This window comes from Prionailurus bengalensis, chromosome B1 (assembly GCF_016509475.1).
Source record: "Prionailurus bengalensis isolate Pbe53 chromosome B1, Fcat_Pben_1.1_paternal_pri, whole genome shotgun sequence".
Lineage (NCBI taxonomy): Eukaryota > Metazoa > Chordata > Mammalia > Carnivora > Felidae > Prionailurus > Prionailurus bengalensis.
Window position 1 is genome coordinate 499,292 of NC_057344.1, and position 71,710 is coordinate 571,001.

At 50.3% G+C, this 71,710-nt stretch overlaps 1 protein-coding gene and 2 long non-coding RNA genes across 3 annotated transcripts; 1 reads left to right on the forward strand and 2 right to left on the reverse strand.

Moving 5' to 3' along the window:
* Positions 1-2,177: 2,177 nt before the first annotated feature.
* Positions 2,178-42,206, reverse strand: LOC122469996 (testis development related protein). The gene is made up of 4 exons (XM_043557180.1): positions 42,158-42,206; positions 41,121-41,313; positions 5,729-5,832; positions 2,178-4,584 (listed from the first exon to the last, which is right to left on the reverse strand). Exons 2-4 carry the CDS (start codon positions 41,226-41,228, stop codon positions 4,239-4,241), a joined length of 558 nt encoding a protein of 185 aa, XP_043413115.1. The 5' UTR covers positions 41,229-41,313; positions 42,158-42,206; the 3' UTR covers positions 2,178-4,238.
* On the forward strand, positions 5,725-14,188 carry LOC122470016. Its single transcript, XR_006293797.1, has 2 exons — positions 5,725-5,835; positions 12,220-14,188. It is a non-coding gene; the product is annotated as an uncharacterized LOC122470016 (long non-coding RNA).
* On the reverse strand, positions 39,416-41,100 carry LOC122470008. Its single transcript, XR_006293796.1, has 2 exons — positions 40,681-41,100; positions 39,416-40,498 (listed from the first exon to the last, which is right to left on the reverse strand). It is a non-coding gene; the product is annotated as an uncharacterized LOC122470008 (long non-coding RNA).
* Positions 42,207-71,710: the final 29,504 nt, after the last annotated feature.

The window sequence follows — 71,710 nt, forward strand, 5'->3', positions numbered from 1 at the left end:
GAGATGTGCGTGGAGTTGTGTTCACAGCGGGGCGGATGGTGTAGGGCAGGCCTTCAAAACGAAGGACATAACCAGGCTGTGTGGGTGACAACCGTCTTACGGAAAGGTGCCACCAATGCTTTATTGAGAAAGTCAAAGAATACTCGGAAGAGAAAGGGTTTGAACTGAAAGTCTTACTGGCAGATGACGCACCTGACGAGCCTATATTTTCACCTCTAGATACAAGCACACACAACCTCACTGCTTCAACCCCTGGGCCTGGGCAGCTGGCTGGTCACAGCCACTTGTGCGCACGGTGACTTTGTTCCACCCGCACGCGGTGCAGACCCTGATCTGGACACAACGTGCCGGAGGAAGGCCTTGCTGCTGTTGATGCCACCACAGTGCTGGAACCAGAGCCTGTGCTCCCAGGGCCAGCCTGGTGCGACCAAAGCACAGTGGAGCTGCCAGCACGAGGTGAGGAGGTAGGGGAACTCTGAGGGTTTAGGAGGGCCTGCCAAGTGCCCTGTAGAGGGACACCGGGATGCCCAGGCGCTCCCGACACCCACCGAGGGGCTCCAATTGCATAGGCACCTGACGGCAGTTACTAAAAGGACCCTCGATAGAAGTCGGTGTCCAAGCCGGCCCTGCGGTCACCCCAGGGTCATAGCCTCTGCAGCCACACTCCAGGAGCAAAGAAATGACAGTTTCACTCCTGTGTTCTCCCAACCAGATGGCCATTAGTGGCCTGAGGCCGCGTCACTGCCCTCACTGCGACTGCCCTGTCTGGTCGTCACAGAAAGAAGGGTCAGCACAGCACAGTGGGGGTGTTTTGAGAAAGACGACACTCCCGTGACTCCTCCCACAGCATGTTGTTGTGATCATCACTGTGCCTAATTTATAAATTACCTGGGCCGGGAGCCCAGCATCTTGTGACCAGCCCTCCTGGGACCTGAGCCGTGGCCAGGTGGAAGCCCCTGTGAACCCCTTGTACTGAGGATACAATGCCTCAGTGCGGCCCAGGCTGGGCCCGTGAATGGATCCCGTGGGAGCCCAGCTCCAGGGAACCGACGTCTAGAACCAGCAAGGACCTGCCCACGGCCAGCCTGACAGCAGACGAGTCCTCCACGGCCAGCCCACCCACGCGTGGACGGGGACAGCTCCCCGGCCCCTAGGAGCACACTGAATCGCTCAGGGAATGTCTGACGCCGCCTCGTCAGAGGTTTGCACTGCTTTTGCAACAGAACCCACCCCGGGGTTCAGCTCCTTACCCGGGGGACGGTGGGGAACCTTTATTGAAAAGTATCCCATCATTGGAAAAGCGGTCTTAGCCAATTAGTCTTCGTGGCTTACTGAATAGTGCGCCACCTGCTGGTCTTCTATACAGGCAAAGGAAGAGCCGCTGAGGAATAAGCAGAGAAACCAGGAGACCAGGAGTAAGCAGGAGCAGAGAGCGGGCAGAAGAAGCTCCCAGGATGCACGGGGACTCCCGCACTGCAGGCAGGTTTGGGGGGCAGCCGGGGCGTGGCCCCACGGGTGAGGCAGGGTGTGGACGACCAGGGTGATGGGACACGGACTGGCTCTCCACTGAGACAAGGAAGGGAAACCGCCACTCAGGCACCCATGGATAGGGAAGGAAATCAGTGCCCCCCACCACCCCCTGTGCCTCCCCGAAAGTGCCTGCTCCCTGAGACCCACGGATGTCCGTCCGCGTGCTTCCCCAGCTCTTGAGGTACGAACCTGTCTCCTCTGACACGGGCCACCTTCTCAAAGACTTATGTCTAAGGGATGGTCATCTTTTTAAAAGATAAAGGTGCTGGGGCACCTGGGTGGCTCAGTCAGCTGAGTGTCCCACTCAGGGCATGATCTCACGGTTCATGGGTTTGAGCCCCATATCAGGCTCTGTGCTGACAGCTCGGTCTGGAACCTGCTTCAGATTCTGTGTCTCCCTCTTTCTCTGCCCCCCCCCCCGCCCCGCACCCCACTCTCTCTGAAAAACACTTCGGTGATTAAGTAAAACTGTTGCGGATGTGTTCCTGATGCTTAGCTACATGAAGGGAAAGCCTGCTTATTACGACGCTTTTATCTTTAAGCCCCAGAGCACGCACACCCCTCCCCCACGCACAGGTGCTGCGACCTGGCTCCTGACAGACTGAGGGCGGAAAAAGGCAGATATGCAAAAGATACATCTTGGAAACTTAGGTTGAAATTGGCATTTATTTATGAAAAAGTCTACACGTACTGTTTGCATTTTAAAATGAGGTTTAAGGTATCAAGAAAAGTGCCATTAGCTTTATAGTGGTTAAAGTCACCGGAGCATTTACCTTGGAGTAGATGCCAATAGTCATGCAAACTAATAATGAAAGAGGAAATTGATTTTTTTAAAAACCCTCAGGATTAAGAATGAATTCTAACTTTCTTTGAAGCCACTCACTTTCCTTAAAAAAACCAGCAACAGTAGGAGGAGCGCAGACCACTTTACACAGTGAAGGTGTGTGTTCACAGGCTGCAAACAAAACCCCACATCAAAACCACATTCTCTTTAACCTGTGAACCACACAAAGTTGCTTTGGTAAATTCTGATCAAGGAAAAATACTTTTCTCCCAAAGCACATCAATAAATACATTAAAAACCACAAACATACTTATTTTCATGTAATCAGATGCAACAGAAGAGTTTATTTTTACGTTAATCTTTGCAGACAGGAAAAATGGTTGACAGTGCACGCTCCACTTCCCATCTGGCTTTGTCTTCGGATTTGAGAAACAGTATTATGAAGGCGTAGGTGGCCAACCCCACGTCACAGACTTCCACAGCGGTGAGTGACAGGCACTTAGCATCCCCACATGACTCTGCAGCAGCCCACAGGGTACGACTCACACCTGCCGGCCGGGACCCCCCCCCCCCCCCCCCAAACGAGGCAGCTTCGCAGAGCCTCGGACACAGTGTTTATTTCCCCGGGCCTCTGGCTCCTGCTGCAGAATCCTTGCATAAACCCGCCACCGTGGGCATAGCTGGAGGGGACGCGGGGTGGCGGCCTAGCTACCGACCCATTTACCTGAGGAAACAAGGCTTTCCCTGCAACGCGAAACCCCCGGCATTTCAAGGTTCGAACACAAACTGGACGAAACACCACTAAAACGTGCCCCCCTTTCCGGACTTGGTCAGGTAAGCTCCTTGTTCAGTTAGCACAAGACGGGAGAAAGACAGCTACATGGACAGAGGACAGACGGACACTGTTCCCCCTCGGGAGTCCTGCCGTCAGGCCCGCGCGGTGACCCCCAAGAAGGTTAAATGAGCAGCACGGAGGAGGACAGTGTTTTCACGAGAGGTTTGCACAGTGTAACTGGAGGTTTTTGTTTTTAACCCAAAAAAACCCCTATGCCTTTTCTTTCAAACCACGTTACCTCAGACAGACTGGAGTGCCACCTGCTGTGGAGACCTGTGTGGCCTCCCTTCGAACACCCAACACCTGGACATCACAGAGAGGCACTTGCAGTGTTTTATACAGTTTAAACTCCATCAGCAAGTCGGGATTTGCCAAACACAAGAGTGTCTAAACGGATCCACACTTTATGGTTCCTTAACCTGGGCAATCAGAGAATGTGAAGATCAAGCCATGAAGGTCAGGACCAGTGACAGGCACGCTTGGTCACCAGCCAGCGCGCACGCGGGTCGAGACCACAGCCACCACCCGGCACGCACGCGAGACCCCTCCTCCCAGGGCACAAGACGAAGACGTGTGCACGTGGTGGCATTTCACGCTTGACCGAACGTAGCCTCTGCTTCCCCGGTATCTAAAATGAGAAGAAGTTCAACTTGCTAGGTTAACCGAGTTAAATGCAACTGAACGTGACCTCGGGAAGACTGGTCTGGCGCCCGGATGGCAGACTCCTGCTGACGGGAGGATGGCGCGGCTGCTACGGTCTCGAGAGTCACAGAGGCGCACGGATGCCACATGCGGGGGGCGGGGGACATGATGAAGACCGCGCGAGGCGGCTCCGCGGCCGGACGCCAGGCTGTGGGGGCTGTCGCGGGGCCGCCTCGGACGCACACACACCCTCTGGGGGCCCCCCCGCCAAGCCCGCGGAGGGGGACCGTCCAAATGTGGGCACGCAGAGGAGGGCCCCCGCCGTCCACACGAAAGGCCCGGACGCCCCGACGCAAACGGACACGCCGGGAATCAGCAGACCGAGAGCCCGCACGCCACCAGCAGAGGGGCTGCGCGGGCCCCTCTGGGGGGCGGCGTGCCCGCAGGTCACTCCAGCTCCTCCCAGTCGTCGGTCAGGTGGCCTCGGCTCTGCCGTCGGATGCCAACCAGCTTCCCGGCCGACCGGAGGCTCCAGCGCGAGCTGTTCCCCGAGCTGGCCAGGCTGGTGTATTTGCTGCGGCCGCCAGCGCCCTCCTCCCAGCCCGGCCCGGACGGGCGGCCGCTCGCGGGGTCGCCCGGCCCAGCGCTCACGTCCTCCAGGGCAAGTCGGGGAGGCTCCCAGCCTTCGATCTCATCTGGCTTCTTCGACTGTATGTTCTGTTTTAAACCCAAATTGTCCCAAAATCCCGATTTCTTCTCTGTCTTCAGCTCTTCCCTCAACCGTAAGTTAGCTCTGCGGGAGACAAGAGGGCAAGTGTCGGAGGCCGCGGCCCTCAGGGCCTCAAGCAGGGTCTGCGGTAGACACAGGACGTTCTTTGGTGAAAACTTTAAATCACTTGGAAGGGGAACACAAACCTGCAGTGTCAAACTTGAAAGTCAGAAAAGAAAACTTAGTCCCTACACGTCAGAGAAACCAAAGGCCGGATTTTAAGGAGACATGCCAGGCGGCACACAGGCAGAGAGCTGGCTCCCAGGGAGACGCTCGAGTGTCTTGGGTGCAACAAGAAACGCGGGGTCAAATTCAGAAACACAGGGATGGACATTTCTCTGACCAAATCGGTCTTCAGCAGGCTTATCGTACTTAGCAGGCTTGGCTGAAGCGCTGAGTGGGGAACTCGTGGAAACCATGCCCCGTGAAGACGGGACACTGCGGGGGGGGGGGGGGGCGCGGAGCACCAGGATGTGTGCGTTGCGGGCTGGTCCCACAGCCCGACTGGACCGAGGGGCCCGTGCACACAGTCCAGCCACGGAGGCGCACGGAGAGGTCACGGCCAGGGTGCCGCCCAGGCGTCCTCGGGCCTCAACTGAGCACCTGGTCTGCGGTCCGGCTCGCAGAAACTCCCCTCCAGTCAGATGTGCCGTTGGCAATACCACTTAACTGTTGCTGAATTTGGTATTTTCGTGTTTAAATACACTTTTTAGAATTTCAGTTACAGTAAACGTCAATGTGTCAGTTTAACTATATTCAATTTTCCAAAGTCTTTTACAGTTCACCAGTCCTTTGCATTTTTAACTTTTTTCCCTTGATTTTTTAAAGCTAGAATATCTCCAGCACGGCTACAGGCCCTGGAAGGCTAACGCGTTCCACTTACAGTTCTGAGTTCAAGAGCTCGTCTGAGGAAACGCCTTCTTCCACTTTTCCCTAACCTCTCAAAAGGTCCTTCTGGCCACCCTTGTGACCTTCTCCCAGAAAAACATTTTACTCGTTTTGTCTCCTGAATGTCAAAACTAGTACAACCCACTTCTGTCTACTCCCTGGGGAAGGAAACCCTCCTATCTGCCCGCGAGACGGAGGGACTGACCACAGTTTTGAGGTAACGTCACCCGTGGCACCTGCCTCCCTGGAGACCATAGCACTTGAACCCACGGACACTTACCCTTTGGACTTGGGGGATTTACATCTTTCAAGCAGTTGCTGTTCATCGTCTTTATTAAACAGAGAAGTCACTTCCTTCCAGCCTCGGAAGCTTGCTCCCTGAACCTAGTAAGAGGTTAGAAAAAGATACAATCTGAGGTAGTAAATAAACAGTAACCATGGAGCTTGAAGTTAGAAAAGAAACCAGCACCGCCTGCCTTCCTCCGCCGCGTCTGCACACGGGCAGTTCCCCCTGGCTGTAGGTGACCACAGAGGTCACACACATGGCACCCGCCACCAGCACATCCAGGCCGCCAGGGTCACTCCCCCACGTTCCGGAACAGGCTGGCCAACAGTCCTATGTTGGGACAGCCATACCAGGCTGGGGTGCGGGGGGGGGGGGGTTGGAGAGGAGGTCACTTTACTGAGTCTGTCCCAGTCCAGACGTGTCTCAGTCAATGCCTGGCACCTCAGATTCAAAGGTCTGTGTTAATAAGGAATGGAGGAAGGGGCAGGTCCCCTGAGCAGGTGCCTTGTGCGTGAACTCACCGAGCTGGGCCTGGATTCCTCTTGTTTGTGAGGGAGTGGAGGGGAACAGAGGGGGACTCCTAGGGGGCAGACCTAGCTTTCAGATACTTTGACATGTTAAATACGTAACATAAAGTGACTGTGGACACTGGACCAAGAGGCTGCATGATGGCCACGGCTTCCGACAGTATCTGAGAACAAGAAAATGGCTCGTTGACGAACCTGCTGGGCGACCCGATGGCCCAGCAGCCCCAAGAGGGTCCAATCCTGAGTGTAAATGTGGGTGCGAGCTGGTCAGGGCCGCCCCATGGGAGAACTGTTCTCGATGCGGAGGCCTTTTCAGAGTGTGCAGATGAGCTGGGGAGCCGGCTACGTCCTCCCGTGCTGCGGTCACCAGGCGGGGGGGGGGGGGGGGGGGGGGGGACGTGAGCTAGCAGCAGTGCTGTCCAGCCCCGGGGTCCTCTTTGTTCTCAGCTTCCCTGTCGACTCTGTATCAACTTCTGCACGTTAATAAATTTCCATTCGTAACTTTTCAGTCTTTCTACCGTGTGCCCCGGCCGTTCCTCACCCTCCTTAAAAGAAGAAGCCAAAAGCTTCTTTTGCCAGGAAGGTCAGAATTCGTGGGCTCATTCTGTGGGACATCAAATCCTTGTTCGTTCACAGATCTGTTGAAGACCTGGGTTCAGGCAGTGAGGATGGGGGTCTCTACGGACAGGTGACACTGGAAGAGGCAGAAGTCACATGGAAGGAACTACACGGACAGATGATAGATGGCAGCAGACCCACAGAGCAGAGGAGCCGGCGGTGAGTGCCCGTGTGACTCGATGGGGCGGGTGGAACCGTGTGCAGCCACGGCCGGCCGGGCACTCGGCTCTGTGGGCCTGACGTCCGTGCCACAGACTGAGCTCTGACCACAGTGGTAGAAAACTAGACATCGTTAAAGGAGGAAAGCGAGAAACGCAGGAACACCTGGAAATTAAAAACCATTCTTCTGAACAGCCAACGGATCAAAGGAGAAATTTAAACAAAAATCTTGGGACGAACAAAAATGGAAAACAACATACAGAAACCCGGGGGATGTAGCAACAGCTGTGCTAAGAGGAAGCTCGTACAGAAACAAGAAAGCCTGCGAGTAAACCACCTAACACTGTGTCTCAAGGTGCCAGAAAAAGAGTAACAAACTGAGCCCAAAGCTGGCGGAATGAAGGAAAGGGTAAAGATTAGAGGAGAAATAAGCGAAATACAGAACATAAAACCGACAAATCTTTAGCTAGACTCACCAAGGAAAACAGGAGCCACGTGAACAAAATTTTATGTAAAAGACAGACGACATGACAGCTGATAGCTCATGACCACAGGATGGTAAGAAGCTATGAACAACATACACCAGCAAACTAAATGACCTCGAAAAAATGGATAAATTCTTAGAAACATACAACCTACCAAGACTGAAGTAGGAAGAAATAGAAAATCTGCACAAACCATTACTACGAAGGAGACTGAATCCGTAATCAAAAGTCTCCCAAGGAAGGAAAGCCCCGGACCAGTGGGCTTCACTGGTGACTCTACCGAACACTTTAAAAGAATTAACACTAATCCTTCTCAAACTGTTCCAAAAACTAAAAGAGGAGGGAACACTCCCAAACTCATTTACAAGGAAGGCCCGCATTATCCTAACAGCAAAGCCAGAAAAGGACACTTCAAGCAAAAAAAAAGAAAAAAAATGGGCCAGTACCCCTGATGAATATAGATGCAAAAATTCTCAATAAAATACTAGCAGACCCAACTTCACAGCACGTTGTAAGAATCCCTCGCCGAGGTCAAGTGAGATTTATCCCTGGGATGTGAGAATGGTTCAAATACGCAAGTTGATAAACACAGTCCTTCACAAATGAAAGAATCAAAGGAAACAATCTTACCTCAGTAGATGCAAAAAAAGTATTTAACAAAATGCAACACCCACTCATGATTAAAAACTCAACAAATTCGGTATAGAAGGAACAGAACAACTGAGTAAAGGTAATAAATGACAAGCCCACAGCTAACATCGCACTCAGTGGTGAAAGGCTGAAAGCTTCTCTCAGATCAAAAACGAAACAAGGATGCTCACCCCTGTTCAACCTAGCAATGGGTGTCCTAGCTAGGGCAACTGGACAAGGAAAAGGAGGAAGGGGCGTCAGAACTGGAAAGGATTATGTGAAACTGTCTCTGGTTGCAGAATACATGATTTTATATACAGAAAACCCCACAGACTCCAGCAAACCACTGTCAGGTCTAATCCACGACTTCAGTGCATCTGCAGCGTGCAAATTAACACTCAGAATTCAGTAACCTTTCTTTATGTTAACAGTGAATTTTCTAAAAAGGAAATAAAATGCTCCCCTTTACAACAGCATCAAAAACAATAAACTACTTAACAATAAATTTAATCAACCGGTGAAAGAGCTCCACACTGAAAACTACAAGACACTGGCGAAAGAAAAGTGAAGAGGACGGAAAGAGAGAGTATCCTCTGTTCACGGACTCCGGCGATACTGCCCAAATCTCCATACTTCCCAAAGCTCACTACACACTCAGTGTGATCCCTGAATGATTCCAATGGTATTTTTTTTTTGACAAACAATCCTAAAAATGTGTACAGAACCACAAAAGACCCCAGATAGCCAAACCACTAAGAAAGAAAAAGTGGGAAGCTCCACGCTCCTGGATTACGAAGCTGGCATAATAAAACCCCATGGCACTGGCAAAGACACAAGGACACACAGGGAACAGAACCAGCAGCCCAGAAATAAACCCTTATACACAGTCACCCAGTACCTAATGAGAGCCATTAACATTCAGTGTAGAAAAGACAAGCTTCCTCAGTAAAAGTTTTCGGGAAAACCGGCCCACTGTCTTGTAGCACTCACAAAAATTAGCTAGAAATGCATTAAAGACTTAAGTTTAAGACTGGAAAACCATACGGGGCACCTGGGTGGCCCAGCTGGTTGAGCATCCAACTTCAGCTCAGCTCATGATCACGGTTCATGGGTTCGAGCCCTGTGTCAGGCTCTGTGCTGACAACTCAGAGCCTGGAGCCTGCTTCAGATTCTGTGTCTCCCTCTCTCTGTGCCCCTCCCCTGCTCACGCTGTGTGTGTCTCTCTCTCAAAAATAAACATTTAAAAAATTTTTGAAGGAAAGAAAAAGAGACTGGAAAATCATGGAAGTCCTAGAAGAGAACAGGACAAAGCCCCTTGACATGGGTCGTGGTGATGCCTTTTGAGTGTGACACCTAAGGAAGGCACAAGCAATGAAAGCGAGACTACACAACTGGGACCAAACCAGAGTCTGCACAGAACAAATGACCAGCAAAATGAAAAAACAAACAAACAAAAAAACACCCCAGCCTGCAGAATAAGGAAAAAATGTGCAAACCATGTAGCTGATAAGGTGGTAATATCCAAAATATATAAAGAACTCTACCTTAATAACAACAAAACAATAATCCTATTTTAAAATGGGGAAAAGATCCGAACAGGAACTTTTCCAAGGCCACGTACACACTAAGGTGCCCCACGTCACCCCTCACCAGGGAGATACGAGGCACTTCTGTCACAATGGCCGAACTCAAAAACTAGAAACTGCAGGTGCTGGTGAGGATGGGGAGAAACCACTGGTGGGAAGGTACCTGGGTGCAGCCACTGTGGAAAACTGTGTAGAGGTTTCTCAAACGACTGAAAATGGAAGTACCATGTGATCCAGCATTTCACTCCAAGGAGGCAAAACCGACACTGAAGGGGCACCCGCATCCCGCTTTCAGAGCAGCACGAGCATTATTCACAAGAGCCAAGATAAGGAAATAGCCTGAGTTTCCACTGACGCATGAAGGAAACGTAGTACACACACAAGGGAACAGCATTCAGCCATAAAACAAGAAGGAAGTCCCGCTGTTGGTGACAACGGGGATGGACCTCGAAGGGACTGTACCAACGGAGAAATCAGAGAAACACAAATACTGGGATCTCACTTGTTAATGGCATCTTAAAAACAAACTCGAGAAAAAAGCGAACACATTTGTGGATACTGGAGGCACAGTGAGGGGGTGCGGAATTGGAGGAAGGGATCCAGTGGTACAAACTCCCAGCTAGAAGATAAGGAAGTACTGAGGCGCAACGTACGACATGGGGACACGGCCGAGTCTGCGATACATCCTAAAAGTTCTATGAAAAGAAAAAACATCTTTCCTTCTCATGTAGGTGACACGATGTCGCTGTGCCCAGAATTCCAGCCGCCGTGCTGCACGTCTGGTGCTCAGCGGTGCTGTCTGCAGCGACACGTCCATAAAATGAGAAATAAAACAAGGGAACCTGCAAACTTCACCTCCTTGGATCAGGATACAGACCCTTATCCATGCCATCCTTCAAACTTCAGTCTCACACTTCATTATCTCCAACAAGATGTCCCCAAATTACGTGAAAACCAGAGAGTCATCTGCATTGTCTTCGGTTGCTCCTCAGGCAATAAAATGCTAGGCTGAAGTGCTTTAGTTACCCCAAGGCAGCAAGGGCAAACTCTTTAATTCCTGGCATCATGAGCAACCCCAGAAGCACCTGTTCACGGTACTGAGAAAGCAGCGGCTACTGTCCCCAGGGGCCTGCTGCAACTCTTGGTCCAAAATGTACCAATACACAGATTTTACCACAACAGGAAAAACTACACCAACACTGAATGGTGATGGGGGCGTCTGGGGGGGCTCAGTCAGCTAAGCGTCTGACTCTTGATCTCAGCTCAGGTCATCATCTCACAGTTCATGGCATGAAGCCCCGAGTCAGGGTCTGTGCTGACAGTGCAGAGCCTGCTTGGGATTTTCTCTCTCTCTGTCTCTGTCCCTCCCCTGCTCGCATGTGCAAACACTCTCTCAAAATAAATAAACCTAAAAAAAAAAAAAAAAAACAAAAACCAAAACCCTGAATGGTGACGGATGAGCCACACCATTTCATTGGAGAGAACAAAGGGAATATTATACCAAAATACCTCTGAAAAACAGGAACTAATGCAGGGACCCCAAAGAAGAATACGACACAACACACTGGTTAAGTCCCACACACTGGTTCCGTCCATCTCCTGCGTAATGCCAATACTTTAATAAAAGCAATTAAATGTGTGTACTTTTTCAAGGTATTTGAGTTCACAGGGGATTTTTAGGGGAGAAAGTTAAAAATCGTTGGGTCAGGTATGCCAATATTGTATTAGGAGATCACTGTTGTAATTATATGGTGAGAGTTCAAGGTCAGTGTGTAAGTCACCAGGTGTGCGGTGTGTGACCTGGTGCGAGCGACTTACGTACATGAACCCACGAGTGCTCTGATGCCCAGAATCACTCGCACGCTAAACGCATCTCCTGGTGTTGACGCAGAAGAACCAGAGAACCACGTTCTCAGCCACGGCGGATAGCACGCGGGGCTCCCGGGTCGCACTCTGCACCCAGGGAAGGGAGGTGACGGTGTGTGTGTTGGCGTCAGGGCCACGGGAACCTCCCCAGAGCCTCTCCTTGGCATCAGCATCAGCCAGCGTGTGCTCACTCTGCCTGAAAGCCGTGGAGACGACACCTGCTCTACAGCCTCGCTCCCAAGCTACGAGCGGCCCACGCGGGAATGGGCACGGGCTGCCGTGTCTCAAGGAACATGGAGAGCCACAGCCGGGCCAAGGGTTCCAATTATGATGTCATTTTCAGAGACTTTTTCTAGACCATTCTAAACTTGAGAACTCACAATAATCTTACGTTTACACACCCAGAGGTTACTGACACACTGGTAATCCTGGAGAAAATGCTTTCACCACCCAGTTCAGGCCTCTAGGTCAAACTGTGAATCCATATCCCCGGCTCTGTAGAGCTGTCGGGCCACAGGGACAATTCTGACCGGGACACTCAGCAGCCCACAGGAAGCGCACGCTGAAAATACCTTAGAGGGATGTGGTCTGACTCCCGCTGGCGTGGAGAGAAGCTCGGAGGCCGCACCGGGGAGGCAGAGACCCAGCCCTCCTGGCAGAGGGAGGCAGTGGGCCAGTGTGAAGCCGACAGGGGCAGCCCAGTTCCCAAGCCCTGCTTGTCCCCACTGTCCCACCTGGAGGACCAGATGACAGAGATGTCTTGGGTACACGCAGACGCAAAGGCAATGGTGACAAGCATCCCTCCCTCCACTGAGGGCATGTGGCTAACCGGGGTCCTTGAGGTGGGTAAGAGTGAGATGGGCCGGCCCTCCGCCCGAAACAAGGGGCCACGGGCCGCCCTGCTGGAGAGCCGGCCTTCTGAGACACCAGGGGCGCCCACCGATGGCCCTCGGTCAGGCTGGGGTGAAGCGTGAGTGGCACACACGGTCCCGAGACCAGCACAGTAAGCGACCGTGTCCTGCACAGGTGCTCCCTGGGGGCCCGCGGGTCAAAGGCACTTGTAACCACAGGGCGCAGGAGCCGTACGCGGCCACTCACTCTGAGGTGCACAGTCCCGTGGCCGTGCCCACGGACAGGACACACACAGGAACTCAGGACCCTTAGATGTGTGTGCACGTCTCTTCTTTCACAGATCCCAAGCATCCACACCAGCTCTGAACCGTTCACATGGGTGGAAGGGAAGACGGAAGCCTGGGATTCAGAGGAAAGCGCATCTTTGTGTGGACGAGGCCAGTGAACAAGAAAACACACTCTGTAGTCCCAAACAGGGTCCAAACCCAATGCCCGTCAGCAGAGGGCTCAGTGAGACAGCAGGGTGCGTCTGCACCCAGCTAGAAGGGCCCACGGGCGCGACCACACTGCCAGCAACATGTGCACACGAATCACAAAGGCAGAATGCCAACAGTCCCCACTCCCTACCGGGTGGTGCCCCTGTACGTGCAGGTGCAGCCATGTCTAGTCTTTATACAGTTACGTGTACGTGTTCACGTACATGTCCTGATGGAGCCATCCCTGCATGGGGCATTAAAGTTTTTATATGTTTACACCTGTCTCTTAGACGTGTATCTTCTATGCCAACAGCACAGCAAGGAAAGAACTGGTTGGCTGGCAAATTAAAAAGAGACTCCTTGTTCACCCTTTGAGTGTCTTAGTTTGGGCAGTTGTAACAGACCACAGACGGAGCGGCTCACCCGACACTTAATCCTCCCAGTGCTGGAGGCCGGACGGGCAGATCTGGGGTCAGGTGACGGTCCACCTCCTCCTGGTGCACAGACAGTGTCTTCCCCGTGTCCCCGTGTGGAGGAGGAAGGGCCAGGCGCGCCGTGGGGTCTCCTCTGTAAGGACCCTAACCCCATCACGGAGGCTGCACCCTCACGACCTCCTCTCCTCACAAAGCCCCCCTTCTGAACTGTCACCTGGGGGCTTAGGTTTCACCGAACGAAATCGAGGGGGACACAGACACAGCCCATAGCACTAGTGAACGTATAATCCACCAAAAATGTATGTGTCTGGAGCTGCCGTCCTAAGACCTGGTAAGTCGGTGTTCCTCCTCTGGGCCACAAAGGCAAGTAACTGAGTCACTGTTTTCTCAGTTCTCTCTGGGGATTATGACCTGACCCCATCCTGGCTGCACAGAAGAGGAAGTAATTCACCTTGCATCACATCTGAACTCCTGCCGGATCAGCAGACTGGCACAGGCTCCCATCACAGCAACCCCTCTCAGCCCCTCCCACCTGTGGGAAGGGGCCGGAAAGAGGGCACACGGTGCCCCCCACACAGCGACACTCAGGCGGCCCAGGAAGTGAAAGACAGGCAGAGCCCTCCACGTGGCCCGTCCTCCTGGTCCTTAGGTAAACACAGCTCACCAGGAAAGCAGGGAAGACAGGGCAGGGGTTGGGGCGGGTGGGCAGGCAGGGCAAATCAAAATGCAGATGAGGACACGAAAAGGAGACCAGACATTACTGAAGAGATACGAAGTCAAATGGGAGAAGAACCACGTGCAAGAGAGAAAGGTTTAGGACAGAATGAACGTAAACGCTGTTGCGTCCAGATGCGAGTTTCACGAGGAAACACAACACGATGGTGGGGAACGCCAGCTGCGGCAGTGCCCCCGGCACAGAACAAAACCTCTTCTCAAGCCCACACGCACACACGTGGGGACAAAGGACAGCACGCACGTTTACACCTGCTGAGAAAGACCGGTTCCAGGAGTGTGGCAAGAGCCCACGTTTTCAGCACGCCTCTGGGCAGCAGTGGAGGCCGGAGGGAGACGTCCTAAGGGACAATAACTGCGTCTAGAATTTTGTGCCACAGGTGATATGTGAAAGCAAAAAACCGCAACAAGAAATAAGAGCCACTCTCCGACCGTGGAAAGCGTCTCTCATGCTGCAGAGGAGCTCGTCCTGTAAGTGCTCCGCTCTAAATCGGCCGAACAGGGAGGGGACCGTTCACACACACAGCATGCACTCTCTACAGGACTCCTAGCCCATATACTGCAGAGTGAGCACTGAACTCGGAAGCGCGGAATCCGGTGTCTTGAGGGAAAGCGTAAAACATTAAAAGTGATAAATTCTGAAGAGCAAAAATTATGGTGGAGAGAGAACGAGTTGGGAACTGCTTCTTTTACTTGTAACTTTATAGGTCTTTTTTAACTGGAAAAATAAAAAACAAGAAAGACACTAGGAACGGTTGGCATATATAATAACATCCAGTGACCTCTCCCAGCCTGGCACTCAGACAACAGAGAAAAATAACAGGCATCCAGATTGACAAGGAAGAAGTAAACTTTCACTATTTGCAGATGACAGGATACTCTATGGAGAAAATCTGAAAGACTCCACCAAAAAATGGCTACAACTGATAAAATAAATTCAGGAAAGTGGCAGGATACAAAATCAACATAAAGAAATCTGTTGCATTTCTATGTACCAATAACAAGGCAGCAAAAACATAAATTAGGAAAATAATTCCACTTACAAATGCACCAAAAATAATAAGATACCCAGAAATAAACCTAACCAAAGAGGTAAAAGATCTGTACTCTGGAAACTATAAAACACTGATAAAAGAAACTGAAGAAGACACAAAGAAATGCAAGGACATCCCATGCTCATGGATAGGAAGGACAAATATTGTTAAAATGTCAATACTACCCAAAACAATCTACAGAATTAATGCAATCCCTATCAAAATACCAACAGCATTCTTCACAGAGCTAGAACAAACAATCCTAAAATTTGTATGGAACCACAAAAGACCCCAAATAGCCGAAGAAATCTTGAAAAAGAAAAGTAAAGCTGGAGGCATCACCATTCAACTTCGAGTTATATTACAAAGCCATAGTGATAGAAACAGTATGGTACTGGCACAGAAATAGGAAGTATATCAATACAACAGAATAGAAAACCCAGAAATGGACCCACAACTATATGGCCAACTCATCTTCGACAAAGCAGGAAAGAATTTGATGGAAAAAAAGACCGTCTCTTCAACAAATGGTGCTAGGAAAACTGGAGGGTGGCATGCAGAAGAATGAAGAACTGGACCACTTTCTTAACACCATACACAAAAATAAATTCAAAATGAATGAAAGTCCTAAATATGAGGCAGGAAACTATCAAAATCCTAGACAAGAACACAGGCAGCTACCTCTTTGACAACGGCCACAGTAACTTTACGAGACACGTCTCTGTAGGCAAGGGAAACAAAAGCAAAAGTAAACTACTGGGACTGTATCAAAATAAAAAGCTTTTGCACAGTGAAGGTAACAACAAAACTAAAGGCAACTCTGCAAATGATATAGCCAAAAAGGAGTCAGTACCCAACCTACATAAAAAATTTATCAAGGGCGCCTGGGTGGCTCAGTCGGTTAAGTGTCCAGGTCTTGATGTCGGCTCAGGTCATTATCTCACCGTTAGTGAGTGTGAGCCCTGCATCAGGCCCTGTGCTGACAGTGCAGAGCCTGCTTGGGATTTCTCTCTCCCTCTCTCTGTCTCTGCCCCTCTTCAGCTTGCTCACTCGCTCGCTCTCAATAAATAAATAAATACATACATACATACATACATACATACAAAAAAAGAACTTCTCAAACTTGATATCCAAAAAAGCAATTAAAATATAAGAAGACATGAATAGAGAATTTTCCAAAGATGAGGTACAGACAGCCAACAGACGCATGAAAAGATGCTTGACATCACTCATCATCAGGGAAACGCAAATCAAAACTACAATGAGAGATCACCTCACACCTGTCAGAATGGCTAATAAATTAGCAACACAGGAAACCAGTGTTAGCGAGGATGTGGAGAGAAAAGAACCCTCTTGCACTGTTGGTAGGAATGCAACCTGGTGCAGCCACAATACTGAGGGTCCTCAAAAAGTTAAAAATAGAACTATCTGATATTCAGCAACTGCACTAGGTTCTTGCCCAAAGAATGCAAAAATGCTAATTCAAAGGGATACATGCACCTGGATGTTTACAGCAGCATTACCTACAACAGCAAAACTATGGAAGCAGCCAAGCGTCCATCGCCTGATGACACACACATGCACACACACACACTAGAATGTCACTCGGCCATTAAAAAGAATTAACGATGTGGATGGAGCTGAAGCGGATAATGCCTAAGTGAAAGAAATCAGTGAGAGAAAAGACAACTTATGATCTCACTCAGATGTGGAATTTGGGAAACAAACCAGCAAAGGAGAAAGAGAGAGAGACAAACCAAAAAAGAGACTCTTCACTCCAGAGAACACACGGGTGGTCACCAGAGGGGAGGGGGGCGGGGGGAGGGAAGCAGGTGTTGGGGACAAAGGATACACTTGTGGTGAGGGCACCGGCTGTGGTGTGGACGTGCAAGGTCACTGTATTGCACACCTGGAACTAACATGACACTGTGTGTTAACTACACCGGAATTAAGCTAAAAACTTTAAAAAATCCAGCCTTCAACACGAATTTTATAAAACTAAAAACAGCCAAGTAGAAAAATGGGCACAACAAAGGAAAAGCCAGTCTCTGGACACATGGTGTCCAGAGATGGTGACCCGGGAGCTGCCTGGGAGACCTGGGTCTCGGCCTCGCCACCTCAGGTCAGCCCTGCAAGTTCACCGTATCCCTGGGGGTGGAGGAACAAAGGATCTCGGTGCCGGCTGAGCTGCTGTCATTTAAATAGGTCTCCTGTTCTGCCCCGGGTTGTGACCCAGTTGTGATCCCTGCCAGGAGGGGATGGCTCGGCTGATGGGGCAGCGCCCACAGGGGCTCCTCAGGTTTCTCTGAAAAGCTGAGACGCTGCATTTGGGGTAACGTGTTCCTTTCTCTCTTTAGTCTTCTTTGTCTCGTTGGACCTTGGGACGCAGCAGTGACGTGCTAATTAAGAGTCCTGAGGCCAGGAAACAGTGACAGAAGGCAGTGTCCCTAATCAATTTGTTTACCAAGTGAGTGTGAGGATCAAGTTTACAAGATGCTCAGAAGGGAAGTCGGGGGCGCTGCGGAGACTCCGGACCAGCACACTCAGTCCAGCACCGTAGAACCTCTGCACTTAATACCCACAGACTGTCAGGAAGAGGTGGGTAAGCCGCACGCGACCTGTCAATTCCTGTGAGTGTGGCCAGCATACACCCTCAGTCAACCCACGTCTTCACACGCCAGCATTTACATCCCAGACCAATCAGTGTGCCAAAAGCCAGTGAGGACGGCGGCGACACAGCCACTCGGACGAGCGAGCTCGTGTTCTTTGCTTGGGCACATTCTGCAACCCAAAGTTAACAATAATAAACTCACTCAGAACTGACTTTAAGTGGCATTTTTAATCATTTCCCATCCCTAGAAATTTCTAGCTTATGTCCTTCACAATATCTGTTTGAAAACCAAACGGTAAACTGACAGTGGTAACTACTTATTTAGAGCAAGGAGAATCTGGAGCGGGGAAGAGGGCATTTGTACTTCCCACACCCAGCCGCCTAACGAAGTACTTCGTGGAAATGAAAATTAACCTTCCCAAATGACGAGTTAACGTTCAGTCTACACAAACCGTAACTGCATGGAGTCTTGAACGCCTGATGGAAACAAACGTGTTAATCAGAGCACGTGGAGGGCTTCGGCGATCTCGCACCGAACAGCACGCACGCCTGTCTGTGGCACAGAGCGGCCTGGCGCGGCCTCCTGGGCACAGGTGCCCTCCCATCCAGCAGGCACCGGACACATTACTGCTCCGTGGGGATCCACGCGCACCTGTGGTCGGCACTCGTCGGCTTCAGTAACCGGCCGGCGGCAGGGGTGGGGGGGAGCGGGACTTGGAGAGCAGCTCTGGAAGAAAAAGACTCTCTATCCAAAGGGGCTGACCTCCTATTAAAAACAATTCACAAGCTCTGCTCAGCATCAGCCATTGCTGCTTTCTAGATACCCCGTAGGCTAGAACAGAGCGATATCCCATAGGCTGCAAGATTTCAAGGCAGTCTGAACTTGAAAAAGTTGGTCCATTAGTGGTACCTGACGGATGTAAATTTGCCTCCTAGTTCACCTTGTGTCAAGAGCTAAAACTGGACCTAACCTTGTCTTATTTCTTGGTGGGTAATAACTGAAAATAAAGGTTTTATTTCCATGCTCTCTTCTTAAAAGTAATGAAAACAATCAAACAGGAGTCATTTATCATCACGTGTTTTCTGACCTGTGTGTGCACCCCCAAGATAATGATCATATTTCATTCCCCCCCTTTTCTATTTAGATTTTGTTTACGTGGGGTTTTTGTTAAACCAGGCTGTTGGATATCACTTGGAAGGGATACCAATTACAATTAGAAAGCTGGATTCTTAACTTTTAAAATCATTTTCAGGGACATGACAATTGGCATTTCTCTCAGAAACCACGTTTTGAGTGTGGAGGTTAATTGTATGGAATGCCACTCTTTTTTTTAAACAAATGGTACAATATAAAGAAAATCCCTTAATCAATAGAGATCTCTGAGTAATAAAAAAACCAGATACATAGATAAAAGTTTTTAAAAAGTCCGCTTTCCAAAAATAATTTTGAAGCAGCCAAAAAAAAAAATGCATGACCAACCACAGAGACACACACACACACCCCAATTTACACGAAAGCTGGGTGTGAGAGCACCCAGATGTTGAAGTACTACAAAGCAGCCATTATCAGTATGTTCTAACAGGACTGAGGGAAACAATGTCAAAGAATAAATAAAGGTATGACGGCAACGCTGCCCCGCGAGAAAACACCAGTAAAGACACAGACGTGACCATGAAGACCAGGAAGTACAATAAATGAAATAAAAACTTACTGGTGGGTTTCAGCAGGTCTTAATTTGGAGACTAAAGACCCCCCCACCCCAAAGAAGGATCAGCACAGATCGATTACGAAGCCAACAACCAGGGACGACGAGAATGAAGGAAAACGAGGCAGCGGCACACGCCCACCCAAAAGCGCCAGGAGAAGGGACAGTCGACAGAACGTTACCTGGCTTCACTGAAAATCGAAAACCGGTATGTCCGGAAAGCTTAACAGAGTACAAATGGGATGAACACACACCCGCAAACACACACACACCAAAATCCACCCGCCGCCGGTTCACGGGACACCGTCCCGATGTGAAGCACCAGGAGTGGTCTCCGTCCTGCAGACTGACCTGCCCGCAGCCGGACGGCAGGCGTCCCGGGACACCCCCACTTCGGATGGAAGAGAGATAAATGCAGGGCTCCCATGATCCGTTCCGGTACCAGAACTGAAAGAAAACTTCACAGAACTAAGGAAACCTCCAGACCGAAGACTACAGGTGTCAGCCGGGCAACGGCCGAATGAAGAGACACACAGGGGAGGCGGGGGAGGCCGTACAGGGCCTCGGCGCCCTCCTCCAGAGCCGGCCCGCTCTTCACCCCCCACCCCCTGCACCTCTGTGTGCTCACCAGCCACAAAGCTCCACTAAGTCTCGTGTGCAAAGTTTTTATTGGAGTTTCATGCTGCAGGCATGACTGACTAAATCACTGGCCAGAAGCTAGATTTCAATGTCCAGTCTTCTCCCTTCTGGAAATCTCAAGCCTCTCATCACAGGCCTGGTCCTTCTGGTGACGAATCCTCATCTTCAGTCATTGTGTTAGCAAAACAAACGCTCCTCACATTCAGGAAATCTCAAGGATTTTAGAGCCTCTGTGCTAGGTATCAGGAGCGAGGACCACACACATTTTTTATTACACCACACAAAGACAAGGAGAGAATCTTGAAAACTACAAGAGAAAATGATTAGTCGCTTACCAAGGAAGCCCTAGGAAGACTGAAAGCTGACTCTCCCAAGACAACAGTGGAGGCGAGGAGGCCGTGGAGTATCACATCCAAAGCACCAGCAAACAACGGATGTCAAACAAAAATCCTTACCCATTAAAGCTATCTTTCAGAAAGAAAGATGAAATCAAGACTTCCCTAGATAAACAAGTTTGAAAGAATGTGCTGCCTTACAAGAAGCACTACAGGAAGCCCCTTGGGCTAAAAGTAAGTAACACAGTGAGCAGATCCGCAGGGAACACAAAGAACATGGTAAGGAGATGAGGTCATTTCATATAAAACACAGTATAAGGCCTCCTTTTTTGCCTTCTTATAATTAACTTAAAAAAGTATATAATACAATATGTATATAATACAATGTTGGGCCCACATCTACAAATATAATGCATGTGTAATGTATTTGCCAGTAACGACATAAAGGAAGTGGGTGGGAAGAAAAGTGTACTGGACTAATTACTACAGATAGTAAGTGATAAACTAAAATGTTATGTGAGAAAATACGCACAACGCAAAAGGGAACAGAAGAGAAACAGAGGAGCAAAAAAACCTGGGACACAGAAAACAAAAAGTAAAATGTCACATGTAAACCCCACCACAGCGATACTATTACATGTAAGCGGATTAAATAATCAGTCAAAGGCAGAGACTGCCATACTGAATTATAAAATCTGATCCTACTAAAGGGTGCCTACGGGAAACATACCCTAACTTCAAAGATACAGGAGACTGAAAGTAAAAGGAAGAGAGATCATAGAAACAAGCAACCACACACACACACACACACACACACACACACACACAAAGCTGGAGCAGTTCCATCAGTGAATAAGATAAACATTAAAATTTCAAAAGTTGCTAAAGATAAAGAGAAATTTCATAATGACAAATGGATATGACAATTAAAGACATACAGACTCATACTAACAACAAAATGCAAAAGGAAAACGGGGGCACCTGGGTAGCTCAGTCAGTTGGGCGTCCGACTGTATTTCAGCTCAGGTCACGATCTCATGATTTAAGAGTTCAAACCTAGTGTCGGGCTGTATGCTGACAGTGCAGAGCCTGCTTGGGATTCTTGCTCTGTGTGTGTGTGTGTGTGTGTGTGTGTGTGTGTGTGTGTGTCAAAATAAATAAATAAACTTAAAGTTTAAAAAAATAGGGGCGCCTGGGTGGCTCAGTCAGTTAAGCATCTGACTTTGGCTCAGGTCATGATCTCAGTTTTTGGGTTTGAGCCTCACGTCAGGCTCTGTGCTAACAGCTCAGAGCCTGGAGCCTGCTTCGGATTCTGTGTCTCCCTCTCTCTCTGCCCCTCCCCTGCTTGCACTCTCTCTCTCAAAAATAAAATAAAACATTTTTTTAAAAGTAAAATAAAAAGGAAGCAAAACCAGACAGAAATAAAGGGAGAATGAGATAAGCCAACAATGAAAGCTGTGCCACTATCAAACATGAACACCCCTACACATACAATAAGCCACAGGAGCAACAAAAACACTCCAACAACAGAGCACACTCTGAAGTGTGCAAAGAGCAGGGTACAGGAGGGAATGTACACCAGACCCAGAACAAACCTCCTTCTATTTGTTAACAGGATGAACTCCTTCTGAGTAGGTTCGCTGACAACAGTGGTATGAGATCAGAAATCAACAGCAAGAAAACTCACAAATACTGGAAATTAAACAACACATTCCTAAACAACCACCGAGTCAAACAGGGCTGAAAAGGGAAACCAAAAATAGTTCGAAATAAATTACAGACAAGACACAACCTACCCAAACTCATGGGATTCAGTTAAGCAGTGCTTACAGGAAAATGTTTACCTTTAAATGTCTATATAAAGAACAAGGATTTCAAATCAATAATCTAAACTTCCACCTTAACACTGGAAAAACAAATAACCTAACACAAAGGAGAAGGAAAGAAATAAAAAAGATGAAAGCAGAAACCAATCAGAGAGAAGAAGATAACAGTTAACAAAAACAAAAGCTGGCTCTTTCAAAAGATCAACAAAATTGACAAATCTTTAGACTGACCAAAGGAAAAAGAGAGGAGACTCAAATTACTAGAATCAGTAATGAAAGAGGAGACATTATTATTGACTTTACAAAAATAAGGATAATAGGGATGCTTGGGTGGGCTCAGTCAGTTAAGTTGAGGCTTGATTTTAGCTCAGGTCATGATCTCAGGGTTTGTGAGTTCAAGCCCCGAGTCAGGCTCTGTGCTGTCAGCACAGAGCCTGCTTAGGATTCTCTCTCTCCCTCTCTGTCTCCACCCCTCCCCCATTCACAGTCTCTTGTGCTCTCTCTCAAAATGAATATTTAAAAAAAAAAAACTTAAAAAATGAGAAGAACTCTGAACAACTGTATGTCAACAAATTACATAGCACAAATCAAATTCCTACATAGACACACTACCAAAATGGACTCGAGGAAACAAAAAATCTGAATAGACTTCTAAAACAATCAGACAAATTGAATCAATAATCCAGAAGCTACCCTAAAAGAAAGGCACAGGCTCAGATGTCTTCACCACCGAATCCTACCAAACACTTAAACGAATATCATTTATTCACAAATTCTTCCAAAGTGTGTAAGAGAAAGAAACACTTCCTAACTCATTTTCTTTTCTTTTTTTTTTTTACTTTTACTTTTATTTTTTATTTTTTTAAATTTACATCCAAATTAGTTAGCATTTAGTGCAACAATGATTTCAGGAGTAGATTCCTTAGTGCTCCTTACCCATTTGGCCCATCTCCCCTCCCACAACCCCTCCAGTAACCCTCAGTTTGTTCTCCATATTTAGGAGTCTCTTCTGTTTTGTCCCCCTCCCTGTTTTTATATTATTTTTGTTTCCCTTCCCTTATGTTCATCTGTTTTGTCTCTTAAAGTCCTCATATGAGTGAAGTCATGTGATTTTTGTCTTTCTCTGACTAATTTCACTTAGCATAATACCCTCCAGTTCCATCCACATAGTTGCAAATGGCAAGATTTCATTCTTTTTGATTGCCAAGTAACACTCCATTGTATGTATCTACCACATCTTCCTTATCCATTCATCCATCAATGGACGTTTAGGCTCTTTCCATACTTTGGCTATTGTTGACAGTGCTGCTGTGAACATGGGGGTGCATGTGTCCCTTCGAAAGAGCACCCCTGTATCCCTTGGATAAATGCCTAGTAGTGCAATTGCTGGGTCGTAGGGTAGTTCTATTTTTAGTTTTTTGAGGAACCTCCATACTGTTTTCCAGAGTGGCTGCACCAGCTTGCATTCCCATCCTAACTCATTTTCTAACAGAAATATTACCCTCATACCAAAACCAGACAAATACATCATAAGAAAAGGAAATAGACCAGTATCTCATACAAATATAAACAAAAAAATCATCAACAGAATACTAGCAAACTAAATCCAGCAAAAATTAAAAAGCATTGTGCACCATAGCTCAGTGGGAATTATCCCAGGAATGCAAGGTTGGTTCAACATTTGAAAATCAATAATATAATAAAATCATTTCATGAACATAAATAACAAAAATTACATAATCATCTCAATAGAGAAGAAAAAACATTGGACAAAATCAACACCCTTTCATGATAAAAATATTCAAGTAACAGCTCTCCCCTGGTAGAGGGCTATAGACTATTTCTACTTTTTTCCTTATATATGTGTGTATTTATTTTATATAAATGCCCTACCTAAAATACATGTAACTTTTCTAATCAGAAATTATTTTAAGACTGGGCAGCTCTTGATCTCAGCTCAGGTCAAGATCTCGCAGTTCCTGGGATTGAGACCCGTACTGGGCTCTGTGCTGACAGTGCGGAACCTGCTTGGGATTCTCTCTCTCTGCCCCTCCTCTACTCACACGCACTCTCATTTTCTCTCTCAGAAAAATAAATTTTAAAAATTGTCTAAGAATACATTATTTTTAAGTGTTTTTAAGACCTATTTTAATGTATTATTAGCACAAAGTCTGTTATTCTGACCTACTATCTAATGTTAAACACATAAATTGGAAGTAGTCCATTCAAGTTTAAGTACAATTTGCATACATAATTACAATAAAACTCACCGTAGTCTCTAAGTATGGCAGCAATAAATTTTAAGTGTTTGCTTTTTTTTTTCTTTTTTAAAAAGGACTTCCTCAATTTGACAATAGGCACCTAAGAAAAACCCACAGGTAATATCATACTAAACAGTTAAATATTAAAAGCTTTTCCCCTGATCTCAAGAACGAACAAGGATGCCAATCGTGCCGCTCTGATTTAAGACTGTGTTGAAGGAGCCAACATGGCAACAGGAAAAAATAAAATAAAAAGCATCCAGGTTGGAAAGGAAGAGGTACAACTAGCTCTCTTTGCAATAACATCATCTTTTACATAGCAAATCATAAGGAATCCACCAAAAACCTATTACAACTAATAAAGAGTTCAACAAGTTGAGAGAACACATGATCAATATACAAAAATCAGTTGTGTTCCTCTACACCAGCAATGATCAAAAAAAGAAATTAAGAAAACCATCCCATTTAAAAACACATCAAAAGGAATACTTAGAAATAAATTTTATAAAAGGTGAAAATTTATTTCCTGAAAACTACAAAATATTACTAAAATAAAGTTTTAAAATATTTGAATAAATGGAAAATCATACCATGTTCATGGATCACAAGACATAACACTGTCATGATAGCAATGTCCCCAAACTGAGCTATAGGTTCAATCCAATCCTTTATCACAATCCTACCTGACTTCTTTGTAGAAAATGATAAGGCTATTCTAAAACTTATATGGAATCACAAGAGATTCCAAATGGTCAAAACAATGTTTAAAAAAAAAAAGTAGAAGCACTCACAAAAAAACTTACCACAAAGCACCCACACAAAGAACAAACTGACAGTTGCCAGAGGGAAAGGGACAGTGTGACAGGCAAAGTGGATGAAGAGGAGTGGGAGGTACAGGCTTCCAGGTATAGGATGAGGAAGTCCTGGGGATGAAAGACACACCAGAGGGAATACAGTCAGTGGTGGTGTAACAGTGCTATACGGTGACAGAGAGCAGATACACTTGTGGTGAGTGCAGCATAATATATAAAGAAGTTGAACTACAATGTCATACACCTGACACTAACATAACATTATGTGTCAATGACATTCAAATAAAAAAAATATTTTTAAAAAGAACTCACTACAAAGCAATGGTAATCAAGACAGTGCAGCACTGGCACATGAATAAATGAATAGATGAATGGAAGAGAATCCAGAAACGAACCCATACATCTAAGGTCGACTGGTTTTTTTGAAGGGAGCTAAGACCATGAAATAAGAAAAGAATAGTCTTTTTCAACAAATGATGCTGTGAATACTACATAGCCACAAGCAAAAAAATGAAATTGAACCCTTACCTCACACCATATACAAATATTAATTCAAAATGGATCAAAGATCTAAATGTAGGAACTAAAACTCTTAAAAGAAAACACAGGGGTTAAATCTTTATGAGGTTGGATTTGGAAAAGGATTCTTAGCGAAGATATCAAGACCATGAGCAACAAAGGAAAACAAGAGATAAACTGGAGCTCATGCTAATTTTTAAAAACTCCTCAAAGGACACTATCAAGAAAGCGAAGACAGCAGGAGAGGCGGGCCTCCATGCTTCTCTCCACCACACAGGAGCCATAGGAGACCTCCACCCTCAATGCCTCTGTAAATCACATACAACCAGCACGCTACAGGAACTGGAGGGTGCTGTCCTCAGCGTTGCTCTGGATCGAACTTCTCCGTCCCAGTCCAGAGATCAGGATGCCTCTGAGAAACCTGTTGACTCCAGGATAACATGTCACCTGTACGTGCGGCGGCACCAAGAACCAAGCCAGCCCATGACTGACAGGCCACATCAGCGAAACAGAACCTCAAGCCCTCTCCTCCTCCCTCCCCAGTCAACTCCGTTCCAAGTTCAATCTTTCCCAGGTAACTCGGGCATAGGGAGTCTGGCTGCCTCCAAACACGATGAGAAATGTAAGTGTTCTCTTCCCAGTTCTACGAGAGGAGGCCCCACCAGCACCTGGGAACACATGCTAAGTGAGCCAATGTAATGTGCCCTCATAGCCTGATGCCCTCTCCCTCCAGGGCTCACACCAATGGGCAGGATAGTATTTGTTCCTGAGGAGGAAGAGCTACCTTAAAAAATTTTTTTAAGTTTATTTATTTGGAGAGAGAGAAAGAGAGCACAAGCGGGTGAGGGGCAGAGAGGAGACCAAATCCCAAGCAGGCTCTACACCATCAATGCCGAGCTCAGCGTGGGGCTTGAACCCTCAAACTGTGAGCTCATGACATGAGTCAAGATCAAGAGTCAGACACTTCCCGAGTGCGCCACCCAGAAGCCCCTTAAAATTAAGCTTCTCGTTTGGTAAGATGAAGGAACTGAACTTTGATGGAATTTACCCAAAAAGAAAAAGCTATAAAAGGAAGAGTTTTACAATTCAGAATTTATTATGCTTTAGCTACTAACTCTGAGTGAAGATCATAAATACCGGGGATTCGGTCAGGTTTCAGGGCCTCACGGAGCAGGACGTTAGGAGGGCCTCCTGAGTCCACATTGCCTGGGACAGGCAGCAGGGCCTCTGGCTAATCACAGTCCCTTCCCTTCTTCACACTGACTTCCAGTACCTTTCTGAGCTAGGACTTTTAAATGCTCGTTTATCGATCTCTGGAACAACAAACAACAAACAACAAACAACAAACAACAACAACAACAAAAAAAATTGTGTCTGTAATACTATGAAGTCTCTCTGAATACAACTAGTATAAAATGTTGTGTATATTATTAGCATGTTTAAAGTCCCATCAAAACAAACTAGCCGGCAAAGCCCACAGTCAGCAAGAACACACAGCAGCTCTCCAGCACAATTACTCAGTAACGTTCTGTAAGTTCTAATCAATACAAGGCATAAAACAGAAACGAGTTAAAACTACTGGAAAGGAAATTATATTTATTATTATTTAGACTAGAGAACAAGAAAATGGCAAAGCATCAAATGAGCCATCAGACCTAAGGAAATGGCTAAATATAAAAAAATTGCTTTATTACAGTTAAAGACAATAGAAAAAAAACCATTCACAAGGACAAAAACATGAGAAATATTCAGAAAAAAAAGTTACGTGTTGTCTTCGTAAACTATATTAAAAAGAAGACTTGAAGAAATGAGGATTATAAAATCATTACTGGAATGGCAAATGAGAGTAGAGATCTTCTCTCTTCTTGCATTACTCTACTTGTCTGGTAGGGTGATCGCCCAATGGGGCGGAGGACGGGATCTGCTGTAGGTCCCAAGTCATCCAGGCCTCTGAAGGCTCAGATCCAAGTGCACTGCTTTCCCCCAAGGCCCCCAGACACAGTGAGCTCCTGTCAGTGCCGCACTAGGGCACGGCCCTCAGGGGTGTGGAAGACAAGAACAAAGATAAAAATTCAAGAGGATGAGAGGAAAATCCATACCCCAAAATATTTGCAAAAGACAAACCTGATAAAGGACCACTGTCCAAAATATATAAAGAATTCTTAACACTCAACAGTAAGAAAATGAAAACCGAATTTAAAAATGGGTCCAAAAGACTTACACAAACATTTCATCAAAGAAAATATACAGACTTAAGACCGAAGGGGTGAATTCCTATTTGTCATACAAAAACAGGTCTGTTTTCCACTTTTTTTGTTGTTTATTTATTTGAAAGAGAAAGCATGAGCAGGGGAGAGGGGCAGAGGGAGACACAGAGACAGAGAGAGAGAGAGGATGAATCCCAAGCAGGCTCCACGCTCAGCACAGAGCCGGACATGGGGCCTGATCCCAAGACACGTGAGATCATGACCTGAGCTGAAATCGAGGCAGATGCTTAACCCAATGAGCCACCCAGGCGCCCCTGTCCTCCACTGCCGTGAGCAAACACGGTAATGTGGAACACGGCTGTAACTGGCATCCGGTCTTAGGGAAGCCGTCTATGCTCATCAAAAGCAGAGGGTACGTGGTACATTGATTTCAGAAAAAAAACTAAGCACTAACTAAAGATATACAGATGGTGAATGAACGCAGGAAAAGATCAAGTATCTTACGTCATCAAGGAACTGAAATGACAGCAACGCGCCACCATTATACAACCGTCACAGCGGCCAAAATGCAAAGCACTCTGACAGCACCAAGTGCTGACAAAGACATGCAGAAACAGGAACTCTCACTCAATGTGACGTGGGAACAAAGGCAGAAGGAAGTGGCAGGTAGAAGGAAATGTCCTCATAACCTGCAGCCCACTGACAGACACTGGAGGCAGGCAGAGTTTCTCCAGGACTCCCTCCCTCCTGACCTAATGCTAATGCTTTGCTGGAGGGAAATACCCTAGCCTGACTATGGCCGGGCCTCCAGTATCCGGGAGTCTTTAGCATATGAAAGTCTCACTGGAAACCTCCCCTGGACCTCACCTCTCCCAGCCCCAGGGTAAATAACCAGTCTCTCCTCAGGGTCCCAGGGCGGCTCTTCCTGCCCACAGGTCCCGTCCCTGTGCTTTCATAAAGTCACCTTTTTACACCAAAGACATCTTCCCGAATGCTTTCTTGGCCGTTGGCTCTGGACCCCACAGACCCCACTGTCACCCCCAAAAGACCTCATCAGTTTCAGTAGAGAGTAAGTGGCATGAAAAGAGGGTGAAAGAACAAATTTTTAATGGATTTAAAACAACCGGTAATGTATTGGGGGGGGGGGGGGGAGTTAAATCCTTATTTATACAACAGACAGGAAAATAAAGTCCACAGAGGTGAAAGACTTACTCCTTTTAAATGAAGCCATAAAGGAACTGGAAGAAACCTGATTTCAAGGAAGGAAATGCCTTTCTAAGCATAAAAGCAAGAAGGAAAAAACAAAAAGAAATACAGAGATTTTATCACTTTCAAAGTTCTTAAAGAAATCATTTACCTATCTTGATAAAATGTCTAATTTGAAATCCATGTGTATTTATAACACATCAAATATTGGGTGTGGTAGACTAAAAAATATTTGGTCTCTGTCCCAGTTTCCTGGCACAAAGCTTCCTGGGAATTCACAGCCTTTTGTATGCCGATGCAGGACTGGAGAGGGGGCCAAGGAGCCCCGGTGTGGGGCTGGCCACCAGAAAAGCCAACCCCTGCACCACTTGCAGCCCCCCCTTCCCTTCCCCTGACCTCTGGGTAGGAGCGCCCTGGAAACTGGCCAGTGGTTTAATTGATCAGGCCCCAGGAACAGAACCTCCATAAAATCTCCTAAATGGCAGGGCTCTGGGAGACTCCCAGGGTGGTGACCACACTCCTGTGCTAGGAGGCCGGCCTGTCCACAGGGGGCAAGGTAGCTCTGGACCCCCGCCCCCCACCGCCCCTGCAACATACACACACCCTGCCCGTGCACCTCTTCCCTGTGCTTGTTCCTGAGTTCTATCCCTAATAATGAATAAGAGTGAATAAGTTTACTTAAATATAAATAGAGTAAGACACATGCACCTGTATCCTCACTGCATCATTACTTACAAGAGTCAAGCTACAGAAGCAGCCCAAGTGTCCACTGATTGATGAACACATAAAGGAGATATCGTGCATGTACACACACATACACAGGAGTATTATTCAGCTATTTAAAAAAAAAAGAATGAAATCTCACCAGTTCCAACAACATGGATGAACTATAGCATATTACACTAAGTGAGATAAGTCAGATAGAGAACAAATACCATATGATTTTACCTCTATGTGGAATCTAAAAAAAAAAAAAAAAAGAAAGAACAAACAAAACAAAAACAGACTCCTAGATACAAAGAACTATCTGGTGGTTGCGGGGGGGGGGGGGGGGCGGGGGGGTAGTGGGGGGGGCATGAGCAAAACAGGGGAAGGGATAAAAGGTACAGACTTCCAGTTATAGATTAATTAAGAGGACAGCACAGGGGATACAGCCAGTAACACTGTAACAACTCCGCACGGTGACAGCTGGGAGCTCCATTCACAGTGGGGGTCACTTCCCAATGCACAGAAAGGTTGAGTCAGTATATGGTACACCAGAAACTAGTGTAATATTTTATATCGACTGCACGTCAATAAAATACAAATAGAGGTTAGCAAACAATGGCCCGCAGACCAACCCAGGTGTTTTTATACATAAAGTTTCACTGGAACACCCACACTCATTCGTTTACATATTCAATGGCTGTCTGTCTGCCACAAGGGCAAAGCTGAGAAGGGACCGAGACCATCTTGCCCACAGACAAGCTTAAACTATTTACTATGTGCCCTTTACAGTAAGGGAGGGTTCGGGACACAGAATGACTATTTGCTTCAGGTCGCAAAATTCTAGAAACACCTGGGACCCAGATCTGCCTGCCCACTCTTGGCCGGGGACTTTGTCAACACACCTGGCTACCCACTCCCTTTTCCCTGGTTCCAACTTACGGACCGATGAATTCGGGCTTCTGAACGGAGCCACTGCCGCAGATTTCCCAGAGTGCTACCAAAGATGAGCACTCGGCCTCTGCCCCTCATCACGTCACCTGCCAGACTCTTCAGTCTGAGGTCAGACGTGCCCCCTACCGCCCCCAAAGCCACAGGTGACATCTCTGTCCTGCTCCCTCCAGCCGCCCTTCAGCCCTTGACCCTCATCTCCCAAGGCACAGGCTCACTGACCAGCTCATTCCCCTTCAATCTAAAATTCAGGCTCTGATTTCGCATCTGAACAGCTACGCTGGGATCCTTCCTGTTTTATCCGCACCCGCCCCCCACTCCCTCCTCCCTCCTCCGGAGACATGTATTCTTTGTAAAGTATCGTGACTGTTTGTCTAAACTCCTGCACGAGGCTTCGGCAGCCCTCCCCCCCTCCCTCCTTCCCTGGTACACACCTCCGTGCCAACTAACCGGCACTGGGGGGCCTCGGTCGGTACCCTGAGGCCAGAGGAACTCCTACCCTCCTACTCAAACAACGCAGTGAGTGATGAAGTGAGGAGAGGGGTGGATGCAGAAGAGCGTGGGTGTCTATGACAGTTCTCTTCCCACCCTGTTCCAGCACTTTCCACCAGAGAGGGCCGCTGACCCCCACACAACACTTCTATCAGTACACTCGTTATTACAAAACATCAGGACAGCAAAAAGTAAAACGATACTATGAGGTTTGCTACGTTGGAATTTGAGCCAGAACACAATTTCATCAGTTCCTAGGCACTGATCTCTGAAGTCCTAAAATTTTCCTTTATGTAAAATACCAATATTTGGGAGAGGGGAAGGGAAAAGTATATCAATATTTGCAAAACGAAAAATGATATCACAAGTTTATGATATCCTAATAAGGTAAGAGAAACAGTGTAGCAAAAAAATATAAACTTGGGGTGCCTGGCAGGCTCAGTCTGTAGAGCAAGCAACTCTGAATCTCAGGGTCATGAGTTCAAGCCCCATGTTGAGCATGGAACCTACTCAAAAAATATATATATACGTGTATATATATGCATGTACGTATACATACACATGGACACAAATATCTGTACACACACACACACACACACACACACAGAGGAATCAGCAGTCAAATTCCTGTTAGTGACTACATAACTCCACACGAGTTTCCTCAAATGTAAAATGTTGTGGATTGTCATCATTTGAGGTAGGGCTGCGGTAAAAGTGGCCTTGAACGCTGAAATTAGCAGCTACTAAATCCCTGTTCTTGGGGGAAATACAGGGCCAGGTTTCTGTGAGCCTCTGGCCACATCGCCATCGATCAATCACTACATAACCTTGTTTTATGTGTTTCTGTATAAAGACCTCTTATTTAGTATATCTTGATTCATTACCACTGAGCTAACAGCCCACACACGGTAACCCACACCTAGGCAAAAGCTTACTTCACATGTGTTTTCTCTGTAAGGCACATCACGGCCTTCTTGCCCTCAGGAACATCAGACGGCACTTTAGGGCTAAGCAAACTCACCAATAAAAAATAAACACGAAAACGAGGCACCAAAAAGACCGCAGAAAGGACACCTGTTAGCAGTGCGAGCGCTGGACCAAGAAGGCCGAGCAGCGCCCGGTCAGCCTCTGCGTGTGCGCAGGACACGGCCATGACAGCCAGGACTGGCGCTGGGGGCCCGAATACAGTTCAGTGAGGAGGGGAGTCTGCAAATAACAAGGGCTGCGTGTGCCCACTTCTCAGGGCCACTGTGAGGATCTGCAGTGACACATGTTAAGTGTCACCGCAGTGTCTGGCACTCGGTGGGAACCGAGACAGGGTCACTTACTTTAGAAACCATCCCTACTGAGGAAGGAACCCCACTTACTATACATCACAGCAAGCACTCACAAGAGGGTTCAAAGTGCCTTTCAAACAGGAGAACCAATTCACATCAGCCACTCAGTTCCGACGAGAAGAGTTCCGCACAGAGTGACGCCCTCCCGTCCACCCCGTTAGGTTTCTTCCCTTAACACACACCTGTTACCGTCGCGCAAGGTGAAAAGCCCACATCGGGGCCCCACGGGACAGGTGCTGCCTGTTCTCCTCCTACCCTGCCTGCTGGGGTCCCTCGTCCACTTCCGAGATGGACAGAAGTGAGAAGAGCCAGTCTTTCCTCAGACTAGACTTCTGGGAGAAGAAACTCTGTTATCTGACCATCCACAGCTCTCAGACCAAGAAGAACTCCCTCGATGTGGGATGCATGACCAGACAGGGAAACAACAGTCTACAAAGTGCTCGTCGCTGTCCCTGGTCTGGATCTTGATTGGTTTTCAAACAGGTGAAGGCCCTCCTGAGTTTCATTTGGTCTTTGGCTTTTAATCCTATAACCGGGGCTGATGAGCCCCTATTCGTACACCCAAGCCCCAAACCCCAACCCCACACATAAGGCAAAGAAGGCCACGCTTCCCACCAGATGACCCAATAAAGGCAGGATAAATACCTCACCACTGGCCTCGTGGGGTCACCTACCAAGGAAGGGCTCAGTGAGGTGAGATGCCCTCAGAGCAGGAGACGTGAGCGGGACTCTGTTCAGTGACTCCCGGTCTGTCACGGAAACCCGCACCGTCCGACGCAAATGTGACAAGGAGTGGCGATTTTTCCAGAATATTCCGAGTCATGCTGCCTTAGACTCTACTAAAAACCAGTGAAAGTAAACTTATCGATCAGGATATTAAACTCCTGGAGTAACAATTTTCATCTAAATTCTTAACCTTAGCATCTCCTGGTGAACATTATGCAGCAGTGTGCTGGGGCCTGGGAGAGACAGACATCGAGCACGCACGGCTCTGTCCTCACCTCGCTCACTGTGCCGAAGGACAGGGCCGTGGGCCTCATCCGGTGCCGGGCAGGCCAGGCACGCACAAGAACCCACAGACCCTCTAGGATGAGCCCACCTGAATCTGGGAGAGTTCTGGGGCTGCACTGTGCCTTCAAAACCCCAGCTAAACACAGTGAGGGTGCAGAGGACGGACACAGGCTAGCACAGCTGAGGAACTGCATTTGTAAGTATCTAAAGGTTTGTTTTTTTGTAATGTTTGTTTATTTTGAGAGAGAGAGAAAGCATGAACACAGGGGAGGGGCAGAGTGAGAGAGGGAATGGGGGGGGGGAGAGTGAGAGAGTGAGAGTGAGAGAGTGAGAGAGAGAGAGAGTGAGAGAGAGAGAGAGAGAGAGAGAGAATCCCAAGCAGGCTCTGCATTATGTGGGGCTCGATCCCATAAACTGAACCGAAATCAAGAGTAGGATGTGTTATCAATTGAGTGACCCAGATGCCCCTAAATGTCAGCTTAAAAACAGATACTCAACTCAGCTATTGGAAAACTTTTCAGCGTGTTTGGAACAACCTGGATAAATGGTTTACTTTTTCAACTTAGAATTTTATAGTATCTAAATATTTATCAAGTATTTCTGATGAAAAGTTAGCATCCAAATTGAACATGCTGGTAAGTATAAAATGCATATCAGATTTCAAAGACTTAGTATGGGAAAGAAAAATCTCATTCACAAATTTTTATATTGTTTACATACTGATATAATTAATATTTTAGACACACCGAATTTTGAAAATTACACCAAAATTGATTTCACCTTTTTTTAAAAAAACTTTAACATGGTTACTAGAAAAGTTTTGCATTATATTTCTGTTAAGGCAGCACCAAAGTGAAAGAATCCTCAACTCTTTTTTTAAGATGGGTTAACTCAGGGGCACCTGGGTGTTTCAGTAAGTTGAGCGCCCAACTCTAGATTTCCGCTCAGGTCATGATCTCACAGTTCGTGGGTTCTGGGTTCGAGTCCCACACGGAGCTCTGCACTGACAGAGCAGAGACCGCTTGGGATTCTCTCTCTCCCTCTCTCTCTGCCCTTCCCCCACTCTTGTGTGCACGCTCTCTACCTCAAAAATAAACTTTAAAAAAATTTAAAACAATGAGTTAACCAAATGAATGTAGGGAGAGGGACTGCTTTACCTACAACCTTTCTTCTCTTCCTTCTTTTCTAACTCTGCCTTTTCTTCCCCTTCCCACACATAATTCTCAGTTACTTATATTTGACAAAAGTTAGCTCATATGAGTGTCCAATATGTCAACCCTACAAAGAAGTATCTGCTTCCCCCCAAATGAATCTGTATCTAAAAATGAATCAGGGGCGCCTGGGTGGCTCAGTCTGTTAAGCAGCCAACTTGAGCTCAGGTCATGATCTCATGGTTCGTGGGTTCGAGCCCCACATCAGGCTCTGTGCTGACAACTCGGAGCCTGTCTTTTGGATTCTGTGTCTCCCTCTGTCTCTGCCCCTCCCCTGCTCTTGCTCTGTCTCTAAGATAAATAAATGTTAAAAAAAATTAAAAAAATAAAAATGAATCCGATCTTCTGAGGCTGGGCAACTCCTATTTCTCCTTCCACGTCCAGTGAGAACACATCCTATTCTCGGATTCCCTCCCGACTTCGTTCTCTGCGCAGCATTTGTCAGTGGCGGTGTCCCTTGAAAACCCTGTGCCCACACCGTTCATTTCACAAGTACTGACTGACGCACACCAGCTAGGTGCCCGGCACTTTTGTTGGCATTAGGGACACAGCAGCAGACCTGAAGTCCTTTCTCTGTGGAGGTGCTGTCTAGATTCTAGAGGGCTCTAGGAGACAATAAGTAAAATGCAACAAGTCTCCATCGTGAGCACAAAGGCAGCTGTCCTGGCATGTAGAATCACACCTTCCCACCCTGTCAATCTGCGCCCCACCAGCTGAATTGATGTGCACAAGCCCATCTGAGTGCTAACAAATGTTCTCAGACCTGGAGAGAGGGCTCAGATGAGCCTGACTGAGGCTTGGTCAAGAAGAGTCTTTTTTTTTTTTTTTTTTAATATTTATTTATTTTCAGAGAGAGAGAAAGCAGGGCAGGGGCAGAGAGAGGGAGAGAGAGAATCTCAAGCAGGCTCTGCACTGTCAGCACAGAGCCCGACATGAGGCTCGATCCCAGAACCCATGAACTGTGAGATCATGACCTGAGCTGAAATCAGGAGTCGGATGCTTAACCGACTCGGCCAGCCAGGAGTCCCCGCATGGAGAATCTCTGTCACCACCCACTAGCTATATGGCCTTTCTAGATCACCTTCCTGCTGTGACTGGCCTCTCCATCTGCAAACGTTCGCACTACCCATGTCAAGGCCTTAACACAACAGATGACAAATGCTGGTGTTACTGCACCCTTGTCCCAATTTTTCAGTTCAAAAACAAAACTGGAGCTTGGCTAGGTCAAGTAGCTTGTCCAAGGTCACCTGGCGAACAAACGGCAGAGGAAGACTCAAGCAAAGTACGTCAGAAACCAGGGTCCAAATCTGAAATAACAGGCTACATTTTCATGGAAACGCAATTACTCTGACTATAGCTTAACGTATCTGATGATGTGGTGGCAGGACTGGTGAGGAAGTTCTCACAAGCTAAATAAGTTCTCTCTTATTTAGGCTTGTAACCATATGAAAAGCTTTTTAATATTATCCATGAGAAAAATATTAAAACCCAATTAAGATACCACTTTTCTAGGCTCCCGGGTGGCTCAGTCAGTTAAGTGTCAGATCCTCGGTTTCGGTTCACGTCATGACCTCACAGTTCATGAGTCCACGCTGAAAGTGCACAGCCTGCTTGGGATTCTCCCTTTCTCCCCCACTCTCTGTTCCTCCCCTGCTCACGCTCTCACTCTCTCGCTTTCTCTCTTTCAAAATAAATAAATAAACTTAAAAAAAAAAGATACCACTTTTCACCCATCAGGTCTAAAACTTTGCAAACACTGCCCTATACCGTACTGACAGCCTCTCGTGACAGGTTGGGCCGCGCACGGCCGACATGCATCCACGCGGCCTCTTTGGGAGAGCAATTTAGAGGCAGCCACCAAATCACAGAAGCATATGCCCCCGGACTCAGTAGCTCCACTTTTAGAAACGTAACCTCAGACACGTGAAATGACTCACGCTGCGTGTTGTAACAGAAAGGGACTAGAAATAACCTCCTAAAGGTCATCTACAGAGGACTGCTTTCTTCAAAGTCAACACAGCCAGGGGCGACTGGGTGGTGTAGGTGGTTAAGCATCTGACTTCGGCTCAGGTCATGATCTCACAGTTCGTGAGTTTGAGTCCTACATTGGGATCTCTGCTGTCAGCACAGAGCCTGGAGCCTGCTTCAGATCCTCTGTCCCCCTCTCTCTCTGCCCCTCCCCTGCTTGGTCGTTGCTCTCTTGCTCTCCAAAATAAACACTTTTTAAAAGTAAAACCTTTAAAATAAAATAAAGGCATTAACTTAAAGCTAGCTAAATCGCTTTGCAGCCCAGCTCAAAGCAACCCAAGAATGGTCTAAACTCCCACAGTGTAGTATCGCTCCGAGCCCCCCTCTCTGCTACTGCATAAAACTGACAGGCAGGGATTTCAGGAAAGGCTCAGCCTCCACGTCCATCAGGAGAGGTCCAATAAGGAGCACCTGGGTGGCTTGGTCGGTCAAGCGTCCAACTCTCGATTTCAGCTCAGGTCATGATCCCAGGGTCCTGAGATCGAGCCCCATGTCAAGCCCCGACTCTGGGCATGGAGCCTGCTTAGGATTGACTCTCCCTCCCCCCCTCCCTCCCTCCCTCCCTCTTTCTCTCTCTCTCCCCCCCTCTGCCCCGCTGATGCACTCTCTAAGAAAAAAATGCAGCCTTAAAAATGAGATTGTTTTCAGCCACTGCACCTAAACAGGAAGTGCTCCATGAGACACACATTACTGAGGGAACAATTCAAGATGCAGAAAGATGTTTACAGTAGGAAATGTGTTTGTGTGTGTGCACAAATATTTCTCATGGATAGCTATACAAAAAGAAGTGACGATACTTCCTATGGGAAGGTGGGAAGAAGAGCTAACATGGAATATGCAGAAATCTCTCCCTATATGCATAGCAGGCTTTTAAAAATAAACATTAGACTCATCAAAGCTTGTCTCTCTTTCTTGCTGGGATGAGCACTGGGTGTTATATGCAGGGGAGACTCACTGGATTCTACTCCTGAAATCATTATTGCGCTATGTGCTAACTAACTTGATGCAAGTTAAAAAAAATACATTATTAAAAAAGAAACTCGTCTCTCCTTATTAAATGACTGCACTGAAGAACTCGCTTTATAAACCTTAACTGTATTCTAATGCAAAACAGCCTGCGTTCAGGACAATAAAGGCCAAGGCGCAAAGAACTGCTCAAAGTTTTTTTCTACGGTGTAAAAACTAACAGGCTTTACTCGACTCCAAGTACTGATTTTGAAGGCCTCAAATCTCAAACTTATTAAAACTTAACATTAAGCTATTGTTTTCTTTTTACACAAAACGCGGATTATAGCCGCATGACCTGATTTTCCAGAGAGGAATGCTAACACCTTCTAGAGTGAGGCCAGCACTCCTAGCCCGCACTCTGCCACCCAGCAGCCGGGAAGAGCTTGCACCAGCTTCCTGCTCGGGAGACGCCCTGTCCACAATCCCCGGCCCCGCGCCACCGACCCCAGGCCACCAACGGGCCCTCCCCCCCCCACCACCCTGCCACGATCCCCCAGTCTCTCCTGCCTGGAATTCCCATGTTTGGAGGCAGAAGTGCTACAGTAGACTGGCCTTCAATTTTCACATTTCATCCTAAGAAGAGCTGGCTTTGGGACAAACCCTCCTGCAGCAACTAACTGTGGAGTGGGACTGACCCATCACGAGTAAACACGGCTCTGTTTTCTGGAGCAAAGAGTTTCCACACATCAAACCACACATACACTTGATAAAGTAACACAACAGCCCAGTCACCTCTCACCCCTAGAAGAGGACACGGGACAAAACCCAGGTGACTCTGGGTGTGGCCATGACTTCTGAGATGTTACATGAAAGACACAATCCATGAAAAAAATAACTGACAACCTGGACTACATTAAAACCAAAAACTTCTAAACACAATGAAATAAAATAAAAAATTTCTGCTCTGTGAAAGACATTGGCCAGAGAGGACGACAAACCACAGACTAGGAGAAAATATTGGAGAAAGACATCTCTGATAAAGGACCATTATCCAAAATACACAAAGAACTCTTCAACACCGACAGTAAGAAACAAGTAACCCAGTGAAGAAATGGTGCAGAAGACCGGACACCTCACCAAAGATGTACGGCGGACAAAGGCACGTGACAAGACGCACCACACCCTGTGTCATCAGGGAAACGCAAATTCAGACAAGGAGACGCCACCCACACCTGTGAGGACAGCCCAAACCCAGAGCACGGAGCACGCCAAGTGCTGGCGAACGACAACGCGGAGCAACGGAAGCTGTCCCTCTCCCGCTGTAGGTGACGCAGGGTGTCACAGCCACTCTGGAGGACAGTTCGGTGGTTTCTTACAAAACCGACAACGTCTTACTTACCCTACGACACAGCAATCCCACTCTTCAGTATTTAACCAAGTAAAACTTTATGTCCACACAAAAACATGCACCAAGGTATTTATAGCAAAGCATCTTTATTCATAACCGCCCAAAGTTGGAAGTGACCAGCGCACCCTTCAGTAGGTAGAGATAAACGATACAAGCACACAACGAAAATCACCTAGGGCTAAAAAGAAATGTGCTCCCAAGCCACGAAGAGACACGGAGGAGCCTTGAACACATATGGCTACATAAGTGTGTGTGCAAAGGCTCCGTCCTGGAGGATTCTAACTGTATGACATTCTGGAAAAGACAAAGCCACGGACACAACAGAAAAGACCAGCGGTTGTAAGGGAGGGATGAATAAGTAGACCAGGGAGGTTTTCAGGGTAGTGTGCACGGTACTCTAATGGCGGATGTATTTCATGTTACATTCGTCAAAATCCATCGGACGCACCCCAGCCAGAGTGAACTCCAATGCACAGCATGGACTCCGAGATCACCAGATCACGCAGGCCTCAGCGCTGGATACTGACTGTAACAAAAGGACCGTAGAGTGGGGGAGGGCTGAGCGTGTGTGGAGACAGGGAGTATATGCCAGCTCTGTCTTTTCCACTCAATTTTGCTGGGTACCTAAAGAATAAAGTTTACTAAAATACAAAAAAAAAAATACACTGTTAGCTAAGGTGACAATTCTGCAAGAAGAAAGAAAAGGGCTTTTACGATTAAGAGAAATGGGAGCAGAGAACATAGCAAGGTCAGCTTAAAGTTTTTGAGTTCCTCCAGAAAGAACGATACAGCAATAATTATTTCCAGTATAAACTAATTCTGCTGCCACTTAAAGCAACATGCAAATTCTCATCGTTATGTTCAGGAGGGTTGCTGCTTAGAGCAACCGTAAAAGTTTGCAATGAAAAAAGTCAGACGGAGCGCGGGCGCTCCATGACCAGAAAGTAAATGATGCGAGAGCAGCTAACTAGGAAGCGAGCCAGGTGCTGCATGAGACCCTCTCCGGGCGGGGGCGGGCACCCGACACCAGCAGCCGCCGGCAGCAGCCGCCGGCACGAGCCCCTTCAGGTCGCAGGCCAGGAAGACACAGTCCCGAGAACGTTCCCAGGTCCTCAGAAGACAGATACAGATCGTCGTGAACTTCCACAACAGCTTTAACAGCAGCAGGAGTTTCCAAACATTTAACAAAAAAAAAAAAGAAATTTTAGGACTACGTCATTAAAACAAACAAAAAAAGCTGAATTTCTGACCTAAATTTCATGAGACAAGGAAGAGAACTATGCACTGGAAAGGGGGGGGGAGGGGAACACATGTGTCACACACACAGGCCCCACCTGGGATCCTTTTAATTAAAAAATTCTAAACATTCCAAGCATATCTCCGAACTCGTAAGGCCAGCGGCTTTCGATCTTCTGCATGAAGGACACCTGCCCTCTTCCTCCAGGCAGGCAAAGGTTGAAGAGAAGGAAATACCCACTTCGCCGCGACCCCGGGGCAGGCCCCCACCGCCCCCCACCGCCCAGCGCGGCGACGGCAGCCTCCACTCTGCAGGAAGGCCAGCGCGCCGGGACCGGGGTGCTCCGGGGTGTGCGCGCCCCGCGCCCTCCCGCCCGGGTGTTGCCCTGGGGTGGGGGTGGGCGGGCGGCGAGCACCACAGCACCGGGGCCCCCGGACGAGCCCCGGATCCGAACGGGCCGCACGCCTCTCCCTCCGCACGGCTCCGGCCTCGCGCGCGCACCGCCTCCCCCCCCCCCCGCCCCGCCTCCTCCCCTACCTGCGCGGAGGCCGCGGAGGCGGCGGCGGGCGGCGGCCCCCCTTGCAGGCCGTCCTCGTCTTCGGGGGGCTCGTCCAGCAGCACCCGGCTCCGGCTCAGCTTCCACATGCTCCGAGGCGGCTCCGCGGTGCGTGCGTCGACGCGCGCCCCTCGTCGGCCGGCCCGCAGCGCGCGGACGTTCGGGCTGCGGCTCCTGCACGACCGGGACGCGGCGAGTGGGGCAGGGCGGGGCCGGGCGGCGGGGCCCGGCCCACCCCGCGGGGACCCGTCCCTCCCCGGGCCGCCTGAGCCCCCGCCCCCACCCCGGGCCAGGCCCAGGTCCACTGGGCACCGGGCTCCCCGCACCCAACCAGGCGCCCCCACCCCGGACCAGGCCGCTACCCGCCTACCCCCGCCGGCCTCCAACCCCTCCTTAAAGCCCCCCAACCGGAGGGCCCCGCCCCCGGGGGCCGGGCTCAGACCCCCAGGACCTAGCTCCCCCTCAGTCCAGCGAGGGTCCCGCCCCCTTCCCGCGCCCTCCGCAAGACCCCGCCCCTCGCAGCCTACGTCCCCCGGAGGTCTTCACCTCGGGCGCCCCCAAAACGACCAGCTTCATCCCGGGGTCATTCCTCCTGGCCCCCACTCATCTGGGACCGCTCCCGCTTAACTCCCACCCTGGTCCGACCCCCCACCCCCACCCCGGGTTGACATTCTTACTTCGGGGACCCCTCACCACCCAGTTTCATCCCGGCTACCCCCAGCCCTCACGGTCCCTTCTCAACCCGGGTCCTCCCTCAACCCGGGACCCCTTCACCCCGGCCCCTTCACCCCTGGCCAGACCGTCCCCCACCCCAGGCTGGCCTCCTCACCCCTCCCCGCACCCCTGATCTCGGCCCCCCTCACAGCCCGCACTCCTCACCCCTACCCCGTCTCCCACCCCGGGCCGACCCCTCACCCCGAGTTGACCCCCTTACCCTAGGACCCCCCACTCCGGGCCTCCCCTTCACCCCGAGCCCACTCCCTAGTCCCCGGAACCCCAACCCAGTCAGACCCCTCACCCCGGCCGTGGGGCGCGGCCAGGTCCGCCGGGCGGCGGCGCGGGGGCGGGGCCCCGGCGGCCGGCCTGCGGTCACCAAGGCAACGGCCGCCGGACGCGGGGCGGGCGCAGTGCGCATGCCCACTGCCCTCTGCCCGCCGGGCTTCCGCCCCCAAAAGGAAAGGCGGCGTGCGCGCTGCAGTGACCCCTGCGGGAGGACTCGGCCCCGGGGCGACTGCTGTCGACTTAGGAGCCCGGGGTCACAGGTGCCCCGGGGCGCGGCCGCGCCCAGGATTCGGCACGCGCGCAGGCCCACCCGGCGGCTCGAGTGACCTGCCTGCCCCCGCACCCACCCCATTCCGGCTCCGGCAGGTGCGCGCGGCCGCAGGTGCGCGCGGCCAGGCTAGCCGGGTCTGAGAGCCAACTGAAGCAGACCGCTGTGTGCAGGCGCAGGAGGGTACAGGAGGGGGGCGGCTTTAGAGGGATCCGTGCTGGGAGAGGTCCGGAAAAAGGCAGCAGAGTCAGCTAGACGTCTAGTAGCCTGGTCAGAGTCAAACAGCCCCTAGCCACTTTGGAACCCGCACAGGCCTTGGAGCAGCGCTCTGGGCCTCAGCTGACCTGCGTCCACACTGGCCCCTCGCGTTCACGAAGCCTGACTAGTCGGTGCTGCAGTTCTGGGGCAAAAAGAATGTGTCAATGATTTTCAGGGTTTCCTGACTATTGACAAACAAGAGGTGTGGATGTGCCAGACAGGGTGCAGGTTACAGACAACCACCTGAAGGTACTTTTACAGGCATCTTGACAGTCTAAAAAGTAACACTTTTTCTAAGCTAAGATAGGTCACAGTCACAGTCATAAGGAGTGTGACAGAACCCCCCCGCCTGGACCCCAACCTGGAGAGTCAGAGGACCCATTTGAAGCTGAGGAGTCCTTGCCCCTCCCATAAAGTCAGAAATCGGAGAGACACTTCACACATCTAAGAGTACAAAATGACTTTTATTTCCTGTCTCTGGAAAGAGTCAAACAATAAAATATACTCAACTCCATTGCAATCACAGAAGTGCAAATTGAGATGTCCAGCTGTCAACGAGCTAGAGAGTATGATGCTAAATAAGTCATCAGAGAAAGACAGTTACCTTATGATCTCACTCATATGTGGAATTTAAGAAACAAAACAAAGAAAAGAGAAACCAAGAAACAGATTCTTAACTCCAGAGAACACACTGCTGCTCACCAGAGAGCAGGTGGGTGGGGATGGGGAGACAGGTGATGCGGACAAGGGATGCACCTGTCGTGATGAGCACTGAGTAATGTACAGAATTATTCAATTTCAATATTATATGCCTGAAACTAACAACACTATGTTAATTATACTGGAATTAAAATTAAAAACTTAATTAAAAAGATACCCACCCATCAAAGTGGGTGTAACAAACATTTATAAAGACATATGTAGTGTTGGGAACAGTGTAGGGAAACCCTCATGGGCTGCTGGCAGCAGTGACAGTACAAAATTTTAGAAGGCAAGTTTGATCTATTTGCTAATAGCTATCAAAAGTTTAATGGGGCACCTAGGTGGCTCAGTTGGTTAAGCACTACCTCTTGGTCTCAGCTCAGGTCTTGATCTCAAGGTCATGAGTTCAAGCGCTGTGTTGGGCTCCACACTGGGTGTGGAGCCTAAGTAAAAATAAATAAATAAATAAATAAATAAAATATTAATATGCATACCCTCCTACCCAGCGTGTTTTCACACTAAATATACATTCATATATTACTTGAATAATTTACAAATATATTTCATAAAAGGAATCCAGAACCGTAAACACTATCTTAAGCTTCGTAACTTTACTACTCTAAAAATAATAATATAATCAAGGGCATCTTTTGGCTCTTTCAGAAGTGATTCGCAGCATTCTTTTAAATGGAAAGAGGGTCTGAATCTGTCTTTGGGGAAGGTCTGCAGGAGCCCTAAGAACAGACCCACTGGAGACAGGCATGCTGGCCCCTGTGGGGTTAGTGGTTAGGGTAGGGTCAGGGTTAGGGTTAGGGTCAGGGTTAGTGGTTAGGGTCAGGGTCAGGGTTAGGGTCAGGGTCGGGGTAAGGGTTAGGATTAGGGTTGGGGTTAGGGTCAGGGTCAGGTTTGGGGTAAGGGTTAGGGTTGGGGTCAGGGTTGGGGTAAGGGTCAGGGCCAGGGTTATGGTTGGGGTTGGGTCAGGGTCAGGGTTGGGATAACGATTAGGGTTTAGGGTTAGGATTAGGGTCAGGGTCATGGTTAACATCAGTGTCAGTGTTGGGGTAAGGGTCAGGGTTGTGTAAGGGTTAGTGTTAGGGTTGAGGTAGGTTTAGTGTTAGGGTTAGGTGTAGGGTTGGGGTAAGAGTTAGGTTTAATGTTAGGGTTGGGGTAAGGGTTAGGGTTAGTGTTGAAGGGGCCCTATTGCTGAGCAGCATAAGCCAAATTTTAAATAGCAGCCAGCTACCTGGAAAGCAAGACCATCTGGTAACCCAGAAATCCTCACATCCTCCATAAGTCTCGAGGATCATGAGATAAATAGTCACACACACAGACTCGCACCTACCCAAACCGACCCCAAAAGATCTCTGGACCCACCACACGCAAATATTTCAATCATATAAAACAACAGAACAGTACAGAATAACCAGCAGGTATTAAATTTAGGAACTCTTGCTTCCTTGACTAGATAAGAATGTTAGAATTTTACACACACACACACACACACACGCTTCTTCCAGCCAGGTCCAACCAGCTAGGCCTTTGGACTGGAAAGGCTGAAGAGTGCAATATGCATAGACAATGTGGCAATGCTTCTGGTATGAACTGTGAACACACTGCGAGTCTATACCCCAGGTCCCATGGGGTCCTGTCAAAATAAACACACTCCAAGCACAAACACTGATAAAAGTCAAACACCACAAAGCAGAGGTTACAAAACAAAGCCAGGATCCAAACACAGTCCTTTCAAGGACACTACAAACAAAACGTGGAAAACCAAGTCAGAACACTTCAACAAATAACCCAGATCCTTTTATTCATGCAAGAGGGGCCTGTGCTCAGAGCAGGGGCTTCCTTTCCGCGATATAGCCACATTTCTTTGCTTTGAAAATCTTCACTCTAAGTTACGCTGTAACCCCCTGCGAATCCAGGACAGTCTGGAAAAGAAGGCCAGACTTACTAAATAAAAAATGCTAAATTCCAGTTTATTTTAAACAGCATTCGTGTCATTTCTAGGAGAGCATGGCAGGGAAGGACATCTAGGACCGGAGGAGGTGAAATGCAGCAGCCCCAGCATGTGCCTGATGCAGGCGGGAACAGAGAGAAGCCTGTTTGGGGCTTCAGGGTTCTGGAATTCTTTTTTTTTTTATATACTTTTTAAAAAGTTTTATTTATCTATTTTTGAGAGAGACAGAGACAGTGTGAGCAAGGGAGGAGTAGAGAGAGAGAGAAAGAATCCCCAAGCAGGCTCCACATTGTCAGCACAGAGCCCAATGTGGGGCTCAAACCCACAAAACCAAGAGATCATGACCTGAGCCAAATCGAGAGTCTGACGCCTAACTGACTGAGCCCCCAGGTGCCCCTGGCCTCTGGAAATCTGAGAAGCACTCCCCACGTGCTCTAGGCCTCTGACCTGCCATCACTTAGTCACTCATTTATGATTTTTATAAAATCAACTCATGCAATTAAACTTCACACGTGGTGCACTGCACACGATTCGGTGTCACAAAGACAACCTTACACATAAGAATTTGTTTCTGTGTCCAGAAAGACATGGTTAAAAAACCTTCCATGAGCCCCACCGCCCTTCGGAGGAAGCTACTTTAGCCTGAATTGCCCTTGCTGGCTGCTAGAGCCCCTGAAAATTCACTAGTGGAGAAACACTTTTTACTTATTAAAGGTCGAGCCTGCCATCTCTGCCTGAAGGCTCAACTTAGATTTTACCCTGGCAAAATTAATTTCAAATGAAAGTATGGCCTATGGTACCACATAGAACTTTCTAGCAAAATTACTTGAAAACTAAAGCAACTGCCTCAGGAGAGCGTGCATGCCTCCCCCCTGCCTCCCGACTTGGAGACCACAGTTCCCAGGGAGGTGAGCTGCGTTTCCTGTCTGGGACTCACTCCTCACACGGCCTGGGAGCCACAGAGGCTGTGTCCAACGGCCTGAGCTCCAGATCCTTCACTGTGGGTACAGAGCCACACAACGTTCTATAGCCATCACACCTTCTCCGGAGCTTCTCAGGTACCCCTCACACGTGTGCATTCCTAGCACAGTGCCACGAACAAACTGTGGGCCAAATAAATATTCGCAAACCGATCCACTCATTCTCTCAGCTCAACAGCACAGATAGAAATAATGCTGGAAACCACAGCTACTATTTACTGAGTGCTTACTGCACACGAGGCACGCGGTTGTATTTTATACACATTATCTCATTTAATGGAAGGAACACAGCATTTGAAGCCCATTGCCCTGGATTAGAAATCTAGCTCTACTCAGAAAAAACAAGACCTGGGAGAGTTTCACCAAAATGCATGCTCATCAAGCGTGGGGAGTAAGCCTGGGGGCAGAGTGAGGAAACTCCACTTTGGTTTATATAGTTATAGAAGTTGTTACCATAGATTTGTATATGTCACACACCGTGTATGGGCCTCGTGTGTTATATATCTGCTATGAATTATGTATGCAAGGTGTTCAAAAAGTATTTGCTCTTTTGATTTTTTAAGAAATCTACTTTGTGAGGGGGGGCCTGGGTAGCTCAGTCGGTTAAGCGTCTGACGTCGGCTCAGGTCATGATCTCACGGTTCGTGAGTTCAAGCCCCACATCAGGCTCTGTGCTGACAGCTCAGAGCCTGGAGCCCTTCGGATTCCGTGTCTCCCCTCTCTCTGCCCCTCCTCTGCTCGTGCTCTCTCCCTCTCTCAAATATAAATAAGCATTTAAAAAATTTAAAAAATAAAAAAAGAAATCTACTTTGTGAACTATAAACAGTTCACACATTGCAACAGACAGGGAATTTACAACAAACTCAAATAATTGATTTGTTCTAATTTATTTCCTATTTTTCACATAAAAAAACCCTACAATAACCTCAGCGACTGCATCCAAACACATACATAGTGATACATAAAGACTCACATTCCTGCAATGAAACATAATGTTTACCATATATATTATAAATAGTCATGTACATATTCATGTGAAATGTGTTTTCTGTTCTGGTACTGTTCTGTTTTTCAGATTAAAAATCCCTTGGCAAATTTTGCCATCTCATCATTTGCACTACAACTCGCTGTGGGGTAGGAATGGGAACGCCTCACAGGAAAGAAACCGAGGAGGAAAGAGGAATCTGGAAGGCTTGCTGACGCATCGAGATGCGACGTGCATTTGCTGTGAGGCTTTGGGAGAGTTACTTACCCTCTCTGAGCCTTGGATTTCCATCTGTAGCCTGAGCATGATTCCTCTACCTCCCACTCGCTTGTAAAGCCCCCAGGAACACAGTTTCTGGGTCTCAGGTGCGGGCTCTAGGTCAACACAAATGGCAAAACACCTGCTTCTGCGACCTGAGTCAGAACTCGGTCACTTAACAAGCCCTGTGTGAGGCGACAGAAATGCTACCCTTGACCAAACTCCAGGGAGGCTCCTCCAGGGCCCTGACCCTCACCGTCCGACCTTTAGTGCCGGCCCTGTGGGGCCTGTGTCGCCCAGTCTCAGGGAGCCCCCAGCTCCGTGTCTGACTAGGCTCCTCACCGCCCCCCAGGTGAGTCCGATCGCCTGGCCCGCCTTCAGCATGAAACCTGTCTGGAAGAACCCCCAGCCCCTGATGCTTCCTCGTAGTGGTGTCCTTCCACGCCCCACCTGCTCTGGGGTGCACACCCCGCCCACAGGGCCCCACCCACCGGTCGCCAGATGGAGCCCCTTTCCACCGTTAGCCCTCATGTCAGAATAATCTTTCTTAAACAGAGGTGCCAAGGGTGGGGACACGGCCTTTGTTAGAACAGCAGTCACCCCTCACACCCTGAAACTAAGTGTGAAGGCACAGAAACAGTGAGCCCCACCCTGCCTCCGAGCCCCTCCCTGCAGGCTGGTCCCTGACTGAGGGCCACCTTGGAGGGTCAGCCAACCACCCAGTGCCCCTCCGCCGTCACCAGACCCAAGGCCAGCACCTTTTAGTCCCCACTTCTCCCGAGGGGGTGGTAAGAGTGCAATCATCCAAGACAGCGGCAAGAAGGCCACGAAGCACCCTCACCCTCCACCCACCCTTCATTTTTAAAGCAGTTTGTATCTGATGTCTCGTCTGAGTCATTCCCGTGTCTTGGTTAACAAGGGCGGTATTTATTCCTTTTTCAATTACAGTCATTTTAAAAGGCTTTCTATCTTTAAATAGTTATATCTATACGTTTTTGAAATATGGAAACAGAAACTCATAAATATGCATTTTTCAATGTTTATTTGTTTTGAGGAGGGGTGTGGAGAAAGGAGAGAGACAGAGAGAGAAACCCAGGCAGCCTCTGCCCAGTCAGCACAGACCCTAGCAGGGCTTGAGCTCATGAACTGTGAGATCGTGACCTGAGCTGAAACCAAGAGTCGGATGCTTAACTGACGGAGCCCCCACAGGGCTCCCTAAACATCATTTTTAAAGAACCTGTTATCAGGACAGGATAGCAGAGGCGAGCCCAAGCGGCCGACCCAGGGACGGCTTCCCCAGCTGCTCCTCTGTGACGTTGAGTCACGTCACCTCTCTGTCCCTGGCCCGCCCTCACAGGTAAGTAAGGCCTGAGCTGTGACAGGTGTATTATCATGTGGCACCTCGGGGACCTTCAAGTCGTGCCTGGGGCGCAGTTAGTGCAGAGAAGTGCAGACAGTCTCCCTGAAGGCCCGCAGCCAAGCCCAGAGGAGGATGACCCAGAGATGGAGCTGGGACCACCTCAGCCACGGGCCGTCCCCCGTGGACCTGTCCCCATGGACACCTGTCCCCACGGACCCCCCTCCCCATTGACCCCTGACCCCCGTCCCCGCGGACTCCCGTCCCTACGGACCCCTGTCCCCACAGACCTGTCCCCACGGCCTGTCCCTGTGGACCCCCGCGCCCTGGACCCCATGCCCGCCCCCTGTCCCCACGGACCCCCGTCCCCACAGACCCCCGTCCCCATGGACCCCCGTCCCCGCGGACCCCCGTCCCCTGACCCCTGTCTCCACGGACCCCTGTCCCCACGGACCCCGTCCCCTGACCCCTGGCCCCACGGACCCTGGTCCCCACGAATCCCGTCCCCTGACCCCTGTCCCCACGGATCCCCGTCCCCGCGGACCACTGCCACTGGGCCACTGGAACCCCGGGGAAGCTACTTCTGCATCAGGGGCCTTGGGGTTGCTCCAGCAGGGAGGCCGCAGGGGGTGGGAGGGCTGGGGGGATGACACCTGGAGGACGGAGAGCGGCCCACTGTCACTACCAGGGCAGTAACGCCTGCTCCTGAGCCAGTACACCGATGCTGGCCAGGCTGCCTAAGGGGAAGGGGTTAGAGTTGCAGCTGGCCAGTTCCCTGGGGGTCTCAGGGTCTCGGGGGGTTGTAGGGGAGGAAGCCCCCCCCCCACCCGTGCCCTCCTGGGTTCCAGGGTCCCCCCCTCTGCCCTCCTGGGTTCCAGAGCTGGACCCGAGAAACACACACAACAGGAGATCATGTGTGTGAGTTCCTGAACGGGGAACACTGCTGTTCTGAGGCCCCTGCCCCTTCTCCCGGGCAGAGTAATGACTGCAGGGGATGTGGGCCATTGGAGGGGCATTTGGGAGGTGTGGCCATGTGTAACAGTGTGGGGTGGGGCCTGTGACAAGCGTCCATCCTCCCAGTGGGTCAGACTCCAGGGACGGGATTGGTACCAAGTGCTTCCTTGGGGGGGGGGCGGGGGGAGCCGGGGGGGTCTGTGTGCAGGCAGATGGGGAGCATTCACAGAAAGCCCCTCCAGGCACCTGCTGGTTCTCCATCGTCCGCTGACAAAGTAATCAATAGACCCAAGCGTCAACTTTGGGGTGCTGTGTCCTGAACTCCTTCAGTTAACTTTCCGTAAGGACTCCCTTGGGGGCAGGGCTGGGGGAGTGTCCGGTCTTGGGGCAGCTGGGTGCCCAGCTCACTGGCAGGGTGTCAGCACACAGGGCCAGCTGCCCATTTCGGCTCACACACGCACACATGCACACACACACACACACACACACACAATGGAAGTGCAGGAAACCCGCCCGTCTACACTGTGCTCACGAGGCCCTATGCAGGAGAACCAGGTAGACCCGATGGTCTCCAGCAAAGAACTTGAGGGAATAATTAGCTTTCGTTGACCCTTGAGTAAATCCCAACTCACCATCGGATCTGTCCCTTTTTAAAGATGTTAAATGTCAAAAAAATTTTTTAAAGAAGAAAAACAGCAGAACAGCAATTACAGCCTTCGACAGAGGACTGCTGCCTCCCCCCCTCCCCGCTGTGCGAACTCCAAAACCAGAGGAGTGAAGCACTGACCGGGTGGCGGGGGGAGGTCGGCTCAGAAAGCCCTGGGCCCACAGTCCCAGGGAGGGAGGTGTTCGCGGTGGGGGACACTCACGGCCTGGACACACCTGAGCCTGGACCTTTCACGGTGCCACGCTCCCCTTTTCCTTCCCCTCTTTGCCTTCTCTTCCTTGGTTTGTTCTTCTCTTTATAACTGTGTTATTTGTTCATTTATTTATGGGGGGAGGGGCAGAGAGAGGGAGAGAGAGAGACTCTCAAGCAGGCTCTGCCTGTCAGCACAGAGCCCGACATGGGGCTCGATCCCACAAACCATGAGATCCTGACCTGAACGGAAACCAGGAGTCAGTCGCTAAACGGACTGAGCCACCAGGCGCCCCTAAACTGTATTTTTAAAAGTCTTCTTACACAATTTGCCTGTTCCTTCTCATTCAATTTAACAGCAATATATTTGCTATACTCATGTGAAAATATTCAATACTTTTTAAAAAATATGTATCTTTTCTGCTTACAAGAATAACACACGTTCACAATTGGTAAATAGTGAAAAGCACAGAGTCACGAGACTTTTGCAATTATCCAATCTGCAATGGCTCAGCAATCATGCCCAGCGACTCGGCACTTGAGATGCACCACCTACAGGGCGCTGCGGTTTTTAAACCATAATGCCACCCCCCACCCAGGCCCTGCCTGCTCCGATCCCTCCCCCGTGGCCCCTGCATCTGCACAGACCCCCACCTCAGGGCCCCCTGGGTCCAGGGGTTTCCAGCCCCCTTCTCACCCCCAACAGGCAGACTTGAGCTGGGCCCTTGTGTGTCCTTCCTTCTTCCAGAGCCAGGAGCTCCTGTTGATCACCTTCTGCCCACATCGGGCGGCACGTGGGCCCCTTGGCCAAGGCCATGCAGACCCCTTCCAGGAGGGGGCTCCTTACTCAGGAGCATCTTACTAGTGGGTGACTGACCCTACCTCAGCAGCCCTCCCTCCCTGCTTCCCTTCTCTGTCTTTCCCTGTCTCTCCCTCCCTGTCTCTCCCTCTATCTCTCTCTCCCTGTCTCTCTCCCAGTCTCTCCTTCCCTGTCTCTCCCTCTTTCTCCCTGTGTCTCTCCCTCCCTGTCTCTTCCTCTGTTTCTCTCTCCCTGTCTCTCCCTGTCTCTTCCTCTGTCTCTCCCTCCCTGTCACTCCCTGTGTCTTTCCCTCTGTGTCTCTCCCTCCGTCTGTCTCCCTGTCTCTTGGTTCTGCACGTATTTGCCCGGTGCATTTTGTAATTAATTCAGTCCTGAGGTTAAACCACATCAAGGTCCACCTGAAGGGAAGGACAGGCCAGTTATAGGGGCATCTTCAGAGCAGACACGTCCCTAGCGCTGACCCGGCTAGATAGATGAGCCCGTAATTCCACATGATGAGTGCAGCGAAAACCACGGTTTCAAATGGGTGCCCGCTGGGTGCCCACAGATTTTAAAATAGGCAGGAACTGGGGCGCCTGGGTGGCGCAGTCGGTTAAGCGTCCGACTTCAGCCAGGTCACGATCTCGCGGTCTGTGAGTTCGAGTCCCGCGTCAGGCTCTGGGCTGATGGCTCGGAGCCTGGAGCCTGTTTCCGATTCTGTGTCTCCCTCTCTCTCTGCCCTTCCCCCGTTCATGCTCTGTCTCTCTCTGTCCCAAAAATAAATTAAAAAACGTTGAAAAAAAATTTTTAAATAGGCAGGAATTACGGCGAAAGTTGGTTAAGTGTCCAACTCTCCATTTCCGCGCGGGTCATGGTCTCACGGTTTATGGGTTTGAGCCCTACATCGGGCTCTGTGCTGTGTCAGCTTGGAGTTGGCTTGGCATTCTCCCTCCCAATCTCTCTCTCTCAGCCCCTCCCCCCTCTCTGGCCCTCCCCCACTCTCTCTCTCTCTCTCTCTCAAAATAAATACATTAAAAAAAATAAAAATAAAAATAACTAATGCAGCACCTGGGTGGCTCAGATGGTTAAGTGTCCAACTTCAGCTCAGGTCATGATCTCACGGCTCGTGGGTTCAAGCCCTGTGTTGGGCTCTGTGCTGACAGCTCGGAGCCTGAAGCCTGCTTCAGATTCTGGGTCTCCCTCTCTTTCTGCCCCTCCCCTACTCATGCTCTCTCTCTCTCTCTCTCTCTCAAAAATCGACATTAAAAAAAATTAGAAAAAAGTAAATAAAAAAATAATTTATTATTATTATTCTTCTGTGACGGGATCCATGGCCCAAGAAGGAGGAAAACCAGAAGTCATTTTTGTCACGACCGTTTACTGACCGTGGTTGGCAGAAGATCCATGTCTCAAAGTACAACTAGGGCTTTACAACATAGACATGTTAGCAAGAGTTCTTGATTTTCACATGAGGAAAGGAAGTGAAAAACAGTATTTGACCTCTCAGAGGCCCAGTTTACCTATTGAGATAAAAGAGAAGCATCTGGGTGTGGCACGGAAGTCCCCATTTGAAAATAAACACAGCTTTCGCCGGGGCAGCAGACAGCGGTGGACTATTAGCCCTTAATACATTCATCTTTGCTGTGTTCCTGTTCTAGAAAGACCACTGGGCCTGATTGCCTTCCCTAAATCTCTGTTCTTGTCTCTAAACAAGCTATTTCTCAGAGCTTGGAAACAGGCTTCGCGTCTGAGAGAGAGGCTTGTGTCCCGGAGGGTCTAGGACAAGGACTCTGTCCAGCCAGAGGGGACCCCGGCCCTGGATCTTGTTCCCAGGCAGGATTTCCATCTGAATACAAAATGACTTCCTCTCTCTAACGCCCCCCCCACTCGCCTCCCCCCTACGGTTATTTGTCTGGGGAATCCAGGCATCAAAGACTTTGGTAATAATTACATTTCCTTCAATGGAGACAGGATCTCACCCTTCCCGACTGAAGCCAGGCGAGCTGGTCTGAGGTCGCTGATGGCCCTGCCCTCCACCTCCTCACTCCTGCCAGCTGCCACCCACCTCCTTGGGGACACCTGCCCGCCTGTGTGTCTCCCTCGTTATCTGTCACATTAGGTCGAGTGACCCCATCACACAGCGAGTTCTGAGCCTTCAGAAAACACACTTGTAGCCTCAGAGTGAGTAAAAAAAATCCATGGTCAAATTTTGGGGAGGTTTTCAAATTACCATTTGAATGGCTAATTTGGTGTGAAAACATTACTTTTTTTCATTCAGAAATGCTTTGGCTTACCCATAAACAAGATACCTCTCTAGAAGGACACGGAATGTGGACCCTCAGACAGCACTGAAGTGCAAAGCTCTGGAGATTGAGGTTTGCTTGGACCCCCGCCCCCTCTCCCACCTCCACCACCGCTCAGCAAAAACTCCTGGAATGCCTTCCCTGCAGAGCACAGGAAGAGGGCTGTTTGGTCTGTAAGGCAATTGTGCTTACTTTATAAACCTGTGGGTGAATTTCTCATTCACAAAGGCAGTGTTTGGGATGCGACGCACTCCAAACAGGCCTGATTTTCATTTTCCCTCCAGCACCGTCATGGTCACATGCACGTCCTTTTGCGGATTCGAGGCCCCCTGGCCACAAAGTTTACCTCATGGGGCTGGCGGGCAACCATGGAAGAGAACAGGAAGTAGAACTGCGCAGCCCTTGGGGGCTGGGGAGAATCCCCCCGCCCCCAGTTAGCCCTGGGGGGCCAGTCCATCCCCCACCGTCACCGTAGGCAGAAAGAGTTGGGGGGATCCCCGGAAAAAGATAGATACAGCTTTCCTAACACAACAAAAGTCATTTCAGGCCCCTGGACATCTTGTGAAAGTCTAAGAACAAACAGCCACCATGAGGCCAGGAGACACCTAACCGTATTCAGAAGGGCCAACCGGCCTCTCACATAGCTTGCTGATCTCTGCAGGATCTAGATCTAACCCCCTCTGAGTAGCCAGATCCCCCACCAGCAGTGGCTCTTGACTTTGACCTGGACGCAGTCGCCTTAGAATGACTTCTGGCCCAGTTCGGTGCCGAACTCCCCATTGAGCAAGCCTCTCCGCAGGTATGTGTGCCCCTTAACTTAGAGCTCCCCAGGTCTGTTGTTGGGGGGATGCTGCTTCTGGAAAGATCCCCGGGTTCCCCTTTACTGGTTGCAAGTAAGACCCTCCTTTTCCTATTCTCTTTGGCTGGACATCCACCAAGAGGAGAACCCAGTTTTGGATGACATCATCAGCTGGGGGCCAAGCCCATCCTCTGAGGTCACCAGCCCTGGGGGCACAGCCCTGTCCTCAGATGTCACCAGCCCTGGGGGCCCAGCCTATCCTCAGAGGTCACCAGCCATGGGGGCCCAGCCCATCCTCAGAGGTCACTAACCCTAGGGGCCCATACCTATCCTCAGAGGTCACCAGCCCTGGGGGCCAAGCCCTGTCCTCAGAGGTCACCAGCCCTGGGAGCCCAGCCCGTCCTCAGCGGTCACCAGCCCTGAGGGCCCAGCCCTGTCTTCAGAGGTCACCAGCCCTGGGGGCCCAGCCCATCCTCAGAGGTCACCAGCCCTGAGGGCCCAGCCCTGTCCTCAGAGGTCACCAGCCCTGGGGGCCCAGCCTGTCCTCAGAGGTCACCAGCCCTGGGGGCCCAGCCCTGTCCTCGGAGGTCACCAGCCCTGCGGGCCCAGCCTGCTGAAGCCAGACGTGTCTCTAGGAAGTCAGACCTCTGCCTCTAGCAACCCATCCAGGAAGCCCAACAATCATGCTGGGACAGCGGTCCCCACAGCCAGAACTTGATCAATAACTGACAGCTTCCCCGATTTTGTCCCCACTTCCCTCTTAGGACCAACCACAGAAAGCCAAACACGTTCCCCAAACCAGTTCTGAGGACGACGCTCCAGGCCTGCCCAGGCCCGACTTCACGGCGCCCACAGCCTCCGTCAGGACACGGACCTTCCTCCCCCTCCCCCCCGGCGGAGGCCCCGCTCCTGTGCCTGCCCGTGACCTTCTGCCAGAGGCAGGTGAGCCGGCTGACGGCTCTGGGACAGCAGGCTCTGAGTCAGCAGCCCCCACCGGTCCTCCCGCGGTGCGTCCCGGCTGTTTCCACACCAGTTATTGGACCTTTTGCGCTCAGAGGGAGGGGTCACACATGAGGCCAGCCCAGGACATGGAGGCAGGTGTCTGTCACCTTGCTGGTGGCAGGTGCGTCCTGCTGCCTCACGGGTACCACAGGCTGCCCGGGGCAGCAAGAGCGGTCCTGCTCAGTGCCACGGCTGGCTGTAAGCTGGAGTGTCCCCAGAAAGCCACTGTGGGGAACTGCTGGCAGCTTAGATGGCTCTGGTGGTGGCTGGGAGGGGACAGGAAGCCTCAAGGATGAGAGAAAAAAAACCGTTGCCTGGAAACTCCCCACCAAAACCTAACGACATGTTTTTTTTTCAACTTTACAACTTTATTAAAAATAAGTTTATCACTAGGTCACAACTACACGAATTAAAGGTGATGAGGATTAAGGGGAACAGAATTTGGGTTTAAGGTCTGGTCCAGTGAGGTCTCAGGATCTTTTCCTGAGTGGAAGCACATCTGAGGTCGGGAAAACATGGAACAGAGCCCCCGGCTGCTCCTCCCGACCTCAGTCTTCCGCTCTCCCACAGGACGTGTGGACGGCCAGGCGCTGTGAGTGTGCAAGCTGTCCCTATACAATGTGTGGATGCCCTGGGCGCTGTGAGTGTGCCAGCACTGTGAGTGTGTGAGCGCTGTGAGTGTGCAAGCCGTCCCCAGTGGAGTCACGTCCTGGGCTCCCGCCTCCACGACTGAGGTGCCACGTACGAGGTCCCGTGTCAGGTTTTCCTTCAAAGTCCGTGCCCCGCTGATTGCCCGTGGGCTCCTGCACCCCCACGCTCCTGTGACACCTCTCCTTCTGCCAGGCCCCGGCCCTCCGGCATCTTCCAGTGCCGCGGCCACCATTGCGTGGGAGGACCGTACCCAGTGGTGGTTCTCTCTGTTGCTAACTCACGCTGCCCACCGCAGACGAGTCTTCCATGCTACCATTTCTTCCACCACCTCCCCCGCACCCGACACACTCCACGAATGCCCCCTCTCTCCTTGAGCCCCGCCCCTGACGAATGGCCTTGCCATCTCCTCTGGGAAGGCCACACACACCTATTTTCAATCCTATCTTCTACCCGGTTCTCCTTTTCTCTAATTTCACTGGACTGTGACCTGTTCTGTAGGCAATTTGGGGCACGGAGGACCTTCTGAGCAGATCCCCTCCTCACTCAGGAAGGGAGGGAGGTTGACGGGAGCACTGCACACTTCCTCTTGACACAGGGTTTTCTCCCTCCTCTCCCGCAATCCGCTTCTTCTCACAGCACACAGGCATCACAATGTCCGACGCCCGTGGATCTCACTCATCTCGAAAATCTGTCCCTTTGGCCCCCATCATTTTACCCTACCTGGACCGGCAGACTGTTCAGTTGGCATTAAGTGCCCGGCTTATATTACGTGCTATGCTAAAGGCCTGGAATAAGCCCGTGAACAGGGACAGAGAAACATCTAAGATTTCCTACGGCAACTCCAGAGTCTCTAGGTGATGGCTCTGCACGCGCGCTCAAGTCTGGGACCCTGAGAAGTGCAGATACTCTCCTTAGTCTCGATACTCTGGGATTTGATTTTTATCTTATTTCATTTTTTAAATGTTTATTTATTTTTGAGAGAGAGAGAGAGAGAAAGAGAGAGACAGAGGGAGCAGGGGAGGGGCAGAGAGAGAGGGAGACACAGACTCTGAAGCAGGCTCCAGGCTCCGAGCTGTCAGCACAGAGCCCGACGTGGAGCTCAAACCCACCAACTGTGAGATCATGACCTGAGCTGAAGTTGGCCGCTTAACTGACAGAGCCACCCAGGCGCCCAGGGATTTAATTTTTAAAGCTACTTTCATTCACATAAGATATAGTACTTTGCAAATAAGACAGATTTGTTTCACTAGGGTTTTCAAAGACCGACCCCCCCTCCTGTGTGGGGAGCAATGAGCAATCACACAGCAATGCCGGCATGAGCAGGATCCCTGGCACCGACCTGCTCGCACCCCAACGCCGGGAGCTGGGCAGCTTGCACACGGCATGCACCACGGGGCGCGTGTACCGCTATGCGGTGCGTAGATCTCAGTCACAGAAAAAAGGTCGTTTCCCTCTACTCAACTTGCCTTCTGAGGACCCTTAAGTCAGGCTGGCAAGAGACAGAGTAGCAAGAAAAAAAGAAGTCTGTTAACACGCATGTTCACACGCACATGATGAGTAACCCAGAGCAGTCATCACAGCGTGGGCTTACGCACCACCTTGGGCCAAAACAAAGGAAACCGAGGCAGCTATGGGAAGGTGACCAAGAACAGCAGGAGAACAAGGGTGTTCAGCTGGGTTTGTCAGGCAGATTTCAGCTGGAGTCTCCCCATCGAGAAGGGTTGTCCTGAGTCCAGGGTAAGGCAGGTGACAACCTATATGAATGGAAATTCTCTTTATAAACAGAAGTTTTCTCGGGGCACCTGGGAGCTCAGTCGGTTAAGCATCCAACCCTTGACTTTGGCTCAGGTCATGATCTCACAATTCTGGGGATCGAGTCTTGCGTCAGGTTCTTTGCTGACAGTGTGGAGTCTGCTTGGGATTCTGTCTCCTCTCTCTCTCTCCCTCTCTCTGTCCCTCCCCCACTTGTGCTCACTCTCTCTAAATAAATCAAATTTTAAAAATGAGTCAAAAACTAAAGAGCTAAAGCCATAAAACTCTTAGAAGAAAACACAGGACTAAATCTTCATGACCTTGGATTTGGTAAAGGTCTTAGATGTGACATCCCAACACAAACAACAACAAACAGTAGATGAATTAGACCTCACTGAAATAAAACACTCAGTGCATTAAAGGGCAGAACCAGAGTGGTGAAAGGACAGACAACCTACAGAATCAGAGAAAATGCTTGCAAACTACGTATCTGACAGACTATGTCTAGGATCTGGAAGACATGAAAGTTCTTACTACTCAACAGCAAAAGGACAAGCAACCCAAGTGAACAATCTGAATAGACATCTCTCCAAAGAGGACACTCAGGTGGCCAACAATTATGTGAACATTTGCTCAGCATCACTCGGCGTCAGGGACGCGCGGATCCAGACCACACCAGATTCTGCCCCAAACCCAGTATGGTGGCTTCGCTCTCTGAGAAAGGCAAGTAACAAGCGTTGGCGAGGCCGTGGCAAACCAGGGATGCTCGTCCGCTGCCGGTGGAAACATGAGCTCCCGCCGTGGGAAAGTTTGGATGACCCCTCAGTGAGTGAATGTACCACTGCCAGGTGGCCCCAAATTCCACTTTGGGGTGCATTCCCCAGAGAACTGAGAACAGCGTTCAGAGAAACTTGCACATGGACATTCACGACCACACTGTTTGCAATAGTCAGAGGGTGGAGACAACCTAAATGTCCATCAGCTGATGACAGGACACACAGAAGGCAGTACAACATTCAGCGCAATATTGTTTCACCCCAGAAGGAACAAGGTATGACTTCCACACAGAGGAACCTTACACATATGATGAGAGGGGAGAGAAGCCGGACACGGAGGACACGTAATATTCCACTTTATGGAGCGTGCGGAGCAGGCAGAGCCACAGAGACAGAGAGCAGACTGCTGGTTACCAGGGGCTGGGGACGGGGAGACACTGATTCATGGGTTCAGGGCTTCCTCTCGGGGCCACGAGAGTCCTGGAAGTAGATGAGGTGACGTGTGCACGGTGTAGTGAATGTACGAAATGCCACTAATCATACCTTTTATGTTCTGTGCATTTTACCACCAAAAATGGCAATAACAAAACCAGGACGATTTTCTTTTCCTAATCTGGAGAGTCTGGAAGAACCAGCTGAAAAAGTGCCTCAAGCGATAGGACGATTTGGTGAGGCAGCGTGGTATGCAATTGAAACAACCAGGCACTTCATGAGCCACTGACGCACCGAAGCGATGGAGGACAGAGACGCTGGGGTTCACGGCAGCATAAAACCCGCGGTGGGGGCGCTGCTCACTCCTGCCCCCTCCTGTCCTTGCCTCGTGTCCTTCCCTCATTATGGTTACTGCAAGGGGGCCGACCCGAGGGCGGCATTTCCAGGGTTCAGCAAGGCAGGAGGCAAGGTCAGGGCCCCGGTCCCTGCCCGTCCTCGGAGAGCATGGCAGCTTCCGTGCTGTGGGCACACTTCCCCTCTTGTTCCTCTGCTCAGGGATGGTAATGGCTTCGGTGACGAGAGGGAGTCAGGATGTCCCCTGTGCCCCCTGTGGTGCTCCGTGGTTACATGGTGGCAGGGAGATGGTCCAGGTGGGCTTGGTCTCACAGGAGCCTGAGAGCAGAGGGTCCCCAGGTGGGGGCAGAAGGGAGGTCAGAGGCCAAGGGCATGAGGAGGACGATGCATACGTTGCTGGCTCTAGCGGTGGGGGGCATGTGACACGGGACACAGGTGTCCTCAAGGAGCAGAGTGGCCCTGGGGGACAGCTGGTGACGAGCCAGGGACTCCAGTCCCACAACTGCTAGGAACCGACCCCCGTCCAAGAGCTGAGTGTTCCGTGAGTCCTGGACCCCTCGTGCTGGAAAAGACCCTTGGCCACCTCCATGCACAGAACAACGGGACCGATGAGCTGTCCCTGGGGGAGCCATCAGTGTGCCACAAGCCTGGCCTGCTGCGTTCCCACAGCTTGATTTACTTAGATCACGAAAGGGGAGAGAGAAAACACACAAGATGGTCTTGGCAATTTTTACATCTTGCTGTAAATGAGAGTTACGCATGCCCTCTCTGTGCTGTATCTCCATTGGAGGGGAGAGCATGTTCCAGATACTGAGACGTCTCTGCCGCATCCCCAGTATTTTGACCCGAGTAGCCGAGTGCGTTTTATCGTGCGCCTCCCCTCACCTGTCGCGGGATGGGATTGCTCGGTGTGAGCCGGCGTGAGAGGCCATGGGGAACGGAGCGTGGCTGTCACCACAGCAGGCGGCCCTGTCCGGAGGGGGTCAGAGGAGCAGGGGCTACGCCCGCCAGGCCCTGAGACGCCACCAGTGGGAGTTTACGGGCTGTCTGTGAGCGCACAGGAGTAAGCCCTGAGGACACAGTAACAGTAACAAGAGAAGGGCCCGTAGACGAAGGGCCAAGTAAAGCTCTTCCGAATCCGCTCCCAAGATCTGAGGAGGAAATTATATTTACGGCACCAATGAAAACTAGCCATCATGCTCTCCTGCTTCCCCTGCCCTCTCTGCCTGTCTTCCCGAGACACGCATCTTGGCAGGGGTCCCTCCCCCTCCAGACCCAGCCAGCACGGCCCGTCTCCCTCACCTTTTCGTTCTTCACATCTGTCCTCCGTCTCGGGACGGGACTCACATCGCACCAACGTGGGGTCGCTGGCAAGTTTCGGGGTGGGGTCTGCATTAAAGGCCATGGGACCAAACTGTCTCTCAAGTCTTTTTTGCTCCCACGTTTTAGGTGCCGAGTCTCTGATTTGGGGGAAGGACAGATTATCCTGCCCGAGGACAGGGTGGAGGGTGGAGCGACCTGGGTCAGGAAGGGTGGGCACAAACAGGTTAAGGGGCAGCACGAAGACAAGAGCTTCCTGACGAGGGTGCAGAGATGCCCCCCGGCCCCTGCAGCCAGGTCAGTCTGGGCCCCTGGCAGAAACCCAGAGACCCCAGGGGCCGCGGGTGGGGTGAGGGGCGGCACCTGCTGAGTGCCGAGACCCCCCTGAGGTGGGGCCAGAGAAGAACCGGCCCGGAGGGAAGATCCCAAACGTTCACATTGTCTCCAACAAGGGCATCGGGTCACCTGGATCACTCCGTGGGAAGGGCCGCTGGTAAGTGAGTCCCCAGGCCCTGCAAGTGGCTCTCGCTGCCTTGGCCTTAAGTGTCCACGGTGAGCCAAGAACGTGACAAAGGTGAAGAAAGCGTCTGGCAGGAAACACGGGACTTCCGTAAACCAGGTGAATTTGGGAAACCGTGAAAAAGGAACAACAGTGAAAGCCGTCATTGAAAAGGAACTAAGGATGGAACGCGTCGGGGGCGCATGGGCAATACCACCTCCTGAACCAAGGGGATGCGTGTGACACACTTGGGACAGCATACAGGGGGCCGGTCCTCGGCCGAGGGACGCTGTCACATGGGGAGACCAATGGGGACAGACCCTGGTCCTAAGTGGCCTCCCCACCAGCCTGGCCCCACTGGGGAGCCCGCTGAGGCTTGCAGGGGCCCTGGCAGGAGCTGGGAAAGTCCGCGTGAAAGGACAAAGGACAAAGGATAGAGGTCTGGACAGGTCCAAACACGAGTCAGAACCCAGACACCCGGAGGAGGCAGAGTCCACGGAGGGCAGAAACAAACCCAGAATGTTCTCAGAAACGGCGGCTGTCTCACCAAATGGAGAGAACAAAACTGCATTCGCAGACCTCTGGGAGTTAAGGTCCAGCAGGAATCAACGACTCAGCACAAGCGTTGGACGTAAGAAATGCTTACATGTCCTGGACATAAAAACACATACGTGAAGAATTTGAGAGAAAAGACAAAAGAAACAGAATTCACCCGGACAGTCCAGCACCCGCCATGGGGGAAATACGGAGAGAACTTAGAAGTCAGAGGGGACCTCACAGAAACCACACCCAGGTTCCAGAACGGCCAGCCACAAGCTCAGAGGCACACAGCCCCGTGAATGTGGGGACCCAGGTGACAGGTGCCACGTCGTCTTCACTCACAACATGTGGGAACTCGGGGAGCCAGAGGACAATGTGCATCTGGACAGCAGGTCTGGGGATGAGGGACAGGGTCACACAAGCGGGTGTCTGGAGGCCTCACCCCAGCCCTTCCTCCGACGCTGCAGGATGTGCTCCGAGCAGAGGGAAGACGACGCCAGGAAGGCGGTGCGGCCACCACCTGGGGTGACTCCAAGGAGAAGGGGGGCCGCCAGCTGGCCCCAGGGCTCCGCTTTGTGGAGGGGCACCCCAGGTTTCCGTTGGCAAGTGTGGGGCAAACAGGGAGGATGCAGCAGTCCTAACGTGGCGGGGGAGGCATCTGGGGCCCAGCCGTCAAGGGCGCGAGCAGGCCACCAGCTCGCAGACAGGCGTCCACGCCGCTCGCCCACACCCCGCCCTGCAGACGGCCTCTCCGCTCCCTCCCAGGAGAGCAGCAGGCGAGGTGTCCACGTGAAAACACCACGAAACGCCACATGTTCTTCAGCCTCGCGGAGCAAACCGAGGGAAGCCGCTAAAATAGCGGGGAGCAGACACTGACAATAAGGAAGCCATCTTTCACCATAAACCTGGAGCTCCCCTCGGGCTTTCAGAAGTCTTACCTGAAGGAGCGTGACACGCACAGTCGTGCTTTAAGTGGCAGCACGTGGTTGGGTTTGCACGTGTGAAACAGCTCGGCATCGCCCCGGAATCTGAGGCGGCGGCCAGTGCCCGTGCGGGATCGTGGTCGTTACTTCCCAAACTTCTACTTGAGACACGAGTAGCGAGTGGGGCCACGTTGCTTTCTACCTCGTGGAAGTTTTCACGTTGGCGGGGGTCGCACTTGGGGAGTTGCTGGAGGTCGTGGGGCCGGGTCAGTCGCATCTGGCAGCAAGTCAGTGTCCTGCCAACGTCGCCCTCACCGCACCCGTCCCCCGCGGGACCACAAAGGAGAGCAACAGACGGAGGGAGTGTCCCCCCACCCAGCACCCGCGGCCCCTCCCAACAGCACAGCCCGCGCACCTCTGACCTGGCGCCACCCACGTCCTTCTCGAGGCTTCTGGGAAGGACACCCCCCGCTGGCGGGCCTGCCTCCTCTCCACAGACGGCCGGTGGTCTCCACCCACCTGCTGCAGAAAGGCCCCGGCGGGTTACGCGCCGCCTCGTCCGCCAGCACCACCTCTCCTATCACGGCCCGCACCTCTTGTTTGCGGCCAGAAATGCTTCTTTCTCTGTTTTCATGTTTCAAAATGTATCTGTACCGTCATGCCCGCCCCCGAACCAGCTCTCCCCGCCTGCCTTCCCTCCTCTCCCGTGGGCCCTCCTCCTTCCAGGGCAGCAACCCCCCACGGGGCACCTGTGCTGGCCGTTTGTCAGTGGACACGGGGAAGTGGAACGTGGCAAAGGGGGCAGAGAGGTTGAGGGGCTCAGGACGTGGCGCCTGGGGCACTGAGTGTCAGAAGCTGGAGGAGTTTGAGGGAACAGAGGCGGGAAGTGCCTCTCACCACCTGGAAACCGGTCATGACCCCCGGGGAAGTGCCAGCCTGGACCAGGAGGAGGGAGACGGGGAAATGGGGGCCAGAAACCTCTGAGCCTCACCTTGCTGACCTGGCCCTCATCCTCCTAGCTGGCCACTGACCACTGACCAGGCTGAGCCCCAACCCCGCTCATAACTTGTTCCCGGATTTAGTGTGTGTTTGTCTGAAGGCCTCTCCTACGGGGCCGCGTACCCCCCCCCCCCCGACGGTCCTCGTGCACACGTCCAAACTGAATAAGATTTGGGCACTTCTCTCCCGTTGATCTGGTTTTGTCATTGAACTTTCTGACCCAGCCAGGGACCCCGAGAGGGTCCAGGAAAGCCAGAGGGGCCACATATTCCTAGCAAAGTGAGGGGGCTTGGGGACCATCGGTGTCACCGTGAGCCCTGCTCAAGAGGCTGGGAATTGAGGAGACTGCATCCTGACGGTTGCCAGCATCTGCCTGGGGTTGGGGTCTTCCGGAGTCACTCCTGTGGGACCGAGTCTGCACCCACCTCCCCAACCACCACATCCCACTGGAGTCCACGTAGGAGCGCCCACTCCCCCAGCGTGTGGCGTCCTCCAGAGCGGGACGCGTGTCACAGCGTGGACTGGTGAGCGTCTGTTGAATGACTGAGTGAGCAGATGAAGTAAAGAAGAAAAAGCAGCAGAGCGCGTCCTGTGGGAGGGCAGGGCCAGGCTGTCTGGGGGGCTTGCGAGTTGGCGAGGCTCCTGCCTTGCGACCTTGGCTCTGAGGGAAGCAGACGCGGCGCCCCCAGTGCCCCCAGAGGGAATGAGGCAGGAGAGGACGTGCTCCGTGGCCCCCTCCCTGCAGGTTCACAGAGGCATTAGGAGGCGCCATGTGGCAGGCTCACAGGGACACTTATGGAGGTGAAGTGCCTGCCCCGGGCTCTGAGGGGGTCCCAGCAAGACACACAGAGACAAAGAGACAGAGGCAGGGCTCGGCAGGAGGCGGTGTGGGAGGGCAGGAAGGGGGAGGGCTTAGATGGAGCCCTCCGTGCACAGGTGAGCAAGCGGTGACATTTACTTAAGCTGTAGCTGCAGAGACCGACAGGACAGGTTTTTGTTGAGCATCCAGACCACTTCACCCCACAAGCACTTTGTCCTCGCCGCCCCCCCACCCCAGGCTGCATCATGAGGCACGAGGTTTCTACTGAGACGTGTCCCTCAAAGCCCCACAGCCTCTCCATCACCTGTGGATGGAAGGAGGGCTGTCCCCCGGGACCCAGGAGAGCAGGGACAGGAGGACTGGGAAGGTCGGGGACCCTGACGGGGAACCCGCTCGACACCTCAGTGGAGGGGAGCCCCGTGACCCTGATCTCTGTCGCAGCGCCAAGGGCGTCGGGAGCTCTGGATGGGCCCTCGGGCGGGCAGTTTCCCAACACCAGCCGCAGAGACACCGCTCTAAATAAACACTCAGAGCCTGGAGCAGTGGCTTCAAACCCTCTTGGCCGCGAAGCACGCCACGAAAACCATTTCACGTCAAGACCCGGTGTAACTACCACAAGCTGTGCTTGTACTTTCGTATCATCTGCTCGGTCTAGTATTTCAGAAACGCCAGGCAAGACCCACAGTCTGAACAGCCCGGCTCTGACTTTGGCTGGTTTCCACTCAAGGTGCCTGACGGGGGCTCTGACCAAAGCCTGATGGGGTGCGAACGGAGAGCTGGATGAAGTCCAGCCCTGAATCGATCGTCTACCAGCACGGTAACACGAGCCTTCTGGAAGCCTCTCCTCGGAAAGGCAACGGACACCAGCGTTCGTAACGAGATCGCCGCCCTGGCACAGCGGAAAGACGCCAGCGACACGTCCAGCCCCTGCTCGGCCCTTGTCTGCATCGCCGCCCAGTGCCCCGTCCTGCCAGGTGCTTTCTCTGACCACAGCACGAGGCCTCCGGCGTGGCCTGTGGCTACCTCTGTACTGTGTCACCTCGAGAGCCCACGGGCGAGGGTCTGTGCGTGTGGAGTCCTCCGGCTGCACCGCAACAACCCACCTGCCCTCCGGGTCTCGTCCCAAACACCCTTACCTGCGTCAGCTCGTTGGACGCGTCCCCTGATCCTATGAGGAACGTGGGGCGTTATCCGCCCGTGACAAGCAGAACCCGCACACGCCAGAGAACACTGGGGTCGCACCTGCTGTCTCCTTGCAGGGCCACACGGGGCACCGTCCACCTCTCCGCACTGGGGGCCTGGTGTACCAGCCCCTCGGACCTCGCCATCCTGACTGCCACACGGCATCATGGGTGCACCCTAACAGCGAGACAGTATTTGCTGGATGGAAGGCGCGTGTCTCTGAGCGCCGCTTGGGGAGGGTGGCGGAGAACTAAGGGTGGGGGACAGACCCCCGAGACCAGCTCAGAGATGCTCCCGTGGACAATGCCTGCCTCTTTCGGGGAAAAGGGGAGAGGAGCCGGCCAGCAGGTGGGGAGAGCTGTGCTCATGAGGCCATGACTTGGGTGTTGCATTGGACTCTCGGGGGCAGAAATAACATTTGCCCAGTTACACACCCAGTGTAGGAGCCTGAGGCGGACCCGCAGACAGACACGGATCTTGCCCTTGGGGCTCTCAGCATGGCCATGGACAGTAGTGCTCTGGCTGCTGAGGTTTCCAGAAGCACAGGCGTAGGCCGGGGAGTGGGGACAGCGGGGCTGTGAGAGCGCCATCGCCCTGGCCTCCCTCGCTGTGAGCTCATGTCCCCCGCTGCTGCTCTAGCTGTGCCAAGCTTTCTTGTTTGGAGAAGAAAACATCTCCATTCCTGTGAACCCCACCCCCTGCCTCTCCCCACCGGCCCCCCCCCCCCATTTGCAGGAAGAAGGTGGTTCTTTTCTGTGACGGCCCTTTGTGCACTTGGGGACAGTGTCTCTCCTCTGAGATGGCTTTGCCTTCCGGCACATTCCAGGTGAGGATGGTGTGTGGGTTTTAAAGATGCATCCATCCATTACAGTTCACCGTGACAAACATGAGCCCACGGAGAAACGGATTGCTGGATCTTCTAGCTTCCGTGGCACCGGGGGTACGGCTGCCTTGTTGACGTGAGTTCCGACGTAGCACGAAGCTCAGGAATATGGTCATTATTACTTATTATTTTAAAAATGGTATCAGAACTGATGTTCCCAGTGATGACCCCTAAAGCATCTTAAGGTCTTCAGAGTAAGGAAATACAGATAACATTCTAGAGAGGAAGCGTAGGTGATGTTTCCAGTAGATCTACTTGCTTTCAGAATTAGGTGAGACACGTTTTCATAAATAGAGATTTGGCCATTTAGCGTCTTAATTAAAGTTTTAATTTTGGAGGTGATTGTAGATTCACATGCAGTGGTTAGAAATAATACAGGGGCGCCTGAGTGGCTCAGTTGGTTAAGTATCCGACTCTTGATTTTGGCTCAGGCAGTGATCTCATGGTTCATGAGTTTCAGCCCCACGTTGGGCTCTGTGCTGACAGCCCGGACCCTGCTTGGGATTCTCTCTCCCCCTCTCTTTCTGCCCCTCCCTCACTCGTGTGTGCGTGTGCACACACTCTCTCTCTCAAATAAAAAATTTTTAAATTTAAGAATAATAAAAAAAGAAGTAACACAGATGGTCCAGTGTGTGCTTCATTGAGCATGGTCCAGCCTTGACAAGGTCGTGAACACGCCCACGGCCCAGACACAGAACGTCTGCCACCAAAGTGTCCTCCATGTGGCCCTCGTATCCCCACACCCTTCTCAGCCCTGACGATGACTCATCTGGCTTCCCCTTCCGCAGTTTCATCATTTCAAGAATGTTATATAAATAGAATCACATTTTCTGTAACCTCTGGGGACTAATGTGACTCACTCAGCACGATTGCCCGGAGACTCATCTGGGTTGTGGCCTGGATCGTGTTCAATCCCCGTCCCACGAGCGGGATTCCGAGGAATGTTTGTGTTTGTTTGGCCCTTTACCTTCTTCAGGATTCCAGCGCAGTTCCCAGGATGGGATCTGTGCATAAAGCCGCTGTAAGTATTCGCATGCGGGTTTGTGCGAGCACAGGAGTCGTCGTTTTTCTGGGAAGAATGCGCAGGCGGGCAGGTGCTGGAGCGCAGGGGAGCCGCACGTTTGGTTTCTCCAGAGTCTGCACCCCCTCACGTTCCCGCCAGTTGAAGAAGGATGACTCCCGATCCTCCCAGCCCCTGGGGTTGTCACTGGTGTTTATCTTAGCTATTCCGACAGGGAACCTCTCACTGTGGTTGTAATTTGTGTTCCCTCGCGGCTAACGAGGGGGCACATCTGTAGATCCTCTGCTGAAGTTCTCTTCCGTTCTACTCATTTGTCCTGTTGAACTGCCAGCTTCCTGTCTATATTCTGGACACCAGTCTTCTGTTGGAAACATGATTTGGGAATATTTTCTTCCACGTTGTAGCTTGTTTTTCCATCTTCTTAGCAAGACTGTTCACGTAGCAAAAGTTTAAAAATTCTGATGAAGTCTGGGGCAGCTGGGTGGCTTAGTCAGTTAGGCCTCTGACTCCTGATCTTGGCTCAAGTCATGATCTCAGGGTTCATGAGTTTGAGCCCCGTGTTGGGCTCCGCACTGATAGCATGGAGCCTGCTAGGGATCCTCTCTCCCTCCACCTCTCTCTGCCCCTCCCCTGCTCTCCCTCTTTAAAAAATACATACAAATATACATACATGCATACAAACATACACAATTTATTCCTGGTAAATGAATTCAGCAAAGTCACAAGATTTAAAATCAACATATAGAAATCTATTGCATTTCTATATACCAATAATGAAACAGCAGAAAGAGAAATGAAGAAAACAACCCCATTTACAATTGTACCATAAATAACAAAATATCTAGGAATAAACCCAACCAAAGAGGTGCAAGACCTATACTCTGAAAACCATAAAACAATGATGAAAGGGGGCACCTGGGTGGCTCAGTTGGTTGAGCATCCAACTCTTGATTTTGGCTTGGGTCATGATCCCAGGTTCGTGGGATCGAGCTCCATGGTGAGCATGGGGCCTGCTTAAGATTCTCTCTCTCTCTCCTTCTCCCTCCCTCCCTCCCTCTCTCTCCCTTTGCCCCTCCCCCATATGTGCATGCTCTTTTGCTCTCTCACTAAAAAATAAAAAAATTAAAAAATCAATTAAAGAAATTTAAAAAATGACATGAAGAAATGGGAAGATATCCCATGCTCATGGATTGAAAGAACAAATATTTTTAAGATGCCTACACTAACCAAAGCAATCTACAGAATTAATGTAATCCCTATCAAAATTCTAACAGCATTCTTTACAGAGCTAGAACAAACAATCCTAAAATGTGTATGGAACCAGGAAAGACCCCGAATAGCCAAATAATCCTGAAAAAGAAAACCAAAGCAGGAGACATCACAATCCTGGACTTCAAGCTGTATTACAAAGTTGTCATCATCAAGACAGTATGGGACTGGCGCAAAAACACTCAGATCAATGGAACAGAATACAGAACCCAGAAATGGACCCACAAATGTATGGCCAACTAATCTTTGACAAAGCAGAAAAGAATATCCAATGGAATAAAGACGGTCTCTTCAGCAAGTGGTGCTGGGAAAACTGGACAGCGACATGCAGAAGAATGAACCTGGACCACTTTCTTACACCATACACAAAAATAAACTCAAAATGGATGAAAGACCTCAATGTCAGACAGGAAGCCATCAAAATCCTGCAGGAAATAGCAGGCAGTAACCTCTTTAACATCAGTGGTAGCAACTTCTTACCAGATATGTCTCCTGAGACAAAGGAAACAAAAGCAAAAATGAACACTGGGCCCTCATCAAGATAAAAAGCTTCTGCACAGCAAAGGAAACAATTAACAAAACTAAAAGGCAGCCTATGGAATGGGAGACAATATTTGCAAATGACATCTCTGATAAAGGGTTAGTATCCAAAATCTAAAGAACTTATCAAATTCAACACCCCAAAAACAAATAATCCAGTTAAAAATGGGCATTAGACATGAACAGTCATTTTCCCAAAGAAGACATCCAGATGGCTAACAGACACATGAAAAGATGCTCAACATCCCTCATCAGGGAAATGCAAATCAAAACCACAATGAGATACCATCTCACACTTGTCAGAATGACTAAAATCAAGGCGAGGATGTAGAGATAGGAGAACCCCCTGCTGGTGGGAATGCAAACTGATACAGCTACTCTGGAGAACAATATGGAAGTTCCTCAAAAAGTTAAGAATGGAACTACCCTAGGGGCACCTGGGTGGTGTAGTTGGTTAAGCATCCGACTCTTAATCTTGGCCCAGGTCATGATCTCACAGTTGGTGAGTTTCAGCCCTGCAATGGGCTTTGCACTGATGGCACAGAGCCTGCTTGGGATTCTCTCTCCTTCTCTCTGCACCCCCCCCCCACCTCTTGTGCATCCTCTCTCTTTCAAAAATACATAAACTTAAAAAAAAAGTAGAAATCTATGACCCAGCAATTGCACTACTAGGTATTTACCCAATGAATACAAAACACTAATTCAAAAGGACATATGCACCCCTGTGTTTATAGCAATGTTATCAACAATAGCCAAATTATGGAAAGAGCCCAAATGTCCATAGACTGATGAATGGATAAAGACGATGTGTGTAGATATATGCAATGGAATATTACTCAGCCATAAAAAGAATGAAATCTTGATATTTGCAACAATGTGGATGGAGCTAGAGAGAATTATGCTAAGTGAAGTCAGTCAGTCAGAGAAAGACAAATACCATATGAGTTCACTCATATGTGGAAATTAAGAAACAAAACAAAACAAAACAAAGGGGCAAAAGAAGAGACAAACCAAGAAACAGACCCTCAACTATACAGAACACACTGATGGTCACCAGAGGGGAGGTTGGGGGGAGGTGATGGGGATGAAGGATGCTCCTGTTGTGATGGGCACGTTGTATGGAAGTGTTGAGTTACATACTGTATATCTGAAACTAATATTACACTGTATGGTAACTAAACGGAATTTAAATAAACTAAACTAGTAACGATTTTAAACATTTTCACCTATATCCATGGCTGTAGGTGTGTAGTTTTCTTTTTATGCACTGTTTGTCTGATTTTTGCACCAGGATAATACTATCTTCATATAATGAATTAGGAAGAATTCCCTCTTCTATTTTCTGAAACATTGCATGGGATTGGTGTTAATTCTTCTATAAACGTTTTGTAGAATTATCCAGTGAAACCATCTGAGCCTGGAGACTTCTTTTGGGGGAGATTTTAAATTATGAATTCAATTTACCTTAATGGCGGATAGGGCTACTCAAATGCTTCTATCATACTGGCTGAGGTGTGGTATTCTGTGTTTTGAAGAATTGGTCCGTTTCTCGAAGCTGCCGAATGTCTGTGTCTAGAGGTGCTCACAGCGTTCTCCTGCTACCTGTCGTCTGGATGTGTGCAGGATGGAACCCCCCCTTCCATCCTGGTATCCGCCACTTGGGTCTTCTCTGTTTCTCTGTCAGTCTTGGTGGAGGTCCGTGGATTCTGTCACCTGCAGGTGTCCTTCCCCGTCCTTGGCTGGGCGGGCGGCAGGGTTGTGGCCGCGGCCCTTTCCGTAGGTGACTGGCAGCTTCTGCCTCAAGCTCTGTCTTTCTGGGCTCCCCCTCCCTGGTCCTTGGGTCAAGAGAGCAGCTCTGTCGGGGCTCCTGTTGCCGAATTCTTGGTGTGTCCAGGCTTCTGGCTTCCTCAGCTCCAAGGCCGAGGTCCCCGAGACAACAGGAAGACCCTTGTCATGGCCCTAGCCAGTCTTTCAGAGTCTTCACTTGTTTCCTTGACACACAGTGTGGGGTTTCCTGGCACTTGTGGGAAGAACGGAGAGAAGTACAGCTACTGCACCTTCCCACGAGGACAAGTCCTAGTCGGGCATTTCTTTATTGTTCAGTGTTTTTATTTACTTATTTTT

Coding starts and splice junctions, on each gene's coding strand:
- LOC122469996 (XM_043557180.1), bottom strand. CDS start 41,228: ATGTGGAAGCTGAGCCGGAGCCGGGTGCTGCTGGACGAGCCCCCCGAA. Junction 5,833..41,120: donor CCTCCGCGGCCTCCGCGCAG/GTAGGGGAGGAG, acceptor ACCTCTTACTAG/GTTCAGGGAGCAAGCTTCCG. Junction 4,585..5,728: donor AAATCCCCCAAGTCCAAAGG/GTAAGTGTCCGT, acceptor TGTCTCCCGCAG/AGCTAACTTACGGTTGAGGG.